The sequence below is a fragment of the Cydia fagiglandana genome, chromosome 13 (assembly GCF_963556715.1).
Source record: "Cydia fagiglandana chromosome 13, ilCydFagi1.1, whole genome shotgun sequence".
In the NCBI taxonomy this organism is placed as follows: domain Eukaryota; kingdom Metazoa; phylum Arthropoda; class Insecta; order Lepidoptera; family Tortricidae; genus Cydia; species Cydia fagiglandana.
Window position 1 is genome coordinate 13,050,356 of NC_085944.1, and position 72,089 is coordinate 13,122,444.

Below are 72,089 nucleotides of genomic sequence, written 5' to 3' on the forward strand. Positions count from 1 at the left end.
GGAATAGTCGACGGCGATCGATCGATGGTAGACTGGAATAGTCGACGGCGATCGATCGATGGTAGAAACCAAGACCAATCGGTCGATCGGCGTCGACTGTTCCATTCTACCATCGATGGATTATCGATCCGTTGGTGTGGTAACATCCAAACAAAGGTTGTGCGCTGCAATTCTCACAAATCTGTCGCAAGGGCGAATAAACAAACAAGATTGCGTTTCTCTTCCATGGATGGACGTCGTATTCGAACATTGACAAATGTTTTATTTCAGAGTGACGCGGCAGAATGGCGGAAGGTGTTCTACCTGTCCTCATTTATATACATCTTCGGAAATACCATCTACCTCATTTTCGGAACCAGTATTCGGCAGTCGTGGAACGAACCGAAGACAGAGAAAAATATCGAAAATGGTAAGCTCAATTTATATTTACTTTACTGAAGTAAATAAAATAGGGGACAGATTGAGAAGGTGTTGTTAAACTTATTAAATTATGTTTAACTTACAGACGCAGAGAAAACTGAAAAAGTTATATAAAATCCACTAAAAGACTTAAGTAGTACACTGTATATTCTTGTATGTAAATAAATGATTTTATCCAAAAATACTTAATAAAATAGATTTAAATATGTACGACTTTATTTCTTAATTTAATTACTAATCTTATTGTCAATTGTTTGTTAAGCATGTAATAAAAATGTAAAAAGTTTGTTTCTTTGAAGTTTTTTTGCCTGTTGTCACCTTTAGTTAGGTCGGGAAAAAGTTCTTTGACCTTACGTATTTTATAGGTTGTAGGTAATTCGCCAGTAACTGGTCACCTGTTAGTAACTGGCCACCCTAAACTAAAAATGAGTTATATTCACCTATAAACAGAATTAATTTTAGTATAAGGTGGCTAGTTATTGAAACCTTATACATACTAAAATGAATTCTGTTTATAGGTGAATATAATTCATTTTTAGTTTAGGGTGGCCAGTTATTGGCCGATGGCCAGTTACTGGCGAATTACCCTACTGGTTGTATGTGGCTGTGTGTGTATGTAGAGATGGGTAGTGAGTAAATACTCACGGATAAATACCGAGTAAATACTCAGTATTTACTCAATTTACCCGTATTTACTCGTTTATACCCAAATTGGTGGGTATAAACTATTTAGAGTGCTGAAAGGGGCATATAAATTTGAAATATAGGTATATTTTGTAAGCCGCTACTGGATTACGTACTCAAAATTGTAAGAAATGTATTTTTAAGAGGGGCACTCCATACATGTAACTAATTGTCACAAAAAAAAATCTCAGAAACCACCAACATTTTGCACATCATTAAATGGGTCTTTAAAAATAACTGGAATGTTTCTAAGAACATTTTTGGATAAATTGAATATTTTTGGAAAAAAACCCTTTCGAAAGGCCAAAATAATGTTTCCCTCTCTATAACTTTAGAACCAAAGTTCAGAAAAAATATGAAAACATATCGGGAGATTAGCCGCATAATAGAGTACAAAAAGCAATATTTTGAACATCATCGGTTGAGCCATTTTTGAGTTTTCTTTAAAAAACCCTTAATAAAAGGTCGTAAGTGCCGCGTAAACACGCACTTTTGCGCGACATGCACTTATCTAGAACATCGGTAGAATTTAAGTACTCATATTTTTAAAGTAAATACCTTCTTATTTAAAACATAATTGTTAACAAAATTTTCCTCTCACTAATAATTACCTTTTTTTCCTAAATTAAGCGTCCTCTATGCTTTTTATTTTATAGATATTGTTAATACACGTTAGCACTCTTCAACAAAAGACAATTTTGTTCTTTAATCTCACTTTTTGAATATTTTATAAGCAATCGTTTTTACCCACCTAAATGAGTAAATACGGGTATTTATCGGGTGCTTTGAGTAAATACCGAGTAAATACTCAGTATTTACTCACCCCTACCCATCTCTATGTGTATGTGTATGTGTATGTATTAAAAAAATAACAGTCAAAAAATATATTCCGCCCATTTCTATTTTTTTTTGTCCGCCAAATAAATGGATCTAAGGGAGAAATCTAATACATTTTGAAATTTTATTACGGAAGATTGAGTTTGTTGGTAGACAATGTGTGACCAGCCCAAGATGTTTTGAATTTCCCACCAAAAATTTGTGTAAAATTTCAGTAGCCAGACTCTATCATAAATGGTAAATTACATATTTATTATCTTAAGCTAATTATTAGAGCAATTTATTGATGTTAATACTATTCCATAGTAAAATTGGATTACTATACAGATCAAATTTAATACTAAGAATTTCACAAAAAGATCGACAAACATAAAAAATTGTATGAAAAATACTAGTCTAGAATGTTTCTAGAATAAAATCTAAATGTCAATAAAACATAACGTGTAGAGAGTAAGATAAACATTATGTGTAGAGTTAAAGGTGACTCAGCTCAGGTAAGAAAGCACATCAAATTGTATGAAAGCATCTCATAACAATCAGTTAGATTCATATAATATGTATTCTCATTTCTTTTATTGATTTTATTTTCTTTTCCTTTTGTAAGATTTGATTTGTTTTCTGAAAGAGCTACGTATTTGTGATTTCATGTGCATATATTTTTATTTTTTTATATCAAATTCTATAAAGTTATGTACTCACTGAGTATAATTGCATGAATTCTATAGTAATTTAAATTGTATTAATTACTCGTAATGCATGTTAATTATAAGATGTAATAATGTTTTGAAAAGATGTGTCCCGCCGAGTTTGTTGCCGGTCCCATATTGGGATACCCTCCTCCAATTGAGGGGGGATTTAAATCTTCTCGGGGCAGAGGTGTACGGTTGGAGCCGGTAAATTTATTTGACGTTCATAAGCGCATTGTAATATGCCTACTTGAATAAACTATTTTTTATCTTTATCTTTTATCTAACAAGAAAGTATTTATGTACCTATATTGAAATATCCATTTTATTATAATTCATCAAATATAACTAATAAATAATTAATCACAATTTTTTACATACTAATTTCGAATCACAATTAATCCCACGTTGTTTCGATACAATGGTATTGGCATACATGACTATACATACTAAAAGTTGGTAGGAGCTAGAGGTTACCGGCTCTGAACAACATACCCACAAGGGAGAGAGTCCTACTAGTACCTAACATTGTACAATGTTAACTTTTATTGAGGCAGGATACTCATGTGTTCGTCAGTAGCGCCCACATTGTGGTTAATGAGATAAAATGCATTATCACTCATAATCTCGCAATAAAACTAATATATACCCATCATCATCATCATCATCTCAGCCATAAGACGTCCACTGCTGAACATAGGCCTCCCCCTTGGATCTCCATACGTGCCGGTTGGAAGCGACCCGCATCCAGCGTCTTCCGGCGACCTTAACAAGGTCGTCTGTCCATATTGTGGGTGGACGTCCTACGCTGCGCTTGCTAGTCCGTGGTCTCCACTCGAGCACTTTTCGACCCCATCGGCCATCTTCTCTGCGTGCATATAAAAATATATACCCACTTGTACACTATCGGTGTAACAAGTGGGTATTACTATTACTTAGTGTAGGTGTCTCGTAATACATAACTTTATAGGTATTGATAAACCAAAGGCATCGATGTAAAATTATTGATGAAATACGTCGTATTTTGGTCCAATTTTATTTTTCTATTGTAAAATTTTTGATAGTAGATGAAAATATCCGGTGTTGTCAACAGCATCATGTGGTATTAGGGTAGTTTGTCAATTACTGGCCACTGTTTAATAACTGGCCACCTCATACTAAAAATAATTATATTCACCTTTTATACAGAATTCATTTTAGTATTAAGACGGCAAGTTACTGAAGGGCGGTCAGTTATTGAAACCACTGAAATGAATCTTGTTCATACATGGTGATTTTTAGTACCTATAAGGTGGCCAGTTATTGACTATTAACCCTACCTACTAGGTTTTTAAATAGGTATAAGTGCATCAAACCACGATTTCTTTTAATAATTCGTGTTGTGATCTTCATCAATATACCTACTTCGAAAAAGAATTAGCAAGTTACATAAGTTTAAAAGTATGTGAACGCGTCTTGTAGAGGCAATCAAATCAAATACGACAAAGTGTCAACTATTAGATTTTGATACGAAAATGTCAAGACTGACTAGACAGCTATCAATGATTTGCTGATTAAATCTTTACAGATTGAATTGGCTACCTTGCGACATATCGTAGTTAAGGAAAACTATACTCAGTCTATGCGCAGCGCTATGCGCAGAATCGCGCTCAGATAATTCGAAAAAACCTAACGACTATAATTTGAAAATCGAAAATTAAAATATTTTACAATTCTAGTCATAAGCATAATTCTTTTAATTAAAGTGGCAATGTCAGAAGTAAAGAAACCAAGTAAGTTTAGATTTAATGATTGTATTCTTTTATATTTTCATCAACAGTTTGATTCACTTGAAAGAACATGCTTCGTAACAATTAAACGCTAACCTCTTAACTGGAGGTCATTTAGTAGGAAACTGCAGTTGTGTGGAATCCATATTGTATGGGAATCACGAATAGGCAGAATTGCGTTTGTGTTATCGATCGCATAATCCACTTGTATGGATATAGTTTTGTACCTGTGATAAAGACCTTTTAAGATTGTAACAATCAGGTCGAATATAAAATGTTTTTAATTTCAAATAAGTAATTATTTAGGTACCTGCTGATTTTATAGCCTTTCAAGTTATAATTGCCATGACCGATAAAGTAAACATAATACAAGCAAACATAATACGTATAGCTAAGAAAGCAAAAATCTTAGTATTATATTAATACATGTGAGCGCAGGGCAGCTTGTGATGGATATCGTGGAGAATACTTAGGGAGTTTTCGCACACGACAGGACGTGGTTAGGTGGTACAGGGCCGTCTGCTTGCCTTAGCCGAGTGTCCAGTGAGCTCTCGTATCGTTCTAAGCGCGTAGTACGCCGCAAGAATTACGAAAAATACGAGTGCTTAATAGGTAGGATAACTAAATAAACCTTTTTAATCTTTTTATTCATTTAACTACCAACTTTTAGGAGCCACAAGAACCCGCACCAAAAAGCCGCTCCCATACAATTGAAATTACGCTCAAATTATAAAACGTTATTCATGACTATTTTGCCCCGATGAAAAAAAAACCCACATCATTCATATTAGTAATTTATTATAATTGCTAATAGCAGTGTTAGTTACAAAGAGTTGTAAATTACTTTTATATGCGAAACTAAGTAATTTACGGAAAACTAATTGCATATTGACTGAATGGCGCGATATCGACTGATAAACCTTGGAACGTTGACGTATTGTTCAGTTGTCCGTAGGTACTACAAGGATAAATTATGATTTAGTTTAATTTTTGCTTTTAACTGTTATAGTTGACTGCTTTGAATTTATAATAAGTTAACTAACAGTTCAATAACATTGTTTAAATTTTAACTACAAAATTTAAACATCAAACTTGTTTTTGTTACGGCTACTTTTAAATGTAATGGTTTTTCAATTACCTAGAATTCAAGTGAAAATCGTGCGATGTGTAAAAAAATTCACAAAAGTGTTTTTAGCGTTTGGGAAATACAATCCACTTCCACAAGGTAAAACAATAGTTATTTACGATACAAGTGCCGAAAGTAGGAAATTCAGAACCAGTGGCGATAAATTAAAACACGACCGAAGGGAGTGCTTTATATCGACACGAGTTGCGAATTACCTATTCGCACGTGTACTGGTATCGTACGAATGTGTAGTACCTATTCGTATAACGTTTTACAGTACATGGCCCTTTAAATTTTCGATTTTATGGTCGTATAGTGCTAGTTACCGCACTAGGGCGTAAAATAGCACCATATGTACAGTCAGTAGCATAAGTTGCTAAGCGGGCGAGGTGTCCAAATTTGCCTTGACACGCTCTTATTCTCTTAACAATATAGTCGCGTCAAGATCATTTTGAACACCTGACCCGCTTAGCACTTCTGCTGCTGACTGTACTGTAAAAAAATATGATATGCCACGCATACCATGCCAAAAGGTTGGGAGGGATTATTATAGGCTATCGAGTATTCGTATTATACGAAAATACTTTAAATATACGTAGTATTGGGGAATTTTTATCTATGATTTGCTTGGCTAAAGATAAATCTCAGCAAACTTAGTTCTGCGAGCAAACAGTTTTAATTTTAAATAATCGAATATCGAATAGTAATTCAATCACGCTCTCGTACGAAGCGCCGAATAAACGTTATTCGAGCGAATTGCACAAACATATTGTATATGTCAATTAATAGATCTAAAAACGTATGGATTAGATGTGTCAGTGCCAAAAGTGACGTATTTGTTTAAAGAAACGTCACATTTGATACTGACATATCTAATCCATATCGTTTCTAGATCTATTATTTGACGTATCTTAAAGTTAGAATCGGGCCCTTAGTTTATATTTAAGTTAGATGCAATGTGTACGAATTAAGTACAATAAATACAATACAATTCAATTTACCTAGTTAGTTTTCGTAACATAAATTAATCAATTAAGTTAAGATTAACCGCAGCTACTTAACTGCCCTTAATCGCGTACAGTTTTTTTGCAATTCACCCTTTCGTGCTTCTTCTTCTTAACCTTCTTAACATTGAATTACCTACTTAATTTCAGAAGCGGCGTTAGGCATCCGACACGTACAATGTGTGATGCTGTTCTTCGCGATGCTGTTAGCCTTCGGCATGAGGGTGAACATGAGCATGGCCATCGTCGCCATGACAGACTCTACTGCGGAAAATGTGAGTATTGGATCATAAGAACTATAACAGAACTGTAGGTATGCTTTTTAGTGTTCCGTACAAAACTGTGTTCACGAAACACTTATTTTAATTAAATATTTAGATAAGGTTGACGAAATATAAAGTGAGCCGATATTTCGAAAAAAATTGAACAATTTCGTCTCACTATATACTCGCATTTCGTCAACTGCTATGGCTGTTGTTATATAGGCCATAATTGGCGTAAGAAGGTCGTCAGTGACAAATAAAATGCAATGAAATTGTAAGTCAAAAATATGACCACTATTGGGAGATTTAATTAATATATTGTGGTGGAAATGAAGGTTCATGGAGATGAAACTAAGAGATAAAATATTTGAGGCTACTTTAGACCAAGACAAGTGATATTTTAAACGTCAAACGTCTATTAGAATAAATTATATACCTTATAATTAACACTTGCACTGCGTACGCTATCAAAATCGTTGCAAACTTATATTGGTCTAACTCTAGTAGGTTAAGTTTCTATGAGGCTGACTTTATGTTGTTTACTTAATGTCATAATTACATAAACCATAACAAGGTAAGTAATTAAGTGTATGACATTTGTGACAGACATTGAAACTACGGCAGTTAATTAGTGTTTGTTTTATTAATGTGATATGGAGAATTTAATCACGTAAATTAGTGCATTATTTGTCTAAATTTAACAACATGGCCTCAAACGGCTTTTTATATTAACTTAAAAAACTCGGCGAGCGCGCACTCATCCAAGAAATACCGTGACGTTTATTTATAGATGAGAATCGGCAACCCATAAACGAAATTCTTAAGTAAAAAAACCGGCCAAGTGCGAGTCGGACTCGCGGACGAAGGTTTCCGTACCATTGCGCAAAAAATGACAAAAAGATCACGTTTCTTTGTATGAGAGTGAGAGCCCAATTTAAATATAAATTTTATTCAGTTTTTAATATTTGTTGTTACAGAAATACATTATGTGTGAAAATTTCAACTGTTAGCTAGCTATCACGGTTCATTAGATAGTGGAGTTTTTATAGGTAAATAGGGTCCCGATTTTACCCTTTGGTTACGGAACCCTTTTTTAAATTTCTTTATTTTATTTGAACTTTAAAAGTGAACAAATGCTTATAATTTAATTACCTTGATATTTTTTAGTTAGTTAAGTACCTATTTATTTTTCGCTGTTTGTTTTACTGCTGCATACTGATATTTCCGATCAAATTGTAGGTCCCTACGTATATTTAGAATACAATATTTTTATATACACATGTAAGTAATATGTATTATGATTCTAGATGAACAAACGTACTGAACTTTTTAACTGAACTACATAGTTCTTTCTGAACAGGGATTGTCGAATTTTTTTTTGACAGTACGGATATGATGGTTATTCTTGTCTACGTGACAGCGCGATAAAACGGTGTCCGTCACTTTCTATCCCGCAGTGTTAAAAAGTAACAGTTATTTTATCACGAGGATAAAACCACCCATAGTACGCCGACAGGTTAGGTTAGGTTAGTATACAAGTTATGATTGTGATTATTACTCAACGTACTGAGATTCGAAATATGATTAGATTATGCTATCAGGAAGGCTTATAACCTTGGCCAAACTTTCAAATTGTTAATGTATGTACATATATGATATTCGATTTCAATAGTGTTTAGAATTTCAAATAACTTTTCGATTTTCAACGAACCCTAATGTCACCTGGGCCATAGTATTATATTGATATAGTACCTTTGTAAATATTGTATACCTATATTAAATAAAGTTCAAATCAATAATGTACACACTTCCTGATTTCGACATAGAAAAAAGCATTTTTTACACGGTAAATAAATGTACCTAGGTGGTTTACGATATTTTAATTCAAGTCGATGAGGACAACAAATACGAGTATAAGTACTACAAAGTAGCATAATTATGATTAGGTACTACATTCCGTAAATTATGTGCGTACGTTCGATAGCTCATGTTTATTACCTACTTATTATCGAATACACACGTTTTCCTCAAAAGGCAGCAAAAATGTGTCAAAATCACGTTATTGTCAAATGGTCGTAACAAAATAGGTACAAAAATACTTAATCTTTTTTTTCAATTGATTTAAAACATATAAATGAATTTATCATAATATTATGTATAATGTAGTAAATCTGTTTTATTTTCAGACATTCGACTGGAATATGCAGGTTCAGAGCGTGATATTGTCTTCTTTCTTCTGGGGTTATGTGATTCTCCAGGTTCCTGGCGGCCTCCTTGCTGAGAAGGTTGGCGGCAGTCTCCTTATTGGCATTAGTATCGGAGCCAACTCCATCATCTCTCTGATTCTACCAACTGCTGCAATTTACGTAAGTTTTGTCATCATTAACATTAACATCATTAACTTTAAGTTATTCCCTTATCGGCGGAGTATCTTCCAGCTTTTCCTATCTTGCGCTAGCTCTTAGAATATGTTTTGATATGTTCATAAGTTTCGTATTGACTTCAAAATACTTAGACTTAATTTAAGAAATGTCGTGAGTCTCCTGATTAGCAGCAGGCATCATTACATAATGGTGTTAGGTGTGCCATTTTCTATTTTAGTGAAGACTATCATCATTTAGCATTTATGTTTATTGAAGATCCTCTTAATTCCGATTCCTATAATTTTAAAGATTTTAATTCTTATTTAGTAATTTTACTGATAGTATTTTTTTCTAGTTATGTTTAGTTTTAGTAGTTTTACTTTATATCAATAATATCAATCTTCATCGTTATTGTAACTTCTGTATTTACCATCTTTTCAATATTCGCTCACAATGTGTCATATCTTAGATGAACTATATGATCTTACTTAAGTGCTCTTACGCCAATGTCCTTTAAAATGTCATCCGTTATCTTCTAATCATCATCGATCAATACGTCAGTAGCTCGTGTGAGAAGTCAAATTTCAAGATTTTGTTGATTTGTATTTTGTATGAACATGAGATATTGTTATCTTTTGGTAATGTTTGTTGTCAAGTTTAGTACGTATTAGGGATCAAACGAAGTCCAATGATGTAGCCACCTTAGAGGCTACCGAATTGACCTAATTTATCATAACAGTTTTCGGTAAAATTTGGTCAATTTGTAGGTATCTATTTAGTAATCTGGTCTTCTGACCATTATGTTTTACGGGTAGGCATATTCGACTTAAGTTCTTACTTTTTTAAATTATCAACTTACTAAAAGTTACAAGGACTTATCAGCAAAAACACAATATCAATGTTGAAAAATTTGAACAATTTGGTCAAATACATACTTCCTAAATTCCTCTGTTATTAGCACATGCATTTATAATTGATTGAGTTCACCGGAACTAAACGACATTAGGCAAGTGAATTTTATGGCATAGGTATGTGTAAAAGTGGATGAATTAAGGGCAAAATCAAAATAATCTCTTAATTTCAGGGTGGTTGGTACGCAGTATGCGCCTGTCGGGTGCTGCAAGGTTTAGCCCAAGGATTCATTTATCCAAGCATGCACAATCTCATCGGAAAATGGGTGCCATTAGAAGAAAAAAGTCGGTTAGGGACGTTTATTTATGCAGGTAAATGAATTTAAGTAAGTAATCAGTTTTCTAGTCAAATTATCTCTTATAAGTATCAAAAAGTGAACCCATAGGAAATACGATGTGATGATTATAAAATCAATGTTAAATACATTTATACAAAATTTTTGTAACTCATAAATCGTACATACATACATCTACATCTACATCAAGATAAGTGATTAGAATGGCATTGTAGCTCATAAAATGTTTATGGTTTACGGTAAAACCAAACTCGTAATGTCAAATTACAAAGCATGGTGACAAGATGAAAATTATCTGATGAAATATTTTTATTATATTCTCAGCTTTTATTGCTGCTTTCTGTTCACTGGTTTGTGGACATGTATAATATTGTGTTATCTCATGATGTAAAGTTATAATATATCTATGTTACATCTTGCTTAAATACATACACCAAATATTGTGTCTCATTTACAATTTTTCAAATCTTTCCCAGGAGCTCAATTGGGTACAGCAGTTATGCTGATGTCAGCTGGCTTCTTGGCAGACTATTGGGGCTGGGCTGCCATATTTTACTTTGTTGGTGCATGTGGAGTCACCTGGACCCTAGTCTATATATTTATCGGAGCAGGAGAACCTCAAAACTCGAAATTGATAAGCGAAGAAGAGAAGCTGTATATTCAGACTTCTCTTGGTCAAGTTGGAGGTAAAAAGGTCAGTTTAAAAAATTCAGTCATCATCATCATCATATATTTAAGAGTATGACTCTTGTCGGTGGAGCAATTTCCATGTTTGGCGGTCCTCCGCCTTCTCTTTGACAGCCCGATACGACACGACGTTGATCTTTTCCTTTATTTGATCCATGTACGCTCTCCTTGGCCTTCCCCTCTTCCTGTTTGCTTCAACTTTTCCTTCTATGATATTTTTGATGAATTCGTCGTGTCGTATCAGGTGCCCAAGCATCCTTCCTCTTCTATTGTCTATAGTTCTTAACAAACTCCTCCTCTCTCCTACTATGCGTAAAACCTCTTCGTTAGTTTTCTTTTCAGTCCAACTGATCTTTGCCATTCGACGCCAGCACCACATCTCGAAAGCCTCCAGCCTCTTCCTATCACGTTGCGTCATTGTCCACGTTTCGCTTCCGTACAGTGCTATGCTCCAGATGTACACTTTTATGAGCCTTTTGCGTATATTGCCTGATATCCTGGCTTTAAATAGGCATTTCTTTGTGTTCAAAAAAATTCAGTATTTCATACAAATATATTTTATTACGTTACAACTGTTTTTATTTATTTACTTATGATTTGCAGACACTTCCAATGCCATGGGTATCATTGTTGACGTCCATGCCCTTCATCAGTCTGATCATCGTGCACTGTTGCCAAAACTGGGGATTCTGGACCCTAATGACTGAGATACCATCTTACATGAGCCAAGTTCTCGGAGTCAACATCAAAGCGGTATGTAAATTAAGTAACACCTACTTTCGGGATATACCTGCGTAAATTTTTGTACTTCTTTCACTAAGGTATTTCGTTTGTATGTTATCGAGGTTCCACCTGTAGTACATTATGTAATTATATGACATGACAACCACATATTTATGGAATTATGTGGTGGTTCGTTTGACATTAATGTTACCTACGTTATTCTAATAGTCACCTTCGTACCCAAAATATTAACTTGATTAAGTTTGTGATGGTTACATTCTTATTCAATAAAACCTTAGTCTTTTTTACCATCGCTGGTGTTTTGTGGAGGAATTTAATAAAATACATTTATGTTTTCAGAATGGTGTATTGTCGGCCACCCCTTACATCGTGATGTACATCCTCAGCTTTCCCGTTGGCTTCTTATCTGATTATGCCCTCGGTAAGGGCTGGGTCAGTACTACTGCTGCCAGAAAGATTAGTAATAGCATCGGTAATATATATTTTTTGTAATAAAAAGTAAATAATATCGCATATCGTCGGGTGACAAGCAAAAGTCACTAAGAACTATCAAAAAATTTGAGTAACAATGCACTTTATTACACTTGTAACACGGTTTATTGTCCAACAATTTCAATGGTGTTAGTTAGTGACTTTTGCTTGTCACCCGACGATATAATTTTTCATATGCCAAAATGTGGAAATGGAACTACATGAACTGTGTGTATTAAGTCTGTAGCCAGTAGCTTATTGAATATAAAACGATCAAAACTAAATCTTACTTGAAAATAACTAGAGTTAGATCGTAAAAAGTCTGCGTGGGCTATCAAATCCGCTGCAGACTTTTATTGGTGCGACTATAGTTATATAGTCGCACCAATAAAAGTTTAGTACTATAGTTATATAGTCGCACCAATATATTCCAGGTCATCAACAAGCATTCTAGAATTATAAAGACAAATTAGTTTAATATTATTACCTATGTTTTGCAGGTTTCATAGGCCCAGCATTGGCCTTGATTGGATTAGCATATGTGCCAGCTGGTAACATAACCCTGGCAGTGAGTATACTGTCTGCCGTGGTGGGACTCAACGCGGGACACTTTACCGGCTTCATGGTAAGGCAAATTATCCTTGCCAAATCAACTTTTAAGCAAAAACAGCAACGTTTGCTTGCCCACTCTGAGTAAATTATAGATTGCCTCATATTTTGCCGTAATAATATTATAAAACCGCAGTTAAAGCAAGCTGATAAACTTTAAACTACTGTCTAATTTGAACTTTATCAATAAAAAGTAAATACAAAGTAAACACTGGGGAAATTGAGGTGAGGTCTTTACCAGGCACTCGGACACGACAGACACCAAATATAAATAACAAACTAAAGTAGATGTGCATCATACCGTACCTTCACCCAATAGCTACCAGAGCAAGATTGGTAATTAGTAAAACAATTTATCAGTTTTGAAAAATATAATTTACAGTACATATGGTCCTATTTACCCGCACTACTGCGTAAAATAGCACTTTTCGTCCGTATGTTAAAAGTTTAAGGGACCATATGTACTGTAAAACGTTGTACGATACACGTGAGAATAGGTAATTCTCATTTCCTCTTTTCCGTACTTGTATCGTAAATAACTATTTCTTACTTGTTTTTATTATTTCAGCTAGTTCATCTGGACATGGCGCCCAATTTTGCGGGAACTATGCTTGGCATCACGAATGCCCTTGCGAACATTATCTCCATTATTGCACCGTTAGCCGCTGGAGCTATTATTAAAGACGAGGTAACTCTTACAATTGATCATGAAATTCTAAATAAATAATAATGTGTATAACAGTCAGTCTTCACAAAAATAAGAATTGAGATCAAGCAACTGTTCTGGATGGTGTCGGTATCGGAGGGATGTAAGAGGAAAGGAAAAACGAGGCAAATGTGGATGTATTAGAGATGATAGGTGAACGATGAGATGATGAACGACGGATGAATGATGATGATGATGATGGTAGTTTATAATAACTATTTTTTTAAATACTGTTTAAAGAAAAATATAGAAATATTATTTGATGTTAAATTCTACAAGTACAGTTCTAACAAATAAAGCCTATTATGGATAGCTTTATCCACATTTAATTTTATCAACGTGATAAAACAACTGTCACTTTTTAACTCTGCGGGATAGAAAGAGACGGACACCGTTTTATCACGCTGTCACGTAGACAAATACGACCATCATACCCGTACTGGCCTGAAAAGGGAAAATGCCTGTGCACTGCAAACTGTACTTAACCTGAACCTATTTTTGTACAATAAAGTTTGTTCTTTTACTACTACCATTACTACTACTACTGAGCATCTCTTGTGCAGTGGGAAAGATGCAAACAAGATTACGCTTCGCTTCTACGTTTGTGCATGTTATATTGTTGTTATATTTCAGAGTGACGCGGCAGAATGGCGGAAGGTGTTCTACCTGTCCTCATTTATATACATCTTGGGAAATACCATATACCTCATTTTCGGAACCAGTATTCGGCAGTCGTGGAACGAACCGAAGACAGAGAAAAACATCGAAAATGCTACTGGTAAGGACATTTTATTTCTACTTTACTGAAGTAAAATAAGGGATAGAATGAGAATGTGTTGTTAAACTTATTAAATTATGTTTTTTACAGACGCAGAGAAAACTGAAAAAGTTATATAAAATACACTAAAAGACTTAATAATATAGATATAATATAAATATGTATGACTAATTTATTTTTTAATTTAATTACTAGTCTTATTATAATTGTCAATTGTTTGTTAAGTATGTAATAAAAATGTAACAAGTTAGTTTCTTTGAAGTTTTTTGTCTGCTGTCACCTTAAATTAGTTCGGAGAAAAGTTCTTTCGTAATTTAAAGGTTGAACATACATAGCCACAATAGCCTGCTATGATCACCGCCTTTCCTAAAATTGGTAAAAATCAGGTTATACTTAGTTACGGAAAGTTCTTTCGTATTTTATAGGTTGAACATACATAGCCACAATAGCCTGCTATGATCACCGCCTTTCCCAAAATTGGTAAAAATCAGGTTATACTTAGTTACGGACGCAATCTCCTTTATTTTAATCGTATAGCTACTACGTGTTATATTTTAATATTTTCAATACGCGGAAATCCACCAAAGAACGGCAGAACAAATATTCATTATTTCAATATAGTACTACCAAACATTCAATATTCGTCCGAGCATTATTGGAAAACTGGATATCAATGCAAGCAATGCAACGCAGAGCGACATTGCTATGTATAAAATTCTATTGGAATGGCATTAGCACATTCCTTTGCGGGTTACTATTATAACGTTTATATCTAAGTTATGTTATAACCTTGCCTTGTCAAAACTAGAATTAACTGAAATTTATTTACGAATAATTAGTCAAATCTAGTTTTCATCAAGACACCTTGTAAAGCAGTTAATATTAAAACCAAGGCGCTTTGCGAAATCTAGATTTATTGATAAACAATACCTATATGTACTATCTGTTAGAAGCGAGGTAGACTATGACCATACAGACCATTACTCAATAGTTTATTATGTTATGACCCTTAAACAGCCATGTGGGCCAGCGCAGGTCAGTTATAAGGTACTTGTAATAAAAGAATAGGCGTTGTGATTGCTATGGCTGATTATGGTTTTGAGTTAGTGCTCACCATTCACGCGTAGTATGGCGTATGGTGCAACTTCTAGAAACTGGAAAGTAAAACACTTTTTTCCTGTCATTTATTTGTTTTTATAATAATCATGGCTATCGGGTTATTAACAGCACTGGACAAGGATACAGCAAAGGTCGACATTGCATTGGATTTCTTTTGATAGATAAAACAATAAGTACCTACTATACAAGTATACTAGTGCTGTTTTATAGATTAATGCTAAGTGCTCAACAGACAAGAAAGCCAACATAATTAAAACTTAATTACTGCTGTAGCGCAACGACCCGAAATGCTACTCTGTCCAAAGCCGTGTCTGTCGTGTCGATGGCACCGAGTTAGCTAAGGTCTTTTAGCATTTCGTCTCTCCAGCGGTACCTAGGGCATACAGACGGTCCCCGGGCAATTGGTAGGTAGGTACTCTAGAGCATGCCCTCCAGACTGCGCCATCTCCCCCCTTTCAAATATGTGGATGGATACATATATGGAAGTTCGCCTAGCAGCACTAGACCTTTTTGTTGCTGTAAATGTAAAGGATAAGTTACAAGAATAAACATTTCGCTAATGGAATCTACCTACTTGGAAACGCACTTATGACGCGCCTTTAGTAAATGTACCTAGAGCTTCCGAGATAATATTAACGTCACTTGGAATCATATTCATATTCCTTAATTTTCATGTTCTTGTTTAATTGAACGTGTTTTTAAAATATGTATTAAATATTATACTCAAAGGAAATTACAATGGGTTATTTGATTAAGAATTTTTACACAAGCATTTTTATTGTCTTTACGGTACACTGAGTTAGGTTGTTTAGCACGTTCATAATTCCATACATATAGAAGATTCGCGTTTAAAATAACACTTGCACTGTATATGTTATCAAAATAACTTATCTTGCATTATTGATCTGTGGCATAGAGAAAAAAATACATAGATTGCTCACTCCATATAGTACTATTAAAATTAAAAATCTAAACGACTATTATTTTCGTAGTCGACGTCTAGCATCGAGTAGCGGAATTATCAGTAAGTACTGCTACTTGACAATAGATGTTCCGACGACCAATAAGTCTAATGCACAACGATTTTCATTTAAGTATAACCAGATTAACCGGAACTATATTTTCAACTCCTTCTGCTTATAATATTAGTTGTAAATTGTTGTTCAATACAATCATAAGTCGCGACACTAGAGAATTCTGGTATAAAGTGGCGGTACTGATATTTCCGCTACTCGATGATTGAAGTCGACTGCGAAAATAATGTAAAATAATGGCCTGTACACACCGGCTGCGTGTGCGTGACGTGCACGTGCGTGTGCGGCGTTGTAGTATACAGATCCTTATGAGAGATGGCACACCACTTGCGTGACGTGTGCGTGTGCGGCTCCAACGTTTTAGCGCACGCACACGCGCACGTCACGCACACGCAAGCCGGTGTGGCTCGGCCTTAATAGTCGTTTTGGTATCAAAACTCTGATGTACATACCTATGGAGTGAGCACTCTATTCTTACTATATTTCTATATGTCTGTGGTTAAGACCAACAGCGAATAACTACAATGATTATTATGACATTGTTATCTTATCAATGTCTTATTTTATGAAATATCAAAGCCTACTGGCTTTACTAGATCTCTATCGATAACTTAAATCCAATACATTTACATGTACAGTAGCGGCAAATAATGCATCATTATTATTTTCAAATATATTGCATATTTTTTGTGATTTCTCAAAAACGGTTTTAGCGATTTCGATGAAATTTATAACATAGGGCGTATGAAAACGAGAATTTGAACAAACTAGGGTACATTTTTTAAATAATAAGTTTTTACCTGGGTTTTCGCGGTGGTAGGCCGGTGGGCATTCGATTGTAAAGTATTGAATCGATTTACTTTTCAAACCTTATAAAAAAGTAATAAGGAGACATCAATTTACATCCTACTAAAATTTTGTGAGATTTGCCGTAACCAGTTTTTCCATTGCTGCGGGTTCATTTAAAAATGGAACGACTTTTCGAACACGCCGTATCAAACATATAAGAGGGTCTTTAGGTAAGTTTTTACTTATTCAAGATAGATTGGTAGCTTTTTATGGCCATAATTGCATAAGTCACGGTTTAAATTTTATTTGTTAAAAAACAGCATTTTCTTGCTTTGGTGTCGGTGTATCTAAGACTTTTTTATTTACGCTGTCATGTTTGTCATCTTAATTAATTAAAATTTAAGACGAATGTGTACTTTCGCTTCAATATTTACAGTCCTTATTCTATGAAGAGTGTGTCACATATTTTTGCGGTCTTCTAAGAGTAACATGTAATTGCAGGTAACTGTACTATTGACTGAAATTGAGATGAAAGGGGTGCTCAATATTTAGGCCGTTTATCAGTGAACTACCTTACGAATGAGAAGAAGATATAGATAGACAGTATTGACGGTTCGTATCGCATCTCGCAGATGCGAATCGCATCAGTTAGTGACGCACCTATAGATGGTACATCTCATTTACACTTAAAGTTATTAACACATTCACTGCCCCCGACGCACTTGTGCGTCCTCCGTCATACAAGTTTGTTACTAGGCCACACCCCCTGGCAGTGAATGCGTTAAACATGGGCGTTAATGAAGAATATGTGAGGCCAAGTAAGTAATTCCATACTTTTATGTTTATGCAACATGGTGAACATTATCGATAAGGGCTTGTGCACAAATCACGCGAGGTTCGATAGGGAGAGGGGGGTCACGAAAAAATCACGATAGATCACGTTATGGGATATAAGGATGTGACGTTTAGCGTCACATGTAGATAGAGATAGATAGGTTAGAAATGAAAGTTTAATTTAGAAAAAAAATATTTAATATTAATTAAAATTAATGACACAGCCGTCATCACAACTTTGTTGTAACGTTCAACAGTATTTACTTGCGGCGTATATTTAGGCGTGAATCTGACATTAGGAACATCATAATCCCTAAACAGCTTCTTTAAAATATTACTAGTGAACTGCTTTCCATTGTCCATAAGAACCGTACTGGGTATACCATGAACAAGAAAAACCTTCTTAGGACAGTCATTATAGATTTTGACCCGTGAATAATTAGTTCTTGGATTTTTTTTTCGTAGGTCCCTCGGGGGGTTCACTGGGAGTGTAAATTCAAAAAGTAGGCTGAATCAGGCTCCTGCGTATATTCGAAAAATGGTTTTTTTTCCAAAAAAACGGTTTTTCTTCAATAACTCGGCCATTTTTGATTTTACAGTAAAACCGTAAGGACAAAAATTGTCAGAAATTTGATTCTCTACAAGTTAGTCCAGTCATTATATCCAAAAAACCGACCCTTCCCGTGAATAATCAGTTCTTGGATTTTTTTTTCGTACGTCCCTCGGGGGAATCACTGGGAGTATAAATTCAAAAAGTAGACTGAATCAGGGTCCTGTGTATATTCGAAACGGTTTTTCTTGAATAACTCGGTCATTTTTGATTTTACAGTAAAACCGTGAGGACAAAAATTGTTCAGAATTTGATTCTCTACAACTTTGTTTCCCCTTCATTTATGCCGTAAAGCGTGGAACATAGGAGATAATGATAATATTTTGAATTTGTCGCGTTTTTTAGGGTTAATTTCTAAAATATCGATTTTGGGGGAAAAAAGGTGGGAACCAAAATTGTTCAGAATTTGATTCTCTACAACTTTAGTCCTCTTCATTTATGTCGTAAAGTTGAAAATAAACGAGATGTTGAAAATATTTTCAATTTGTCAGTTATTTTAAATTTTATTTCCAAACTATCGATCCTAGAAGAAAAATTGTGAGGACTAAACTTGTAGAGAATCAAATTTTCTAAAATTTTTGTCCTCACGGTTTTACTGTAAAATCAAAAATGACCGAGTTATTCAAGAAAAACTGTTTTTCGAATATACACAGGACCCTGATTCAGTCTACTTTTTGAATTTATACTCCCAGTGATTCCCCCGAGGGACGTACGAAAAAAAAATTCAAGAACTGATTATTCACGGGAAGGGTCGGTTTTTTGGATATAATGACTGGACTAACTTGTAGTGAATCAAATTTCCTACAATTTTTGTCTTTACGGTTTTACTGTAAAATCAAAAATGGCCGAGTTAATGAAGAAAAACTGTTTTTTTGGAAAAAAATCATTTTTCGAATATACGCAGGAGCCTGATTCAGCCTACTTTTTGAATTTACACTCCCAGTGAACCCCCCGAGGGACCTACGAAAAAAAAATCCAAGAACTAATTATTCACGGGTAGGGTCGGTTTTTTGGATATAATGACCGTACTATCTCCTCGAGTAACTTAGCTATTATCTCGGAGGTAGCACGACGAATAGGGAATAATAGACAATATTTCGAGAAACAGCAGGTAACTACAAATATAAAAGTGTTCTGATTTCTCGAAGGCGGTAGAGGACCAATTAGATCCATACTCAACATTTGAAATGGACGTGAGCAATCTTTAGGACGGCCCATAAATCCAAGAGTAGCATGTGTAGCATGTTTTTGAGAACAACACGTATCGCAATTTGAAACAAATTCAGACACATCACGATGCATGTCTGGCCAAAAGTAATTTAAAGAAAGACGTTTGTGAGTTTTATAAATGCCAAAATGACCGGCAGTAGGTTCAGAGTGATTTTTTTATCAATAATCTCAGATCTGAACTCAAGAGGAATGACTTCTTTCCACTCAAACTCTCTAGTTAAAGTTTCGATAGTGCTCAGCTCAGTTAAACCTAGTATGGGCGCCAATGTGACGTTTATAGTTCCAGTTTATCATTGTAAACTTTAGACTATTGCACGTTGGGCGCTAATGTGACGTTTATAGTTCCAGTTTATCATTGTAAACTTTAGACTATTGCACGTTGGGCGCCAATGTGACGTTTAGCGTCACATGTAGATAGAGATAGATAGGTTAGAAATGAAAGTTTAATTTAGAAAAAAAATATTTAATATTAATTAAAATTAATAACAAGTTAGTTAGGGTCGTGAGTCCGTAAAACTGAGCTGACACAGAAAGAAATATAGAAACAAGTCCTTAAAAGGAGGCACTTTCCTGAGGCTCTACATCGTAGGCGGGCCGTTGTAGATGGCTCCGCGGTACAGCGCAGGAGTCCCAGTTGATCCAGAGTAGACTAGGATGGCTTCCCGCTGTGGTTCAGGATCCTCAGCTCGGAACGGAAACCTTCCGGGATACAGAGCTTACGCATAGCGCAACCGGGGTAGTGCAGGATAGAGGGTTTTCAGGTAGGGTGTAGGCAATTTCAACCCCAAACTTGATCCCTAGTAATATTGGGCATATTAGAACATGCACTCAATAGTGACTGCGACATCCGGCTTACAAGGAAAGAAATATCAGGAAAGTTAACCTTTCAGCATTATTTTAGTGTTCACGGATGAAGCAGTCAGAAAATAACAGATTAGTTAACAGTATAAAAGAATACAACGTAAAATTATTCCTAGTAGTAACTTAAATGAAATATTCACAACACTTACCCGATCCGGGGAAATGTACACAGCATAATACCAATAAGGCACGATCTAGATAGATTAAGTTAGGTAAATTATATTATTTTAGAGATATTTAGTATCTTATTTGCAAAAAATTGTCGTAAATGTTCATCAATTTTCTTCAAGTGACAGATTCCAGAAAACTATTTAAAAATGTTTTTATTTATTTTTTACAACCGGCCAGCACAAAACGCTTAGCGCAAACGAGGTTTTATAGCAAACCGTTACAAGGAAACCTCACGTGTATTTTTCTACAGTGAACGAAACGAAGAAAAAAAACCGGGCAAGTGCGAGTCGGACTCGCGCACGAAGGGTTCCGTACCATAATGCAAAAAAAAAAAACACCCAACCAATTACTGACCACTCCCGACGTTGCTTAACTTTGGTCAAAAATCACGTAAAACACCTCGCGTATGTTTTTAAATTAAACTGTTTAATTTTATGTTTTATTGTGTTATATTTTAATGCTGAAATTTTATCGTTGTTAATTGATGAATTACGGGAAACAACATAATTTTGTTATTTGGCATTTTTTTTTTCTGCGTGAGATTTAGTACATAGTATATAAATATTTTTTTTATTTTCATCCCTATACTTACAAAAATATCCAGCTACGTTACGGTAAAATTTCGACCACAATTTAATAATTTTTATAATCTTTTATTCCGCATTTACGTGACAAAATCACGCTTATTTTCCTCTTTTTTACCCAAAGTTTAACAGGAAGAGATTCCACAATGAGATAAGTCCGCCTTTGTACTTAACTTTTTCTTATTACTTTTATTGTATGTTTTCGTACAATAAAGAATTTTCTATTAAAGCCTTTCTTATACGAACTATTGACATTTCTTTTAACAATTATGATGTGTAAGTGTACATTTCTATATGCATGTTCGTAAGGTCTTTTTGACCTAGGCCTCTTCTGAATTGCCTTTTTCTATTATATTTAAGTAATTGTCCAACATTTACTTCCATTCTTGTCTGTCTATTGGCATTTCTTACCAGTGCCTATTCTCCTATTGTTTCTATTAGGTCTTATTCCGTCTTAATTTTGGTTTGCCCTTTTTTCTTTAACCAATTTTGGATGTTGCTATTTTTGTCCATCTGTTGTTTTTCATCCTGGCTATATGCCCTGCTCAATTGTATTTTTGTTTCAATATATATATTGCCGCATCTATAAATTTTGTTCTTCTTCTTATTGCTGTGTTTTTAACTCTGTTTGATAACTTTATGTTCAGGACACTTCTCTCTATTGACTGTTGACATACTGGAATTCGTTTGATGATATCTCTTTTGACTACCATATGTAAGACAGGGTGGAATACATGAGTCAAAGGCTAGTTTTTTTTAGTTTCGTTGGTATTTTCTTCTTAAATATGTCCTTCATGGACCAGTACTTTTTCTTTGTCTGTCCAATTGTTCTTGTTATATCTTTGTTTGTGTAGTCTGTGTAGGTATCTTTATACCTGTTTTCCAAGGTATATATATTTTATTTTCTATAGTTATTTTTAGAGTAGTTTTTGCGCTTAGGCATTATATCAAAGAATTTTTCCTCAAGTTATAATAATGGGAAGAAACCCCGATTATTTTTGAATATTTTCTATCTTAGGATCTTTTTTATTTACTTTACATTATATTAAAGTACTTATTTGCGGGTCTTAAAATAAAATAAATTAAAATAACCAAACATTGAACCAGTTATTACGACCTTATCAACTTGTCAGCATCATCAGCATCATCAATGATGATAATGATGATGATGATGATGAATGTGACTCCCATGCGATTTCTCGCACCGTCTAAATGAGCCCTAATAACGGCCGATACACAAATATTATTTCAATAAAAAACGTACATAATTCATCTGTTTTTAAATATGTTTAAAATTGTATTATTTAATGTAATAAATGTTATCCATTGAAACATAATACATCTTCAATTTAAGTCAAGCACGGCCAATTTACGAAACCTATTTTTGATTTGAATTTCTAGAGCTAATAGGCTTATTTATCAGTAGAATCATAATTATCAGAGGGACTTGGCGTCCGACATGCACAGACGCGTCTGGACGGCTTTGCTGTTCCCGGCGATGCTGCTGGTTTACGCCATGCGTGTCAACATGAGCATAACAATTGTCAGCATGACTGACAAAACTAGTGCGACCGTAAGCTACACCATATACAATTAAATTAAATTTTCAGAGGGCCTGGGCGTTCGACACGCGCAAACTGCGCTTCTGTTCCTGGCGATGCTACTGACTTTCACTATGCGCGTCAATATGAGCATGGCAATTGTCAGCATGACTGACCAGACCAGCAAAGAAGTAAGCTGCATGGAAATAATTTCGAACAATTTTAATTTAAGCTAAGCAAGGCCTGTATTAATCAATAAATAATAAAAAAAAAATTATAATAAGAAAACTTCCGTGAGACACAGACATTAAATATATTATGAACGGGTCACTCGTGTATTTTAAGTCGAAAAACGCTCGACATGTTTCACTCCGTACCGAGGAGTGTCATCAGGAGCCTCGAGTCCTCGGTACGGCGTGAAATATGTCGAGAGTTTTTTGACTTAAAATACGTGAGTGACCCTGTAATAATATATTAAATAAATTATATTGTATTGCTATCAAAATCGTTGCAGACTTATCTCTGAAAGTATACTTCTGAGAGAGTTGCTCAATAATCAGGAGACTTTAATCTACATCCTACTAAAATTTCGTGAGATTTGACTGAAACCACTTTTTTCCTATATTTGCTGCACTTTCAATATGGAAAGTCTATTCGAACGTGCCGTACAAAACATACAACATGTCATGCGTCTTTAGGTGATTTCAATATAGATAACTTTTTATGGCCATACTTGTAGATATCCAAAATCACGTTTCATAAATTCTATTCGTTAAAGAATAGAATTTCTTGCTTTGGTGTCGATGATGTATCTGATGCTTTTGTATAGGCAGGTACAGAGTCATGTTTGTTTATTGGCCTCATCATTTACCTCTATTGTAAACATTTCTAAATCTTAATTAATTAAAATTTAAGCAGAATATGTACTTTCGCTTCAATAGCTACAGTCTATATTTTATGAAGAGTGTCACATATTGTTGCGGCCTTCGAAGAGTTATATGTAATTGCAGGTGACTGCACTATTGACAGAAATTGAGATGAAAGGGGTGCTCAATATTTAGGCTGTTTATCAGTGACTGACTGTACGAATGAGAAGAAGATACTGATAGACAGTATTGACGGTTCGTATCGCATCTCGCAGATGCGGTATCGCATCAGTCAGTGACGCACGTGTAGATGGTACATCCCATTTACACGTTAAGTTATTAAACATGGGCGTGAATGAAGAAAATGTGAGACCTAGTAAGTACATAATTACATCTACCATAATTATGTTGGTGCAACATGGTGAACATTATGCCTTACCCTAACTGAAATAGAATTTGTTCATAACAATAAATATTAAGTATAATGTTTTTAAAGTAAGCCAGCAGTTTAATCTTATGTTTTATTGTGTTACATTTTAATACTGCAGTGTGATCGTTGTTTATTAAAAGCGTGAAAAACAATCTTAATTTTATTATTTGGTGTTCGTTTAACATTTTTTTGTCTGGAAGAGATTTAGTAGTATATAACTATTTCATTTTCATCCCTTTATAAAACTTACAAAAGCCGGCTAATACTTGACGGTAAAATTACGATATATTTCGACCACAATTTATGAATTTTTATCATCCTTTGTGCTGGATTTTTTGTCACGCTTACCATTCCTCTTTTCTACTCAAAGGTTAACAGGAAGATATTCTCTCAATGGGATAAGTCCGCCTTTGTACTTACCATGTTCTTATTACTTTTATTGCATGTTTTTGTGTATTAATAAATTTACTATACTTAATTACTTTTGCGCTTAGGCATGAACCAAAGAATTTTTCCTCAAGTGGTCAATAATAATGGGAAAAAACCCCGATCATTTTTGAATTATATCTTAGGATCTTTTTTTATTTATTTTGCAATATATTAAATAAGTTGTTTGTGGCTCTTATTCTTAAAATAACCAAACACTGAACCCATTAATACGACCTTGTCAGCTAAGTGGAGCGTCGCGAATAAAAACAAATATCAGTATCAATAAAAATGATAAAAACAATACTGCAGTAGGTATAACAGTTTTTGCAAACGGCCCGTAGCTTGCGTTAGAGATTACAGATAGTAGTTGGCACAATTGATGTAATTATTTATGTTATTGCTAAAAATTAAAGTACCTTAAATATTGCTGCAGGTAGTGCAGTTATTGTAATTGATAGTGCGTATTGGCAAACACTAGTTTCTGAAATAATGGTGCTAGTTTTCTATTAGACAAAACACATATTATACAAAGTTCAATATCATTCACCTGTCTGGGTACCCACAACACAAGCCTTCTTGAGCTTACCGTGGGGCTTAGTCGATTTGTGTAAAAATGTCCTCTAATATTTATTTATTATTTATTTATTTATTTTATGCGCTGGTGGCCTAGCGGTAAGAGCGTGCAACTTTAAATCCGGAGGTCGCGGGTTCAAACCTCGGCTCGTACCAATAAGTTTTTCGGAACTTATGTACGAAATTTCATTTCATATTTGCCAGTCGCTTTTCGGTGAAGGAAAACATCGTGAGGAAACCGGACTAATCCAATAAGGCCTAGTTTCCCCTCTGGGTTGGAAGGTCAGATGGCAGTCGCTTTCGTAAAAACGAGTGCCTACGTCAAATCATGGGATTAGTTGTCAAGCGGACCCCAGGCTCCCATGAGCCGTGGCAAAATGCCGGGATAACGCCAGGAAGAAGATTTATTTATTTATTTTATTCACCTACTTAGACAAATAATTTGGGATTGGGGTCAGAGGAATAAACGCACGTAAAAACTTAAACTTTCATTTCATTACTGCGTTCAGTTTCATTTGTGTACCTACTTATACTTTACTGTGCTTATAATACCTATGATCTACATGTAAATTGTAATAAATAAATAAAATACATTAAGTAGTAGTAGTAAACTCTTTATTCTACAAAAAGACATATTAAAAATAACATACAATTAGTAAGAAGTACAAAGGCGCAAAGGTACATTAAATATGTTACATCCATTTTATAACACACATAAAAAAAACACAATGAGATTTACTTTCTCATTTTGGATAAGTTATCATGGCTCATACACCTGCTTATCTTTTATTTATCTGTTGAGTTGTTAAACCAATAAGTCTCTATGACATCTATAATAACAACAGCGTTAGAAGATACCTTATGGAGATAAAAATACATAGATCACAAGTATCACAACTTGTGTAGGCAGCTAAACGACGTCCTTTAATTGACCGTTAGCGAAGATCTCGGGTTTGATTCGCGCATTTTTGTATGTTCGAATGCTCTCCTCTTCAGGTCGTAATTCATAACCGATTCTTGTGAAATAATGTGACGAGATTCTATGATTTATTTTTCTGTCGTTATGGTTTTTGGCTGTATTTATGAACTAGCTGTGCCCGCGGCTCCGCCCTCGTGGAATTCGGTTTGTGTCAGTAAGCTGCTAAATATATTAAAAATAGTAAATTACATTACGGTGTATTTTTTTATTCAAAAAATTATAACATTTATAATTTCCTGCATGATAATTTCTCTTATTGTTTCATACTTTTTAGAGCGCGATTTGTAGTAGTCCGACTACGCCCGACTCTTTTAGTATGAGAAAGTCGAAATCGCCTGGTTTTGGACCGCGTGCAGTGCGCCACGTTGTCGGGCTACGCCAGATTTTTTTAGTATGAGGGCGCCGAAGGCACCCGGCTTTGTAACGCGTAAAGCGCGACACGTACGTCGGGTTAAGTCCGAAGCAGTGCCGGTTTAAGATATTTTGATGCCCTAAGCACTTCTAGACCATGGTGCCGCCTCTCCCTAGGGTCATTAAGATTACATTATTTTTAGGGTTCCGTACCCAAAGGGTAATACGGGACCCTATTATTAAGACTTCGCTGTCCGTCCGTCCGTCCGTCCGTCTGTCACCAGGCTGTATCTCACGAACCGTGATAGTTAGACAGTTGAAATTTTCACAGATGATGTATTTCTGTTGCCGCTATAACAACAAATACTAAAAACAGAATAAAATAAAGATTTGAATGGGGCTCCCATACAACAAACGTGATTTTTGACCAAGTCAAGCAACGTCGGGAGTGGTCAGTACTTGGATGGATGACCGTTATTTTTTTGGTTTTTTTTGTTTTTTTTTTGCATTATGGTCCGGAACCCTTCGTGCGCGAGTCCGACTCGCACTTGCCCGGTTTTTTTTTGGTAAATTGAGTGAAGTTCATTGCCGCATTACAGCTGAGAATGGAAATCAGTCACATCATTTTATCTCGAAAATTGACAGTGCCGCAGCAGTAATGTTGCAACAGAGTACCTAATTTTTTTTTTTATCAATGTAAATAATTTATTTGTGTGTCGTTGGCGTAATACGTGTCGCCATTCAATTTTAGATTAAGTCAGGTCCCCACAGAAAACCAGCGCCACGGTCTGCCGCGGCATCATGCTGAGTGGGGATCCTATTTTAGCGTCCTAATCTGTTTTATGTCTGCATACTTTTCTTTTTTTTAGGGTTCCGTACCTCAAAAGGAAAAAACGGAACCCTTATAGGATCACTCGTGCGTCTGTCTGTCCGTCCGTCTGTCACAGCCAATTTGCTCCGAAACTACTGGACCAATTAAGTTGAAATTTGGTACGTATATGTAAGTCTGTGACCCAAAGACGAATATGTAACGTCAACAAATGAATTTTAAAGATAAGGGCTACTTTTGGGGGGTAAAAGATAAAATTTAAAAACAAAATTTTGCAAACCATATCGTGTTACATATCAAACGAAAGAGCTTATTGTGAGAATCTCAAGTATATATTTTTTTTAAATTTACGATAAAAAGTTTAGAAGTTATTCAAGAAAATAGACAAAAAATGACCCCCCCTCTATCTCCGAAACTTCAGGGTCTAAAATTCTGAAAAAAATACACAAAATAGTCCTTTATCTAAAGATGACAGGAAAACCTATTAGGAATCTACAGTCAAGTGTGAGTCGGATTTAAGAAAAAAAATGCGGTTTAGGTTTTTTAGGGACACAGCCGCAATGGTTTAAGTGAAACGTGATGTAGACAGCTATTGCGAAAGCCCTAGGCTGATATCCGCATAAGGCCGAAGGCCCGAAGTGTCCTGAAGAGGCGTGCAATGGCGACTCACGTTGAAGCTAACTTCAAGCGTGAGTCGGAATGACGACAAAAAATGCGACTATAGTTAGACCGTAAAAAGTCTGCAGCGATTTTGATAGCCCACGCAGTGCAAGTGTCATATTAAACGTCAAATTTCTATGAAATTATGACGTATTAATAACACTTACACTGCGTGGGCTACCAAATTCGCTGCAGACTTTTATCGGTGTGACTATAGGCTGTATCTGGCACACAGCCGCATTGGTACAAGTTTAGTACTGATTGATTAGGTTACTATTGTTATGTGTTTTAAAAAGCACTATACTGGGTGGCCAAAAAATTAACTAAGTGTATTCCCGTTGCCAACGTGCAATCCCGAAATTGCGAGGAAAAATTTGGCCGTTTCATACATTTTGGCTGGTCCGTTTTCTATGGGAGGATACATTTTTTAGGGTTCCGTACCCAAAGGGTAAAACGGGACCCTATTACTAAGACTTCGCTGTCCGTCCGTCCGTCCGTCCGTCCGTCTGTCACCAGGCTGTATCTCACGAACCGTGATAGCTAGACAGTTGAAATTTTCACAGATGATGTATATCTGTTGCCGCTATAACAACAAATACTAAAAACAGAATAAAATAAAGATTTAAATGGGGCTCCCATACAACAAACGTGATTTTTGACCAAAGTTAAGCAACGTCGGGAGTGGTCAGTACTTGGATGGGTGACCGTTTTTTTTTTGCATTTTTTTCTTTTTTTTTTGCATTATGGTGCGGAACCCTTCGTGCGCGAGTCCGACTCGCACTTGCCCGTTTTTTTTTACATGTACTATGTTGTGACGTTAAAATAAATGTATTTCTTTCTTCTTCTTTCTTCTTTCTAATGCTACTGAAGTCGCCACCCGAATGTCACCTTTATCATATCTTAGGTGTAGAATGTAATTAAAAACGCGAGCGAAGCGAGCGCGAAATTTTTTCGATATAAAAACGCAATATGATAGACAGTTGTACATTTTTACTTTTAGTATGGAAATCAGTCACATCATTTTATGACGAAAATTGACAGTAACGTTGCAACAAAGTAATGCTGCTGCAGTGGCCACCCGAATAACGCGAAAATTTTTCGATATAAAAAACGCAATTTTACTCTTAGTTCCAACCAGGCGCGAATCCAGGATTTCTTTTATACAAAGAAGGGATAGGACAGTTTTCTATCAACCTAGCTTCGCATAGGGCTCGATATTTAAGGGTTTCAACGAGGTTGTTTTCATGTATAGAAGATGCAAGAAAATTATTCAATTAAATTTGTTGATGTCCGTACCCCCTCATCTAAACTTAGAGTTAATTTGGCAAAAACCTTCCTCGGTGGCCATTCATGTCACTACGTATTAAATTCAGCGTCATCTGTTAGTTTACCAGGGTACTCAATAGTGGTAGCACATATTTGAAAAAAGTTTGCCCCTCCTTCCTAAGTAGCGCCATAAGATTCAGAGGCAAACTTAAATCAAGCGAGTGTTATGGCTACCCCCCTTTTAAGGGTTGAATTTTTATAGCCTATAACCTGGCCGGAGATTTTGTCGACAGATTAGTAAAGTTTGCATCAAAATCCGTTCAGCCGTTTTCACGTGATGCGCGTTCAAATAAACAGACAAACAGATAAACAGATAAACAGACAATCAGACAAAAATTCTAAAAACTGTTGGAACGTGTTCTGTTATCGATTCTAAGTATCCCCAGCCAACTTTTTTTCAAATATCTTCCATGTACAGACTTTCGACCCTCTACAGCTTTATTATATGTATAGATGAATATAATTCTCACCGGATATGACAAGACAAAAGTCTGTAATGTCAATGCTGTCATTTAAGTCATTTAACGCAAAAATATTACTTTTTGGAATGTATTCAAAATACGGAATTTGGCATAAAGGACTTAAGCGACTATAACGTCAATGACGCTTAAGATCATTGTGAGTTCACTGTGATAACGTATCAACGAACTAAGTACTTATTTTTCACTTTTCCATTTTCAAATTAGTATTTAATTTTACGGAAAACAGCCTGTTAGCAAGATTTTATACAGGTATAACATCTTTGCTAATAGGTCTATTTTAGTGACGATGATTACTCTTAGCTTATTAAATTACCAAATATTCCTATTAAATAGAGTTTTTAGGACTGTTCGTATTAATTGCATAATCTCTTTCCGCAATTTTGGGCACACAGAAATTATTAAAGATTATCAACGCCATTTCTATCCTAGGCACTAAGATTGAATTAAAAAAAGTCTTAGTGAGACTACAATATACCTAACACAAACATAATTATTTCTTTCCTAACTATATGTAACTTGAACGCTGTAGGATTTGCGTTGTTTGTCAGTATTTTATTACTTATGTAATTAAACTGTTTTACATTATTATAACAAAAAAAGAAGAACCGAATCCTTGTTGAAAGCCGATCAAAAAATTGTCTGAGGCTTAGCTCGGTTATGTGCCCATATAAGTCATCACACACTGCTTGGCAGGTACAATCCATATCATTCACACTGTATTAGATATACAAATATTTTTTTATACGCTGTCCAATTTCCTGCACTCTTTTATTTTATTAACCAAACCAAGATGTAACAAGGAAATTCTGCTACGATTTAAAGTGGCTACAAAATGACGACTGAACACAGATAAGACACCACCGGGTCGAAAGTCAATCTTTTAATGTCAATAACATAAATAACACAACATACTCACGTGCACGTATAACAGTTTGTTTGTAAAGTAAAATAACAGTTTGTTCAAGAAACAGCAAACATGACCTACGAGAATTTGTATGTTTAAGAATTAATATTGACATTTTTTATTTGTATAAATAAGAGCGAGTTATTTAGGCACGAGTATGCAAACATTTTAGCGCATTGAATCGATCTTGAATGGTTAATTGTTTGCAATAATAAATAAAAGTGGCGGCCTAGCCAAGGTGACAATCGCTTGTGCTTCGCCATCTACTTTGTGTCTCTCTATCGCTCTTCCATATTAGTGTGACAGTGACAGTTACGTTTCGTTCGCTACGGAGCGATAGCGATTGGCATGTTGTCTACGGGGCCTGCTAATTTACTATGTTTGGTTGGGATTCAGATGCTAGCGATGATCGATATACAAATATTAATTCAGTAAAAAATGCACTAGTAAAATTTAAAGTCAAGCACGGCTAATTTACGAAACCTATTTTTTGTTTGAACTTCTAGCGGTACAACATTGGTATATTTTTCAATAGAATCATAATTTTCAGAGGGACTTGGCGTCCGTCATGCGCAGACGGCTTTGCTGTTCCTGGCGATGCTGCTGGCTTACACCATGCGTGTCAACATGAGCATGGCAATTGTCAGCATGACTGACAAAACTAATGAGACCGTAAGCTACACCATAATGTTAAATTTTCAGAGGGCCTGGGCGTTCGACACGCGCAAACTGCGCTTCTATTCCTCGCGATGCTACTGGCTTTCACTATGCGCGTGAATATCAGTATGGCAATTGTCGGTATGACTGACAAGACTAGCAAAGAAGTAAGCAGTATACCCATAAAATTTAGTACAACTTGCTTAGCTTTAAAGCATGACGGAAGGGCATTTAGAAAGGGATTTAAAAGCTTTTAAAGAGGGTACTTTAAGGTAACCATATCATATAAAGTACTATACGTACTTATCTATGTATTACAACGCTTATATGATAGATATACGTATATAAAACATCCGCAATTACGTACGTTCACAGTTCCACCGATAATGCATGCAAAATCACTTCCACATACTCATAGGCCAATTCGAATGTACGCTGACATCAGAATGATATTGACACCATTTATTTATTGATCGTGTCATTCAGTAATCGTGTATTTCGCTCGTACATTTATTGGTGCGCGTGAGACGCACGATACCTAAATAATATAACTAACTAACTTTTTTGGCTCACCGATCCAAAGAGAATCTTTGGCCTCCGAAGCGAGAGCGTGCCACCTGTCCCTGTTTGGATAATAAGTATGATTCAAATATAATTCTGATGTCTATGTACGTTCGGATTGGCCTGTAATACTAAAGTAAATGTTAAATAACTATGTAAAATAACTACTTTCAATCGGGTGCGGCCAGGGACCTTATACAAATATACACGTTATGGTAAACTGGTTACTCGGTCGAACCACGGCAAACGTCCATAGACTGCTTTATTGAACTAAATCAATTCTAAAATCAAAGTTTTTCACATCACAGTCAAGAATTGAATCAGACACTGAGAAGTAATAATAATTACTGATTCAAAATAAATAAAAAAGCACATCACTGTGAGTACTACAGTTATATTAATACCAGTTTGAGGGAAACTCACTAGAAAAACACAATTACATTGTCCGTCACACGCGACGTCACACAAGCGCCCTTCGCCGACTAAACGAAACAGCAGGCTCAGGCATACATTTTCGCCGCGTGGTAGAAAGAGAGGGTTACGCCTTACGCCTTACGTCTTACGCTGTCTCGAGTTTAACATTTTTTTTTCCACCTCAAAAAGTCCACAGCGCCGCTAAAGAAGTTTTCACTTCAAAAATATTAAAATTTTCTGACAACATTAGAATCGAATATATATAGTGTGGTGAGTCATAACTAAATTAAGCTAATAATACTGTTTACCTCACTATCTTTGGTCATAACATATTTCGGATAGCCTGGGTCTCCATTTTCACACTAACAGAGCATAAGTAGCGTTTACGATGGCCGCGCGCCGCGTACTGCTGTACGCCGCGCCGCGCGCTGGTATCTATGTCGCTTAGTAAAATAGGTTAGTTTAAACAATATAAAGCTTAACATTAGAATTAAATTTAAATATCTAAAGCCTATCTAAGAAAAAGCGATAATTTATCTTTTAATCTTGCTTTGGTTATTAACTTATCTCTGTAGTTTATTTATTTATTATATACGAGTATTCGTTTGTGCTACTCGTAGATGCTAGAATATATCTAATATTTTCAGTACATTTTAATTTTCCAATTTGTTAACATCTTTTCGGCTATAAAAAATTATTTCCATTCAAATTCAAAATTAGTTTCTTTATATGTGCCTACATTCTTTCTTTTGGTTTGGAGTATAAGTTATGTTACACATTATGATCATAATATTTACTTATGTTCCTATACTCATATGAGTGAATAAAATCATATGGTTATTTGTAGATAATTAAACTTACATTTATTTACTGCACAACAATGTTTGATGTCATAACCTGTGGCGTCGCTCTTATTATAAAGGCATTAGAGTCAAAAGTTAAAATACCTAATCATGCAAATCAGTGGATAAGGGTCTCCCCTGATATATCGACGCGCATTCGGCAAAAGCCGATAGGAAAAAGCTTTATGTCCACGCAATAAGAGCGAAAAAGCCGTCGACGCGTCGGCAGGCGCCGGCCGATGCGAGCCGAGCCGAACGACGACTTTTTCGCTCTTATTGCGTGGACATAAAGCTTTTTCCTATCGCCTTTTGTTGAATGCGCGTCGATATATCAGGGGAGACCCTAAGAAATAATGATAAGCTCTGCTATTCTAGGCATCGCAATATGACCGCTTTATTTATGTAATAGTCCATCAATATTTAATCGCACATGTTATGTAGGAAACTGCGTACCTAACTTATTCCTTTTCATAGGAAAAAATACTTATATCTGTTAAATTAAAGACTTGTCTGCTCAATAATATATCCGTTAAAAAAGTCACATTTATCAATGTACAATAGGAAACTAAATACAAATTTATTCTCCAATAATCATTATATTATATTGCGTCGTACTCATGTATTACATTGATGCTTACTTATGACATTTTTGTTATCACTCTTTCAATTGCAAACAATGAGTTATAGATAATTACGCTATCGGTCCGATTCGAACTTAAGGATACGTCAAATATTACGTCTAGATACGATATGGATAAATGCCCAGGATTTTTTCTCATATTTTTTTTTATTATAATTGATTTATTAATTTCCCTTATCAATACCTAATAGATTAAAATTAGATATGTCAGTATCGTTAGCGTTGCGGTTCAGCGCGGTAACGCCGCCAGCCTTATGGGCACCCTTCCGGAGGGCGCAGACCTGGGGCCAATTTTTTATTTGTAGGGATTTTACTTTTTAAATACCTAGTTTTAGTTTTGTATTTTAAGTTTATTTTCGTTTGTCTTTATTATTTAGTTTGTATTTATATTTAAGTTTAGTTTTTAATTAGTATTATGTCTGTTTACTTTTTTATGATAAGGCGGTTGACACACTGCCGCCGCGTCTCATTGCGAGACGCGGAGCAGCGGACTCGCATGCGGAGACAACGCACCAACGTTCGAGTTTTCTCCGCATCTCCGTCCGGAGCTGCGATGCGCGACGTCCCGCGCTCCCGCGTTACTTCCGTCTCGCGTTCATTTCACATTCGAACGTTGAGGTGAAAACAGTTCCTATTTGTCGATAAAATGGAAACGGAACTTATTCAGAACGCTGCGGTGATACTTTCAGTTTGTTTTTTGTACAATCGAGTCATAAAACGCAGAAGACACTGCATGGGTACATCCCTATTTACAAACCAGACCTATAAATGGGTCTTTTACTAGAGATTACCAAGATTTAAGGCAACATGAAGAAATTTTTTTTAATTGCACCCGTATCTAAGCAACCTACCTAAGCAAAATATTCGTCGCATTTAATATTCCAAATTTCTGGACGGCTTTCAATTTCAAAAATAAACTTATCGACGTCGATATCCATTGCGCCTACGTCCTTCTTGCACTAAAATCCGTACGGCACTGCGGAGCTCGGTGTGACATACCCTGCGGCACGCACCGCGTCTCCGTCCGAGCGCGCGAGTCGTCGTGCGTCACGCTCCTCCGCGCGTCGACGCGGAGCCAGTGTGTCGTACAATGCGTTTTTTCCATACAAAATCAGGATTCTACATACAAAGTTAAAAAACGCATCAACGGACGCCGCTGCGAGATGCGGAGCAGTGTGACGACCGCCTAAAACTTCTTTCGTTGTTGTTCCATATCGTATCTAGACGTAATATTTGACGTATCTTAAAGTTCGAATCGGGCCGTAGAAGTTATCAGTCAGTTATCTGAGGGGCTCGTCTGCTTCAGGTCAAAATGTACTTAAATATATTTATAGTACCAATTACATTGAGAGGAAAGTTTAGCACGATGTAAGGGTCGTATCTATAAATCAGGGTGTCAATTCGTATTATATTTAATTCACAATACAATACAAATACTCTTTATTCATAAACAATAATACAATTAAAAATGCACTACATAATCTAAACATAAAACTAATTAAAAACTAAACTTAAATATAAATATAAGCAAAATTATTATCTTTATTACACACTTCATTACAGAAAGCAATGCAATGATTACAGAAAAGAAGAGGTTAAACAACAGGTGGTTTTATCGCTAAAAAGATATCTCTTCCAGGCAACCTGTAGGTTTATTTGATTACTTAACTAATCAAAGAGTTTTCAAAAAATCGGTTTCATTTAATCATTATAACTAAAATTGCAAAGGTGTTTTACGATACCAACATATTGTTTAAGAATTGAAATTTATTAAAAAAAAAAACATACGGTTGAAGTAGTGCATAATTATTTTCCTTCGTATTTCATGTATTATATACACGTATACAGCCCTTTGCATAATGGGCATACTAGTAGAACTTAGCATATTAGTAGAACATAGTACCTACCCACATATAACATTTCTTCTAACAAACTATTCTACTATTATCGCCTGGCTGACGGGACATAATAACAAAACAAGTGCGAGTCGGACTCGCGCACGAAGGGTTCCGTACCATAATGCAAAAAAAAAACAAAAAAAGCAAAAAAAAAAAACGGTCACCCACGGTCAAAAACGGTGACCACTCCCGATGTTGCTTAACTTTGGTCAAAAATCACGTTTGTTGTATGGGAGCCCCATTTAAATCTTTATTTTATTCTGTTTTTAGTATTTGTTAATATAGCGGCAACAGAAATACATCATCTGTGAAAATTTCAACTGTCTAGCTATAAAGGTTCGTGAGATACAGCCTGGTGACAGACGGACGGACGGACGGACGGACAGCGAAGTCTTAGTAATAGGGTCCCGTTTTACCCTTTGGGTACGGAACCCTAAAAATATATTGGCAAAGAGCAATATCCAAAACATTTACTCTAAAACACTGCATGAACTCCCCTGAGGTGTCCTAAGTACTAGACGATAACCAAAGTACAGTCATCTACCCAAGTGTTTTCACGGCAAAAGTTTCCTATACGACTGCTGTAGATTTTAGATATGGACTCAGAACAGCCAAGTTTTAAAGTCTTGGTTCTTTTACATTTTCGCTTTAAAGGGTTTGGGATATACTACCTAAGCAGTACTTACTTACTACTTACTTAAGGTTAGCTGGAAGAGATCCCTTTTAGGGATAAGTTCGCCTTTGTACATAACATTTTTATTTTTGTTTTGTTTTTGTCCATTTTATGTAAACCTGTTTATGTGCAATAAAATGACATACATACATACATACTTACCTACTGTTATTTTAAATGGATAGTTAAGAATTGATATCTCAACATTCTGAACAACCTGTTAATTGGAGTTAGTGTGATCGCTTTTCAAAGTACAATCGCCTATAGTTTATCACGGCACGATGGAAATGTAATAAGAATTTGAAGTTGATTTTTTCGCGTTTGTAGTGTGGATCTTTGAAAAACGATGTCAAAGAACTCACTGAGCTCTCATAGGTTAATTAATTAAAGATTATATAAGTTATATTTTGATGTCAAATGGAATATTCCATAATGATCAATAAATGTGTGGCCGGTGTTTATACGAACAGCTGCGGCTAGTTAATTAATCAGCCATTTGTCTCGGTGCTAATTAACAGATACCTATATTTAAAAAGAATATAGTTTTAACTTGGCTGGCGACGAGTTAAGAATCTATTAAGTTATGTTTATTATATTAAGTTAAGTATATTAAGTATCCTTTGTTTTTTTTTGTGGACCTACCTTGAAAACTGTATAAAATATAGACTACTACTCTTTGTAAATTGTAACCCTTGGTTGTAATTTCCATTAGATGAAATAGGCTAATTTAAGGCCCTTATTTAATTTCTTCATCCTTTGATATATTCAATTGTTTCGTTGTGTTACCTAAATATAATTATAATACTCGTGCTACATCAAGTTGCAGCGTTTAGTTATTATTTATGGAAAAAAACCCATACGGTGTATATGTATAATTTTAGGAGCCGTTACTCGGAAGTATAAGTAACAAAATGTAACAATGCTCTCATATTTTATTCAATAAAGATGTGTTAATATTTTGATATAATTATAAAAATTGATATTTTACTCCATTAAGTTTTGCCACCGTAGAATTCAATGGCTGATGATGATAAACCTATAACGTCGTAAATACCTACACAATAATTTACACCAACAGTGTATACATGTACCTAAGGACTGGACGACATATAAACAACTTCAATAATCACACGATCTTAGATAATTCAAGAGGAGATAAGTAGTGGTATTAGTCTTTAAGTATTACGTGACAAGTAGCCATATCAAATACTGTAACAGAGCTGTCACAATGACATTCATTTTGACATGAAATTACGAGTATCTACCTAACAATTGAAGCGTTCGTTCAATCAACTTTCTTAAAGATTATTCTGTAATCCACTAAAGAGGGGGGATAGTTAATTTTCCCAGGATCGTAATGGTTACACGTTCCGCCTTATAAAATATCCTATCTTAGGAGTCCGGGTATAATCTTTTCAATCATTAAATTGATTAAAAAGTAGCCCTCAAAATTTTTTTCATCACTCCAAAAATCTATGTACAAAAATAAAACAAAAATAAAATTTCAACACAGCAAAATTAGATGGATAAGTAATCGTTTTCACGAAAGATTGACATTGAATAAATGAAATAAGAATCTATCATTTTGATAAATTGTCTGACTTTTAAATAAATTTGAAACTAAAATTGAACGGCTTATTAACTTCAAACTCGGGTTAATCCACGTGTCAGATTATGCGACTTTGGTATTAAGAAAAGGTAATAAGGTAGATATATTATTTGCTGAGAGGGTCGAATGGATTTACCCGTTTTTTAGAGTTCCGTACCCAAAGGGTAAAACGGGACCCTATTACTAAGACTCTGCTGTCCGTCCGTCTGTCCGTCCGTCCGTCTTTCACCAGGCTGTATCTCACGAACCGTGATAGCTAGACAGTTGAAATTTTCACAGATGATGTATTTCTGTTGCCGCTATAACAACAAATACTAAAAACAGAATAAAATTAAGATTTAAGTGGGGCTGCCATACAGCAAACGTGATTTTTGACCAAAGTTAAGCATCGTCGGGCGTGGTCAGTACTTGGATGGGTGACCGTTTTCTTTTTGCATTTTTTAGAGTTCCGTACCCAGTAAAACGGGACCCTATTACTAAGACTCTGATGTCCGTCCGTCTTTCACCAGGCTGTATCTCACGAACCGTGATAGCTAGACAGTTGAAATTTTCACAGATGATGTATTTCTGTTGCCGCTATAACAACAAATACTAAAATAAAATAAAGATTTAAGTGGGGCTCCCATACAACAAACGTGATTTCTGACCGAAGTTAAGCAACGCCGGGCGGGGTCAGTACTTGGATGGGTGACCGTTTTTTTTTGCATTACGGTACGGAACCCTTCGTGCGCAAGTCCGACTCGCACTTGCCTGGTTTTTTTTGTTTGGTTTGCCTTATTTTGTGTCAATACACAGGAGATATTATTATGAGGAGATTTATATACACAGTTCCTGTTCTCCTCCTCCCAGTACCATAGGAAGCCACTAACCAGATTAACTACCGAAATTCAATTTCCACTGCAAGTTTACCTTTGTTGCTTTGTTTGCTATCAGACTTATCTTATTATTAAGTCGAAAATTTATTTAGAACTCAAAGGTGCAAACTGGATTACAGACATACCCCTGATAGCTAAAGTTTTAAGGACTTGTTTAATAAAATAAACCAGTCCTGGACGACGTTTCGAATATTTTAACATCACTCGACCGCACATATTACACTGGTGCGAGCGAGGTGTTCTGGGTGTTATAACATCCATTAATAATAAATAAATAACAGGTTAACAGGGTTCTAATTAGGGAATGCAATCTCGATCTCGCAATTCAAGATCTCGCGAGATCTCGCACGAATTTTTGAGATTCAATCTCGTTGACAGGAAATCTCGATTTTAGCAATCTCGGTCGAGATCTTGATTAATATTTTCGAGATCTCGAACGAGATTGAAATATTGATCCGTGTGAATTACTATGTTTTGAGTAATCTTTTTGACATTAGGTTCATGTTGTTCAGGCAGTGCTATTGTATGTGGCCGGCTTTAGCTGACGATAAAAGCACTGTGGCGCGCTCTGTGCGGAAAAATCGGACAAACTTAACTTGCTCGCTTACCTTACATTTTTTTGTAAGTTGCTGAGTGCTTGTCAAAAATGTCAACTGAGAACTGACATGGACTGCCTCTGCTTACAATTTAGTAAAATTAAAAATAATTAATACCACTTTTTCATAATCACATGCAAATTAGAGCTGCATACATCTATTTTTTTTTTTTTTTTAAATAAATGTTGATTAATTTGTTTATCTTCAAAATAAAACATGACGTACTCTAAATAAGTAGTACATATATACGGAATTCTTAGATTTTTGGTCAAAATAACACATTTTAAATTACTTTGTCAAATCTCGATCTCGAAAGTGTGACGGTCGAGATCTCGAAACTTCCTATCTCGATTCAGATTTTTCGTGCGAGATCTCGAATCGCCAATCTTGGTGCGAGATTGCATTCCCTAGTTCTAATGTTATATTTAAATATGCCTCTCCAGTACAAATTGGGATAAGAATGCTTTAAATTTTATACCGCGACAATCATCTTTTCAACAAAGTCAAATTGAAAGTTAAACAGCCAAATTTTTATTCGTGATTTCGGCATTGATTCTATAATAAAAGTTGTTTAGTATACACACACACTACGTAGACACTACGTACGTACGTTATAAACACTACGTAGAGTATAAACGTTAGTTAAAATTTCATCCTGTACAGTTAATTTGCAAAATTTCAGTTCATCGACATCTGATTTCGATTTGAGTAATAGAAAACTTGTTTCTTTTCTTACTCACGAGGGTAACTCCTGGTGTGTTTGTGCAAGTATGTATAAGTACATATAATAAAACAAACTAGAGATTTATGTATTAGTTAGTAAGTCTTTTGTGGCAATAAAATATTTGAAGTTTGAACTCTTAATGTAATAAAATTAAAACCTAAATTCAAAAGATAAGAAATTGCCTCGGGTCTTACGTGCTACAAGTTCAACCTCACAACAACAACAAGTTTAACAAGTTTGATCACGTTACAAATTAGTAGTTTGACCCTTAATCAAATATCGGGAAATTATTTCCCACTTCATTCTAATTTACGAAATATTTTTTATCTTTTTAAAGGCAGCACTCAGCGATACCAACCATACAGATTTAAAATCTTAGTAACATTTTGAATTTTAAAAATGGCAACACTTTTTTAATGGCCGCCATTTGTGACCATACGTCAAAGTTAATGTCAGTTGTTATGATTTTTTTTGCAATAACGAAAATTTTTCTAGTATTTTGAGGTTAAGTGCAAAAAAAAATCTTGTACGTGCATACACTGAATACTATCATAAACATGACTTATTTTCCCTGTGTTTTGCTTGAAAAGAATTGTGATAACGATATGATTTAGCCAAGATTTTAAGGTTTTAGTAAGTGGGTAATTATTTCCCATTGTTTGTTCCGGAACGTATGATTTACAAAAAAATTGGTAGGTTTTATCAAGTGGGAAATTATTTCCCATTGTTTGTTCTCCACCTAAAATTTAATTGGTTTCCATTAATAAAAATACATGCCCGTTTGCTTGTTACACAAAAAAATCTGTGCCTGTTTTTGTTTTCTTTTTTCTTTTATTTATTTCTTTGATTTTTGAAGATAACGTCAAAGGATCATACTTGAATTCCAAGCAAAGCCGGGGGGAGCTACTAACTAGTAAAAAGTTCGTAACCGTATCGGACAATGGGAAACTATTTCCCACTTCATTAAAATTTTGCTATTCCGTTACGGATAACGGGAAATTATTTCCCACCGCAAAACCCCCCTTTCCCCCCCACTACAATTCTTTTTACATATTGTTTCGTAATCTACGCACCCAAATTAACTAAAAACCATTCTTAGTTTTCAAAAATCTCATAAAAAGTGTCCGTTTGATTAAGGGTTGATGCACTAACGTTATCCCTTGAGAATGTGGGCCCGATTCGGATTTTGAAATAGATATCTATTAGATATCTTTGAGACATCACCAAGGTACGATAAAGATATGTTTAAGATCTAACCTGTCAAATTTGACATTTGCGCGATTCTGGAGATACTCTTGAACGATTTCCACAGGATATGACTTAGAGATCGAATTCACATCTAATATATATCTTACTCTATCTAACGTAAAAGTAAACATTTGTTGCCCGAATTGCGCTGCAAAAGAGAACTAGTTGATATCTAAACTATAACGTATCTAGAATGGATCTATTAGTTAGGTGTCGTCTCTTGTGAATATCTTGAAGTTCGAATATGGCAGATTGTTTCTAAGCTGTTAAGAATTCAGTGTACCTATCTAAGCAGTACCTAGCTGAAGAAAATTATAGCAGTGCAATAACGTATATTATATGATAGTATAGTGCCTTCTAATAGGGAGAAATTGCATAGCTAAGAGTCAGTACTTAAAGCAACAGCTCATCTTACTAGCAAAATTAGTCGAGAAACCTTAAATTAAACAAGTTTGTTACTAGATTCGAACCAACCTGCATAGAGTAAGACCAAGAAAAATCTGCAGCGATTTCGATAGCCCAGTGCAAGAGTTATTTTAAACGTCAAACTTCTATTAAATTATGACGTATAAATAACACGACCCGTGTTATCTAAGGGTCATCATTTCTCACACGTCTCTCGTAACACGGGTCATCTTAGTCTGACTCTAATTCTCTATGGCACTTCCAATGACAAAGTGAGGCATGTCATCATTAATGCTTGCTTCTCTTTGCTCTGTTCAAGTTGGTGCAAAGTTAGATTAGACTGACTCTAAGGGCCAGCACAGACGCACTCAACTACATTCCGACTGCAACTGTTTGCAACTGCAACTGCAACTCCACACGCCGACGTTGCAGTTGACGTGCAGTTCCCATACAAATAGCAGTCAAGTTGCAATCCGTCTGTATCAGCCCTAACTTTGAAAATCATTCTGAGCAAATACGTGGCACCAATTTAAAGGTTCCCTGGATATTTACTTAGTTCGAAACTTTGTGATTGATCACTTTCGCCGTGTTGTAACTTGAAGTAGAATTCGATAACGGTAAATTATTCATTGAATTACTTTGATTGTATAAGAAAATGCTTTATACAAATGAAACTAATTTGAACTGAATGATGGATCATACCACTGCTGGTTTAAAATTGTTGAGACGCTACTATGTTCATACACAAAAATGATAGAGTTAGACCAAGAAAATAAGTTAGTAAAAATTATAGACGATTGGCGTTTAAAATAACACCTGCTTATAGACAATGTTAAAAAAAACATAAAAAATAAGTACATTTCTTTCAAAATCCGGTAGACAAAAATGGAGATAAAAGATTCAAAAACCTATAGCCATTTGTCTTATACGAGTAATTGGGCTGATTTAGACGGAGCGGCGCGCGAACTCGCATGCGATTTTAGTTACATTGCGGGATGTTGGTTACGTCCAATTTAATCGACCGAACAAAAACCGCATTGTAATGAAACTCGCATGCGAGTTCTTGCATCGTCTAAAAGAGCTTGCTGTAGTGCAAAAGTAGGACTACGACTCGAAACTTGTCAAAAATCGATGAAAACCTTGGTAAGCCCCTTATAATGTTTGCACTTTCCTGTAGTTTAAAAAAGTTTATTTTATTGCAGTATTTCGATTGGAGCCATGTACAGCAGTCTGTGATCCTGTCATCTTTCTTCTGGGGATATGTGGTGCTGCAGATCCCAGCCGGGGAACTGGCCAGTCGCTTCGGAGGGAAGATGCTTTTGGGGATATCAATAAGTGTCAATTCGGCGCTGTCACTTCTGTTACCAATTGGAGCTACTTACGTAAGTTTTTAAACCTAGTTCAAAGAATGAGGAGAGTCTCACTATTTTTTCTACACCTTTTATATGGTGACAGACTTATACAACCTATGTTAAACAAAAAGTGAACTACTCAAAAGAATGAGATGGGAGTACTAGGTATAAAGTAAAGTCAAACGTAACCTTATGGACCGTAAGTCAAAGAGTAATCATGAAACAGATAAGATTTGCTAAAATAGCCTGACTATCTTTATTGTTATTTTAATACTACTGTTATCCGTTAGAGTAGCAATTATAGCGCGTTGTGTGGCCTTTTTTGTGAATAACAAGGGTGATGGTCTGATAGTCTTACATGTGAAAATTAGTTTGACTTTTCAATATCCCTAATTAATAGTACTAAGAAAAACCAATATATTAAAAATAACTAAACTTTTAAGTAGGCAGCAGAGCCCTAAAACCACGAACTAGCCTAACTACTAGCCGTTAACCGCCTAAAACGAAAATCGACGTTTCTTTATCTGCGTCTATTCTCTATCGCTCTAATATTCTCGTGGAGAGGCTCGGAGCTAATAACAATTAATCAATTCGTGGTATAACAGGTTTTTGCATACTTATGGCGTCCAACTTGTATATAACCTTCAGTGTTCTTCTAGGGCGGCTGGCAAATGGTTTGCGGGTTCCGTGTCCTCCAGGGTCTGACGCAGGCCTTCGTATTCCCGTCCATGCACCATCTGGTGGCACAGTGGGTCCCACTTGAGGAGAAGGGATTACTGACCACTATTATTTATGCCGGTATGTTCACGTGTAACTGAGGTCTGAAGGACAGGTCCTTCCCACACTAAACTTATATAACAAATTTCAATAAAAGGGAACTCGACGAAAAAAGGATTGAATTAGATTTCTACCTTCATTGGTTGACCTCTTTTACTAACTGGAAGAAATTAATTAAGTGGGAGATCTCCGCCTGTCTGGGGTTTCAACTCATGCCAAAAGACATTCAAAAAAGTTGGTATTGGTTACCGAATCAACCACAAGATGTGTATAGACACGACCGCTTAAATGAGTCCTCGCCTGCGGGATACGGGGGCGATGGGATAGGACGACTAAGGATGACGGGAAAGGTGCGGGCGGTAGGCGAGGACTCATTTAAGCGGTCCGTCTATAGTGGTCCAATAAAGTAAATAATACGAGATTAGCTGCGCCTGCAATTCATCATTATGGATAACATTATTATATTCTTCCAGGCGCTCAACTGGGTATTGCTCTTCAGCTGATAGCAGCCGGTTTCTTGGCGACGTATCTTGGTTGGGCCTCCATTTTCTACGTAAATGGGACTCTAGGGGCAATATGGACAGCGTTGTATATGTTCTTCGGTTCTAATTCTCCGGAACATTCGAAGATTATGTCGAAAGAGGAGCTCCAATATATCCAAAAGTCGCTGGGAAGAGTTGGAGCTCATGAGGTAAGGCTATCACCATTTTGTATTTATGTTACCTAAACCAATGTCAAGAGAGGTCGCCCATTTTGCGAAAAGAATAGGTTTTGGGAGTCTTGTTGTTCGTCAAATATATAAAAAGGTGCAAAAGTGGGACAAAGGAAAGGGGTAAGAATCGTTTAACCACTTGTTACCATGTGTATTACTTATCTAGTTTGAACCTTTAAAAGTTACAAGCGTAAATGTATCCTACAAACATGATTGCCACAAATGCGGTCGCAAATGCCGGTCCCGCATTGGCTTATACAGCCACGAGAGACGTTGTTCCTCGCTTACAGACGCTGTATAAATCATCTGTCAAGATGTTAAAGGCCTGAGTGATGTTGGATGGGATAAAATTAAGTATTTGTGTTCTTTTTCAGAAACATCCCACCCCGTGGTTAAAGATAATGACATCGCTTCCCTTTTGGGCGGTGATAGTGGCTCACTGCGGGCAAAACTGGGGATTCTTCACACTGATGACTGAAATACCCACGTACATGGCCAAAGTACTTGGCGTTGACTTGAAAAGCGTAAGTACTTTATTAAAAAATATGATAATCTATTACTCTACGAATTTTTTAATCTTTTCCCTTTTGTAGACAAAAATGTCACATTTGTCACTCGGATTATAAAACTTTTTATATAGGTACATAATTTTAATTTCGTCGCTCCAGACGAAAAAGTATCTAAACTATTTTCGGGTTACATATTTCTACTCAAAATCACGAGGATATTGATAAAAAATAATTTAATAACTTTCCCAGTTTTTCATACAAATATCAAGAGTCCATTTGTATGTACCTATGTAAAATGCGTCACCAAACTGACAAAAATTTTCAGTCACTTTTTCCTCATTTTTAATCATTAGTCATATCATAAGCTCATAACTCGTTATTTTGTACCTCTATTTCCAAAAACACACTTTCAATTAATAAAGCCAATGAATGGGCTTTGGCAACTTCTAACAAAACCGTACTCTAGCGGTCATTCATGACTGTTTTCGGAGACCAATGGACATGAATGGTGCCCAAATAGGAGATTGGTTGGCCAGTTTTACTGAACGTAAATGAGAGTGGGGCGGGTCGGTTTACTTGTAAGCTTTACAGAAAAGTTCTTTACAGAAAGAGAAAAATATCCTTTAATGCGGTCTGAATGTACGAGTAATATTTGTATAAAATTGAGTCATTTAGACTATCCAATGTACTTAAAAAAAATTATTCTTCTAGGTATATTTTTAGTGTTCCGTACAAAATTGTGTTCACGGAACACTTATTTTAAACAATAATGTATATTTAATTACGACGTGAACTCTAATTTCCCTATATTTGGATCTCAAAGAACCTTATAGTGTGTTTTTAATGATCTTGCATTCGGGCCTTTGTTCTACCTCTTGATATCGGTTTAGATCTGTCTTTATCCTCATTGATAGGGAAGCTTATCTCCTTAAATACAACCTAAAGGAGGCTTTAACTGGACTGGCTGATCGGCAACTAAATTAGCATAACTATATTGACTTATCCTTAAGGCGGACGGTGAACCGGGCAATTTCGGGATTACATATTTAAAGTTCGCTCTATGCAAATAAAAACCAAATGTTTCGCAAATAGGCTGTAATTCCAAACACACTAATGGCGCGATTCGGGAAATGAATTAGAGATTCACTAGATATGAAATAGTAAAGATATGTGACGTTCCAAGGCAAAAAGTACCATTGCCCCGGCTGAATATTGTAGAGGCGTTAATAATAGCGTAAGTGGCTGCCGCCATAAGGTACCTTTCGCCGTGGAACGTCACATATCTTTACTATCTCATATCTAGTGAATTTCTAAATCATTTCCCAATCGCGCCGTTATGTTCTTTTTTGATTAACTCAAATATACAATCCATATGAAAACTTTTTTGACTAACTCAAATATATTTTTTTTTTTATAGAATGGCATGTTATCTGCTCTTCCATACCTGGCGATGTATTTACTAAGCTTCCCAATGGGTGCCATGACAGACCTCATCATCAGGCGTAAATGGCTGAGTGTCTCCAATACTAGAAAACTTTCCAATTCCATAGGTATGACCATACTTTGTAAATTCTAACACATTTTCCCAGTGCGAAATGGCAGTTTAACATTGATGTATTTAGCTTTGTTTCAAGTTTCTTCTGCTAACGAGAGTTTGGCTTAACCTCTAGCCGCCCATATGTCAAACCTTGCCAAGCAAAATGAATTTTATTTTGTCAACACAAAGTTCAAATTAGAATGGATCAGGAGACCTTTTTATAGATCTTTAGGCGGCTAAATAAGGTAAAGTATCAAATTCCATTTACGTTTTTCATTTAAAGCCCACAAGAAAACTCAGGAAACTTGCTTAGCATCAAAATTCGACGGTTAGAAATCGCTTACACAAAACGGAACTGCACCGTATGCACTATAAGCGACGCAAATTGAGTGTGACTTGTTTCTTTGGTGTGGTGGTCCTTTAAAATGAAATCTCTTTCCTGGAAAATAAGGTTGACTTTGAAAAGATTTGAGAGTCGAAAAACGCTGTTTTTAAACTCACTGTTTTCAATTTGTATTCTAGTTCAAACTGTAGCCTGTTTTATATCGAAAATAGGTTATTTGTTCGTAGCGTTTTGTTTTCAAAGATTAAACTTTACATAATCTTAGTTGTACTTTTATAAAATTATTAAAATGTTAACTAGGTATATGAAAGCTATTATACCTACGTACACTTACTACACGTAAGGAGTGTAAGGATGTCTGGGACCCACCTAAGCTATTTAACTATTAAATAAATATAATATTAATTTAAATAAATCGTACTTATACCTTCGTATTACATTACACAACCCATGGCTCTTTTAAGAAGTTTAAACATGCCTAGGCAGGCGTGTCTCACTCCGTGATTTCGTCGCTTTGCTACAGGTAGCTAAAAGTACATCCGTTCGACCCCAATTTTGGGGTTTGCCATAAGCCGCGCGTGGCGCTGTCGCCACCTAGCGGCCATATCTGTGCTGATCGTGACAGACCCGTTTTGTTAGAGAGCGAGTCGTACCTAGTACCATTATTTATTCTGTGGCCTAGGTCATAGGTATCGTATGGAAATTTATTAAATCTTTATAGCACAAAAGAAAAACTTATAAAAATGACGAACTTAATTCCAAAAGCATTCAGTGGAGGACATTGATAAAACGTCACTGCCAATAGGTATTAGATAACCTTCCGTTAACTTTTTGTGTAATCGAAGTTGATAACATATTACATTTATTTCAGGTTTATGGGGCCCAGCTATAGCCCTAATCGGGTTGTCGTATTCGCCAGCTGGCAATATGGTCATGGCTGTAATCATGCTTACAGTAGCTGTTGGCATAAATGCCGGCCAGTACACGGGGTATATGGTTAGTAATCCTCACATAATTCCACAGATAGTACAACTAAAAACAAAACTGTTACAAGCCGATTTCACAGGCATACATACTCCATACTTCTCAGATTGGAGCTGTTTACGTTTTCAATCGTAGCAAAAACAACCATCTGCTTTTGATTGCTGAAACTCAACACAGTCGCTAATTTGTCGATGAAATTATTAATTTGGTTTGTTGTTCAAAAAATGCGCTAGTGGACGGACCAAATGAATAATTTCATCGATAAATCAGCGACTGTGTTGAGTTTCAGCAATCAAAAGCAGATGGTTGTTTTTTCCTGTATGTTGGACTATTACCGGGTTGATGATGAAAACTATTACTTGTACCAATATTTTAACTTTATTCATTTGTTACAAACATAATAACAATCAATTTACAATAAATTATTCAAGACGTCTTCACTCTAACTTGTCCGTACTCGAACTGGCCACTTGTCACTGAGGTACCCGCCTTTTATAATAATTCAACATGGCGGGAACCAATGACAAGTATGAGTCAATTGATACTCTTTTATAAATTAATCATAACCAAAAGTAAGAATGATCAAAATATAAGCTATTAATAAATAATGATCCTTACAGCTCGGCCATCCTGTTCGAGGCGAGTCCCTTCGCCAAACCTTAATATAAAATAGTTAAAATGATAAAAACAAAAGACCAATTTATGAAAATAATGAATTAAATTAAAATGTATACATTAAAACAAACCAAGATTCACTGATCCAATATTACTATGTGAATGATATTTATGCACATAATATGCATATTAAATAATAATAAGTAACAAGAGAAAATAAAATATCAAACATGTAAGTGCACTCATGATTGCACGATATCTACTATTAATAGGATTATAATTATAATGTGTCTTATCGTTAATTATTAGGCATTAATAAAATGATAATTAATGATAATTAGGAAACAGGTGGCTTATTAATCGTTCAAATTATGGTTTTCGAAGAATTTTCACAAGTCTGTTATCAAGGTTGAAGAAACTATATGTCATCATAGAAACGAATAAATTTAATTAGTTCGACCTGCAGAAACATAATAAAATATTAAACAACAGAAAATTCATTATGTAATAGTATGATTACGCAATCTAGCATTATTAAATTTTCTTTAACACTTGTTAAATTTCAATAACTATGCTCAAGAAATATAATATACGTACACAACACTATTCACTTTTACACGTAAATATTCAAACCGCTATACACGGATCACTTCACCAACAGAAGATAGTTGCGTCACCGCGGGTTGCGCCGTCTGCCTAACCGACGCCACGTTCTCATTAACTGCAATGGTGCCACCGACCACGCTGATGCTGCGTAACACGTGGCACCGGATCTCGCGCCGCTACTAGCCGCAGCTTCGCTTGCCATGATGCCAGTATTCTAAGACTCTGCGGTGTAGTCAACGATCGTATTTCTGCGTAAAAGCACCTTAGTTCTGCTAAGGAACAGGAATGTCATCACCCTGGCCATCTCACCTAGGCACTCCTGGGTCGGAAGTAATTCCACACCCCGACCCTCTTACCTGGGCACTCCTGGGTGGTAATGGAATACCAAACCCTGGCCCTTTCACCTGGACGCTCCTGGGTCGTTCTGAAACTTTTAAGACTTTCTTTAGATATATGAAATTAACACTTCCTTTTTTTTTTTTTATTATTGAATGCATAAGACTCGTGGTTTTATTTCATTGATTTATTTTATTATTATTCATCTTTATATTTTAATCGTTATATCGATTTAAGCATGTTACGAATTTATTTTTCACGTTTCAAATATTTTAGTACATAAACGACATGACTACCAAATATTGTACCTGATTTGTATTAATTATTATAATATTTGCAATTAAAATAGTCCATAGTTCACTATATCATGTATTGCGCAGTAAAGTTTAATAATGAAAATAGGACATAAGTGTCACATCTCTATAAAGAATGCATGGTTCTGATTTTATATCTTCGGGCCCAGCCCGTAGTTGACATGAATGCAATCATAATTATGCCGAGATATAAAAGCATCTTGATAATAATAATATAAGTGACAGATTATGTTTTTTTTTTTATATCAATAGTCAAAGTTTTATATTTTATATGAATGCGACCGACTAATCCTCATTTGAACTATTTACACGCCTTAGGTCATAAATATAGCCATTAAAGATCCATCAAGTAGGTTATAAGAACATAAACTAAGTAGCCGTTAGGTTTTGTAAATTTAAATGAACGAATGAATAATTTTATCACAGAAGTTCATAACTTCATTACGAGAACAAATTCCTCATCACATAAAATGGATTTAAACATCAGACATAAACTAGTCAATTGATTATTCCATATGAATGATGAATATCTACATTGTGATTTATTTTAAAAAGTATTTGGTTATTATAACAGTCTTAGCGAATCTAGATCGAATAATATTCATGTTACCAAGTGACTAAGAAATATTATGTTTGTTTTTTTTCAACAGGTTTTTTCTGAACCAACAAGTTTATTATTGTAGTTGATACGAAATATTTAATTTCCAGCTATAGTCGTGTTTTTTTTTCAGAAACAAGTCTAATAGGTATTACGGTGCATTTGTTATCCTAATTCGTTATTGCTTCGGACATATCTAAATAATTAATGATAATACTAATTAAATCATATTCGACAATTAATGCATGTAATTATGTATGTATGCTTGGAGTATGTTTATTATTAAAATTATCCTGGCTTTACGAAAATAAGACTTATTAATAAATTAATTCGTTAGTCACAAGGAAAATATTATTATTGTTATAATTCACGTATAAAACCTTGGACACAATAAAGTGTGGGTATATAGAATACAGTTTATCTTGCATATTATTTATAATACCATTTTACTTTACTAGATCGAGATATTCGTAAATAATTAATGTGAGACAAATTAAGAACCGTTTTCTGAAGCCTCATTAAATAAAAATTATATATTTAATTTTTGTAACTTTATAACTTATATTGAAATTGACATTCAAATAAATGGGACTTTCTTATGAATTATTCATTATCGAAATATGTAAATTCACATATGCATAATAATCATGTTTAATAATAATCATGTTTAATTGTCAAGTAATATTGAACAGTTTAACAGTATATTAAAAGCGAAGCACCTTATCAATTATTATTTGATATATAAAAGTTCATAATAATGTTGGACTATGGTGATCGAAATAATGGAAAAATGACTTCCCGTGTAAAATTAAAAGCTTTACTTATGAATTAAACATAAGAACCTTTTATTTCTTTTGCAGAGAATTTACCGTATTTTCCTCATTAATAACCATTGGTTTTATATATATTTTACATTATGAATGTCTAATCTCTATGGCTCACGCGCCCAGCTAAGTTCAAGTTAAACATTAAGACAACAGGCCGCGTAGCCAAGATGCCGATCGCTTACGCTCCGTAGCGATCGAAACGCAACTGTCACTGTCGCACTAATATGGAAGTGTGATAGAGAGACATAATGGTTTTCGTTGTCGAAGCGATAGCGATTGTGACCTTGGCTAGGCCGCCTGGTATCATTAATCTATGCGTGTATCGATTTCCATTACATGTAATTTCATAGTTACGAACGAGCGATAATCGTTATTCCCTTTTATTAATCAAGTGTCGGTATCTAATTCCTGCGTCTCTTTTTTTTGTGAATATAAAAGTATTATTACTATCTTAGGATTTTACCAACTCGTGTATAACACACATAATATGATATTTCATACCGCTTTAATCTAAACTGCACTCAGATGACCACTCAACATATTAGTAATAGAGGTGTGAAATTTCTTTGCTTATTATTATTACTGTTTATTATGTTTTTATGATTAAATTATACTGATATATGGTTGACTAATTATTTTAAATTGTTGTAAATATATTTATGAAAGTTGGAACAAAAGTCTAGCGCATTCATCCACGCGCGTCAAAGTCTCACACGTTCATCCACGTGCGTTAAAGTCTCGCACGTTCATCCACGTGCCTTAAAGTCTCACACGTCCATCCACGTGCGTTACATATTGTGTATACCTACACAAACACATCGATTATCATGGCGCTTCCTATCTACTGATACTAGCGTCTGCACATACGTCATCGATTCTTTATATGAAAACCACTCAACGTATAGCTATGTATAGCTATGACTCTACATATGACTCTACATATGACTCTACATATGACTCTACATATGACTCTACATATGACTCTACATATGACTCTACATATGACTCTACATATGACTCTACATATGACTCTACATATGACTCTACATATGACTCTACATATGACTCTACATATGACTCTACATATGACTCTACATATGACTCTACATATGACTCTACATATGACTCTACATATGACTCTACATATGACTCTACATATGACTCTACATATGACTCTACATATGACTCTACATATGACTCTACATATGACTCTACATATGACTCTACATATGACTACATATGACTCTACATATGGCTCTACATATTACGCGTAAGCGTAAATGTTACAACTTTACACTTTTACAATACTACACGCAACTTCAGAGATATCCACAGAATACACTATTATTCCAATTAAGGTCCTTTGTTTTTTTCATTTAGGTAAGTATGATTTACTACTATTACAGAAACAAACGAAAATAATAAAATGTAGCAACCGTTACTGTCAGATAAAACACTGCAATTATGAATATGATTTTACTTTAACGTCATTCAAAATATTCACATCCTATAAATAAAGGGGTAAATGAGTTTCTAAATGTTTAAAGTATGCGTAACTCGCAATCAAATATTATATCAAATAGTTAAGCATATCGATTTCCCATCGACCTCTTATGATCATCATGGTAACACATAGATTTATATACATTGATTAAGTACTCGTGCCAAAATTACTGGCCCTTACAAGGTTGTTATGATGAAACTGATTACATTCGTTAGTCATAGAATTTAGGCGTGATGACATACAGTTATACAGTCTAAACAAAAGGTGACCGGTTATCAAATTGAATCCATTGAGATTCAAGTCCACGATATCTAGTATGTGTAAATTGACACAAAAAATACTTTAATGCTCAGCGCACAAAGTTACGAGTTACGTATCTTGAGGAGTGTGCAATAGAAACACAATAAGATCATATTACATAAGTACATTCGTTAACGAGTTACTACTCGTATATTCAACAAACGACATACGCTCCATAACATGGAGATTTAATATAGATGTAGGTATGTCCATACCAGAGTTGGGCAAAATTAGTTAAATTAAAAAAAATGAGAATCGTAACGTTAGTTTTAACAACGGCAGCTTATTTTGTAAATTTATTATGAGTTTATCAATTAGATTGAATTCGATATGACACACTTATGATTTTATCATCGATCACGGGTTTGAAATTATTTTAATTATTCGAGAAAAATGGTTATCATGGTTATTGAAACTAATGTTTTAGTTGATACAGTTAAAATAAGGTTCGTTTTACGACCGCTACTTTACTCCTTATGAAATCATTTGACTAAGCTTTATTTTAGTTTAATCACAGATTGCAATTATAAGTGCCCAACTCTGATTCATACTATTATTACGTTTAACATCCAACATGTCATAGAGGTGTTGTATTTCCATACAAGAGGGAGATAATTATAAACACGTGTTCTAGTCATTTAGCTTCATCGAGGCTTTTATAAGTAATGCTGCGTTGGGCAGCGTCGCTGAATGAAAACCGACATCAGCATAAAACCACTAGGTTAAAAAAAACATTAATAGCTAATAGCACTAGGTACACAAGTTACATAACGTAACCCTGCATTATGGTTTCCAATTTGAACTTAGATCGACACGTCATTTTCTTTTAAATAATGTATCAATCTTGTCGTTATTGTGCGCATGGAATCGCAATATTATGAATAAACTTACATAGTGATCAGAATAATTTTAAAGTGGAGTTCCGAAAGGTCATATATTATAATGCCCAACATTTTAATAAAAGCAATCTCTTAGATGCATTCGTAACAATACTAAGTTATACACTGACGCAAATCGCGTTTAAAAACTTCGTACTAGAGGCATTGCTAATACAAACGTATCAGGGGTTTTCTTCAGAGGTATTCAATTGGCAAGATTTTATTTTTAGTTTACTCATCGGTTTCACGGTTACAAAGCCAGTGTATTCATACAATTTTTAGAAACGCAAACTGACCTCAAAAGGTGCAGCAGATCGTAAATCTTAATGTACATAAAACAATATCCTACTGTAGTCCGTTACTACAGTTGTACTATGCTATCTTGCTTCGCAATAAAACTAAATAATGAGTCCTTAGTTTGATATAATCGATGTGGTACACCATCATACAATTGAGTTTGATACGATAGAAGCATTATAATGACATTTGATCTGATTTTCACTAACTCATATGTAATATTCAGAAACGCTTAAATGACAACTGTAGATTTTATATTCCATATTTTTATTATAAGCGAGATTACCCGTCATCCGTTCGTACGTTCTTTCTACACATACACATACCAAAATTGAGCAAATCATCATGATTATCTTTAATGATATATACAGTATATTTAATACAGACATGACGTTGACGGTAGGTTATCAAACCAATTTTATTTAAAGTAAAAGGGATTAAAAAAAAGAAATATAAAGAACTGACTTACCATAATTAAATATACTTTCCGGTAAACATAGTTTACTTACTGATACAAACGAAAAAGAAAAGAAAACCTTACGTTCGTGCGGCGTGGACAAAAATCCTATCGATTTTTGTTGGATCCCACTTCTGAGTTGTTGGACTATTACCGGGTTGATGATGAAAACTATTACTTGTACCAATATTTTAACTTTATTCATTTGTTACAAACATAATAACAATCAATTTACAATAAATTATTCAAGACGTCTTCACTCTAACTTGTCCGTACTCGAACTGGCCACTTGTCACTGAGGTACCCGCCTTTTATAATAATTCAACATGGCGGGAACCAGTGACAAGTATGAGTCAATTGATACTCTTTTATAAATTAATCATAACCAAAAGTAAGAATGATCAAAATATAAGCTATTAATAAATAATGATCCTTACATGTAAGTGTTATATTTATACGTCATAATTTCACAGAAGTTTCTTCAAATGACACTTGCACTGCGTGGGCTATCAAAATCGCTGCAGACTGCATGGTCTGACTCTAGACTACTATTAGGTCATAGTATAAAATTTAGTGCTTTTTTATTTCAGTTGGTCCATATCGACTTGGCGCCCAACTTCAGCGCCAATTTGATGGGCATCACTAATTTTGCGGCCAATATCATCTCCATCATTGCACCTCTCGTTTGCGGAGTTATTGTTAATGACGAGGTAAGTTTTATTTATTTTATTTTACGTATCACCCGTCGTTTCTATTGCTATGAAGATTTATTTGTACAACATATTTGTTTATATATATTTAAGTAACAAAAACCCAAGCAACTTACAGTCAGAGCAAGCTAAATCTTGCAGTCTTTGCAGTGACAAAGTATGGAAGAGCCACCGCAAACGTCAAATTCCTATGAAACATGATATGCGACATAATATTATATTATAGTGACCTTTTTTTACACTTTGTTGCTGCAAAGTTAGCTTAGACGAACTAGCAGTTTATAAAAAAAAGTTACTTACAAAAAGGTATGGAAAATTATTTGTTAATAAACAGTTTTTAATAAAAGATGAGCGTCTATTAATCATCATTAAAAAATAATTTATTTTAAATAATTATTTTATATTTATTACCTGTATACTTATTCCTTTGAAAACGATCAACATAAAAGTGTATACTTTAATTTTATATCAATGTTCGAATACAGACGGATCCGGCCGAATGGCGCAAAGTATTCTTCGTGGCATCAGCGGTATATTTTGCTACAAATCTGTTCTTCATACTCTTCAGTACGTCGGAGAGACAGCCGTGGAACGAGCCCGAGGACAAAGATATCGGTAAGTTCTTGCTAACCCTTTTAAAGTTTAATTATGTACTTTGCATCTCAGATTTATTATCATAAAATTACACCTAAAACAAATTATGACTAACAAAAATAAATTTTGCATCTGCTTTTGCACTATTTCTATCAAAGAGCGATATTTTGCTTTTATAACTTGTTAGTTTGATATTGTTATGATACGATCCATAATCGATCGATTTTTTTTATAGTATAATAATATACTCCGCCTGGTACTCTCTTCCCGTCTTTTCGTGGTCACGTGACTGACACAAGCCTACGTCATCATGCGACAGCGCTATATGATAATATGCGATAGCGCTGTATATAGGGCGATGTTATTGTGACGTAGGCTTGTGTCACTCTGGGAAGAGAAGACCATGTTTTATTAATTATTAGACTACGATACGATCTGTACCCCTATTTAGTGTAAATTTCATTCGATAGCGTAACGTGACGTACGCGTTTGCGTTTAGTATCATCTTGTATGGGATTTTGAGTTTTCACAACGCTCCGCTTGGCGCGCTGTTCAAAATCCTGTACAAAAATAGACATAACACAAACGCGAGCGCTCGTCACGCTAGCGAATGAAATCTACACTAGGGGTTCCAGACACGGCTCGAAGTGGATATAACACGCACCAATAAGTGCTTATCGCCATTTCCTGCAGGTTTGCCTGCTGAATTAATTCCATGGTTCACTTTGCCAACCACTACTACACGACCTATTTACAAGAGCTACGGTGCTATTGACAGATTATAGTCAGGTGGGACAAAACTAAATGTGGCGGCAAGAATTATTAATAATTTTAACACAATTCAACACAGTGTATAAAACCTAAGCACAAATCTGGTCTGGTTAGGTTGAAACAAAAATACTAATTTGAAAAACAACTAGAATACATGTAAATGTACGTAGGTACTTACATAAAGTAAATAGAAGCTAATTGCGTTATGATTGTGGTTTACGAGTACAAAGCACTTATAATTATAATAATTAAGTAATATATTTATAAAATCTGAAAATCAATCTGAAAATCTGAATCCAAAAAAAAAAAAAAAAAAAAAAAAAAAAAAAAAAAAAAAAAAAAAAAAAAAAAAAAAAAAAAAAAAAAAAAAAAAAAAAAAAAAAAAAAAAAAAAAAAAAAAAAAAAAAAAAAAAAAAAAAAAAAAAAATCTGATATTAAAATTTGAATTTTCTAGAAAGTAAATAGAAAATTAATAATTAACTTCTTAACGATTTATTTTGCTAGATCCCTTTACGACAAGGAATAGTACTAACAGACAATAATAGATAACTGTATTTTGAAACTTTTTGATAACGGCATATTAACACAAAATATTATTTGCAAAATAAATACTTCCACCACATAACCTGCATATAGTGAATAAACATAACTACCTAAGTAATTCAAGAAATAAAGATTTCGGTTTCAAGTTGCATTTCAAAATCATGATTTATAAACATTAGCTAAATCATTCAAGAACCTTATTTTTAGTGTACTGAACTTAACCTTATTCTTTTGTGTGGTTTTGGTATTTGTCGACAGATCTTACATTTATTGAGTTTTATTTGTTCAATAATAGTGTTAATTATTACATTTACAAAACATATTAAATACATTTTCTTTTTTGTTCACAGAAATGAGGATCACAGAAAAAGCAAACAATGTAACGAATAAATTTTGAAGAAAGAACAGAATTTTCAATCGTTGTACCTGAACAAATTAATATTAAAACCTTTACAAATTATAAGTGTTAGTTTCATATATTGTACCTATTATTTTTTTACAATTTATATGTTCTTTCGAGTTGTGGACATTTGTTGCCGTCACCTATGTCCAATGGCTCCTCTACACGATGGGCCAACGCCGGCCACTCCAAAGGACCCATTTATGTGTTAGAGGGAGCAAATGATATTGCTATCTCATTCTATCACATGGCTGCGTCCCTTGGAGTGGCCGGCGTTGGCCCATCGTGTAGAGGAGCCACAAGAGTGGACGTTATTCAACTGAAACCATTACCACTAATGGATCTGTGAGCTGTAGACATTTTTTTTTAATAAATCGTTCAAAAAGTCTAGGTATATAATTAAAGAATCTGCTCATCACTGCTTAAAAGAGTCGGTTAAGATCGTAGAGGATAACATCCGGACATAGTTACGAAAGCAATTTAAGCCAAGCAGGAAGCCTTTGATTTCGCTCGGAGAATGATGAAGAGTTCGGAAAATGTTCTCGGAATCACCATTAGCTACATTACTGTAGCGTAAAAAGTGGAACCTGTGTTGTTCAAAAAATAACACGTAAGGACCATGTTGGAATCTAAAATGAACTAGGCTAAAATTGGGTAAAAGCGATGAGATAAAAAACCGAACGGCAGGCGTTCGGTTTTTTTTATCTCAGAGCTTTTACCCGACGTTAATTTGATTAACTGTAAATTATTGAAGAATTAATGGACTCCGAAGTCTCCGAACTACAACACTTTCTGTCAATATCGTTTATGTAGTCCATGGAGTATTATATAGAGTGGAAGGAGTGAAATCTCTTATGGTAGAACAGTTGTAAAAGCGTCCAGCAGTCAGCTGTAAATAATAGTTCCAAATTTCTCCAGAGTAGCGCTAGAGTAGCTAAAAACGTATGCGTTATACGTTATACGGAGTGAAGTGCACTGTCAAATTGACAACGATTTGAATTTATTTATCGAATATTCTAGGTATTGTAGCGCCACCTATTTAAAGTTTTTTGACCCTACACCTATTTAAAGTGTTATGATTGTTTTCCTCTACCTCTTACCTCTACCTTCCATAATGTAGTCAATAAAAGTTGAAACAGGAAACACAATGAAAAAACCGGGCAAGTGCGAGTTGGACTCGCGCACGAAGGGTTGCGTACCATAAAGAAAAAAATAAAAAAGGAAAAAAATGCAAAAAGAAAACGGTCACCCATCCAAGTACTGACCACGCCCGACGTTACTTAACTTTGGTCAAAAATCCCGTTTGCTGTATGGGAGCCCCACTTAAATCTTTATTTTATTCTGTTTTTAGTATTTGTTGTTATAGCGGCAACAGAAATACATCATCTGTTTTCATCACAAATTTCAACTGTCTAGCTATCACGGTTCGTGAGATACAGCCTGGTAACAGACAGACGGACAGACGGACGGACGGACGGACGGACGGACAGACGGACGGACGGACGGACGGACAGCGAAGTCTTAGTAATAGGGTCCCGTTTTACCCTTTGGGTACGGAACCCTAAAAACGAAAATTTGAGACTTTCATTAGTCCTTTAGTTGACATGACACTTTTGGACAGGGAAGTAATCCTAAACTGAACTTTTTCTACTAAAAATTGCTTTCTAATCTATATCCATCGACACGTGTAACAATAAGCGATAATATCTACATGGTCCCTTATCCAAATAACAAAAACCATTTGATATCAAAATAATCCAGTGTTCGCGCCTCTGACATCCGACAGCCGACACGTTTTTCGTTTCCAAACAAACGCGCCCTTTGTAATAATAATAGGCACCCTTATTTATGTGGTAGGGTAAGGTGTCGCTTTAAATATTAACACGTAGTGATGCCAGCTTTCTAGCTTAACTTTTAACTGGTTATATTATTGCCAGTCTGATAAAAAAAGATAAAAAGGATGACAAGAGTTAGACCAAGAAAAGTCTGCAGGGATTTTGATAGCTCACGCAGTGCAAGTCTTATTTTAAGCATCAAACTTCTATTAAATTATGACGTATAAGTAACACTTACCCTGCGTTCGTTATCAAAATCGCTGCAGACTTTTCTAAGTCATTATTTAATGGTAATTTCATGGTAATTTCATGGTAAGTACCTACTAGTGCTCGACGCTGCAATAGTATTCGATATGGGCACTTTATGCCAAAGTAATATAGGTTAAATTTGAACGGCGAAGATTTTTCTGTATTCAAATTTAATCCTTGTCACTTTGACAAAAAGTGCCCATGTCGAATACTAGTGCAGCGTCGAGTACTTGTACCTTACTCCTTTTCGTATAGTAGGAGAGAGGAATAATATAAGAGAAAAGTAAGAGAGTAGGTAATATGAGAACAGTAAGAGAGAAGGAGTTAGTTAAGAACTATAGATAATAGAAGAGGAAAGATGCTTAGACACCGTTACCGGGCACAAGTTTATCAAAAACATCATGGAAGATAAAGTTGAAGGAAAGAAGAAGAAGGGAAGACCAAGTAGAGCGTAGGTATATGAATCAAATAAATGAAAAATTCAACGACGTGTCATATCAGGCTGTCAAAGAGAAGGCAGAGGACTGCTAAACATGAAAATTGCTCCACCGACAAGAGTATTTATTACTCTTAAATAATTATATGATGATGATGACTCCTTTGCAGATATGATGAGACAGAATTAAAAATTGTTCATTTAAATGCAAAGATTAGAATATAGTTCAATAAGTAAAATTTTCCCCTCTCCAACCAGTTCTAAATAAAATAACTAAGAAGGAAATTTTTGAAAAGAAGTATAAAAATAGACATGGAAGTTAGATTAGAAGGATTTCTTTTGTAGAATTCTTAACATTATTTCTAAGGTTATAAACGACTCCTTTGCAGATATGATGAGACAGAATTAAAAATTGTTCATTTAAGTGCAAAGTTCAGAATATAGTTCAATAAATAAAATATTCCCCTCTCCAACCAGTTCTAAATAAATTATCTAAGAAGGAAATATTTGAAAAGAAGTATAAACATAGACATGGAAGTTAGATTAGAAAGATTTCTTTTGTAGAATTCTTTCACAGGTTATAAAAATACATTAGTCAAAATGTCAGAATGATACAAATGATTATTTTATTAACTAATTCAGGCCAGTAGCCTATTATGAATAATGTCATTAGAAATATATGATTGTAGTACATCCTGGCGACAAAGGCGTGATGGTGCCGCTGTGTCTTAAATTATGTCTTTACAAATTAAAGCGAAGTTGCCAATTCAATTAAAAAGCAATTCTTGTTATTAATTAAAATTATTAATTGTAAATAAAGCTTCTTTCTCTTTTGCTTACAAACAATTACTATTTATTTCTTTATCACTTGGAGAGAATGGAGCGCCTTTACACCTTCAAATCTTATTAGTATTCGCACTCTGATATTCGTCGTCGTAAATTTAAGAGTTATACTCTTGTCGGAGAAGCTTTCTCCATTTGACTCTATCCAGGGCCGCTCTCATATTGCTCTCTTATATAGGGTACTCTGATATTGGAGACCTTTTATATCTCCAATATACAGGGTGTTTGGTACATCGTTTGTCAAATTAAAACAGCAGATAGGTTGAGTCATTTGCTGTCTTCTCAGGCCTACAAATTTTTTATTTGGTGCAATTTTTTATTTCGCCACTATGACAGTTTTTCGTAAATTTCAAATTTTTACTTGCGTATTAGTAAAAAAAACCATGGCCAATTTTGTTTTTCTAGGCATGAGAAGATAGCAAATGACTCAAGCTATCTGCCGTTGCCGTCTGCCGTTAGGCCACCGGTGGACGGGCAGCAGCGTCCCTCAAATTCGGTGTACTCGACTGCGATCGCCAACCCGCCTGCCAAGCGTGGCGATTATGGCATTCACCCCCCATAAGGGGGAGGCCTATGTTCAGCAGTGGACGTCTTATGGCTGAGATGATGATGATGATGATGATGATCTGCCGTTTTAATTTGGCAAACGATGTACCAAATACCCTTTATACACGAATCATACATCACATCATCACTCTGGCCAGTGTCGCTGAATCGCTGAATAAACCCACACGGCCTTAAATGTTTCAAAAGGATTTAAATTTCACATTGAAACAGAATAATAAAAGACTGTCACCTTCACTTCAAAGATGGGACCCTGGAAAAACACTGTATAAGGCTCGGGACACGTGTGCTCATGAAAATTTAAAATGCATTAAGTTAGTGGACACGGGCGACAAAATGTAAGACACCCTGTTTAAATATTTTAAATCTTAACTACCTAATTCTTGTTTAGAAAACTGCTCACATACCTAGGTGTTGGAATGGTGTTTGAATTAACATTTACATTACTAAGTTATTCAAGTAATAAGTACGAAGAAAGTAAGACGTACGTACCTTTGCCGCCCTCAGTGATAAACATCCGGTTCCCCTAGCTCCCACCCTACTACCAGATCCCCCTGCTCAGGACAATATAGGACTAACCGTTACAGAGGACGCAGTACAACAATCAATCCTTTTGTTCCCCAATGGATCTGCAGGCGGTCTGGATGGTATTTCCCCCCAACACCTAAAAGACCTCATTGGTGTCCCTTCTGGAGACTCGGGATCAGCCTTACTTAAAGAGCTGACCGGCCTAATGAACTTAATGTTAGCAGGCCGAGTAAATGCTGATATCGTCCCTCTCCTTTACGGCGCCAACCTCGTTGCCCTGGCGAAGAAAGACGGTGGCATTCGCCCGATTGCTGTCGGATGTACTTTTAGGCGCTTGGCTTCAAAACTCTGTTGCCGGAAATATAATGATAAGTTGACCAACATTTTTAAGCCCCGGCAGCTAGGCTTTGGAGTCAAGAACGGATGTGAAGCTGCCGTACACGCCGCTCGGTCGTTCTTGAGTCGTCCGGACTGTGAAGTGTTCTTGAAAATAGATGTTAAAAACGCGTTTAATTGTGTGCTGCTCTGCAGCGGCGCCACCATAATGAATACCAATGAATTATATGGTGAAATGATGTACCTAAAAGGTACATCATGTACATATAATGTTTATAACTGTACCTGTTATAAGAAACGAAATAATCGGCATTGAAAGTGGCGCCGCTGGGGAGCATACTCCCCAGCGGCGCCACACAGTACTCATAGATAGAAATGATATTAGCTATTTTTTTCTTATGTAAATTGATGTACTAATGCTGTTTATTACGTACCTATTGAAAAAAAGAATTATTTTGCATTGAATAGTGATTTTATTTACATTTTAATTCCGCGTTCCGCCTAAACGGTACGAGTTGTAAGAGAGGCGCGCGGGTGAGCGAGATGGAGATAGAAATTCTTCCCGCGGGACCGCGCTCCCGCGGCCCGCTCCGATTTTCAATAATGAATATTTTTGTTTATGCTTTCGTTATGTTTCTGTGTCTGTACTTCTGTATCAAAAGGAAAATTATATTAAGTACGTTGTATTTTTTTATATTTAAAAGTATATAATTAAATAACATTTTCTGTATGATAGAGTCAGACCACAGAAAGTATGCAGCGCTAAATAAAAAGTAGCTTTTAGAAATCAGTATGTGCCAACACCATAGAAAATGGATTAAATAGTCTTGATACTTGTGAAATTTCGACCATATTTCGTCATACGTTGTATTTTTTTATAGTTAAAAGTATATCTAGACACGCGGTAGCGTGTCCAGCCAAGTTCAAAGAAAAAGGAACTGGCGACGCAGCAACCGTGTGTAATATTACACGAACTATTTCGAGCTACTTTTGACCCCTTCACAACTTGAAACCTACTTTACCTACACAAATGAAATTTGGCACATGTATTCAAACCCCTTAGCTTGTCCAAAATACAAAATTTTATAAACATAGCTCATATAGTTATTGATAAATCAACGTGTAAAAACCGGCATTTTTGTGACTGACTGACATATAGACCAAAAACCTAACCCACTTCTATATGACTTAGAAACTTGATATTTGGCATGAAGGTAGACTATTAGGTGTATATAAAGGGAAAAATCTGAAAACTGGAAATTATTGATATTTCGATGGAAAAAAAAATACTTATAGACCAAAAACCTAACCCACTTCTAGATGACTTAGAAACTTGATATTTGGCATCAAGGTAGATTATTAGGCGTATACAAAAGAAAAAATCTGAAAACTGAAACTTTTTGACAATTGACCGCGCGTTAGCGAGGGTCTTCTTTTCAGCTGAAGCAAACTGCTTTCATGATGAATAGTAGAGTGTTTCATTTTTCCGAATTTTCGATTTTCATCTGACTTTGCTCGAATTTTAACTGATAAAAAAATATTATACGTTAAAAAAATTAAAATCGGTCAACATTTAGAGGTTGCACAATATCAACAAAGATTTTTCAAATAACGACTCTACATCGGAGGGTAGAAAATGGTTTAAGAGGCTACCATCAAAGCAGAGAGTAGTGTGATACTGAACCTTCTACAATAAATGTTCTAATTAAGATTTTTCAGTTTTTCCACCTGTTTCCAAAGGAAAAGTGCTTTTATCGTATTTTAGACGCCAAATTCAGTTTTCTCATTCGATTTTAGTATCAGTTCATTATATTTTGTCGTTTTAAAACATAGTTCATTTTCACGCAATGTATGGGGTTCTCACTCTACCTTTTCAACTTGTGCAACCTCTAAACGTTATTCGATTCTTTTGAAAATTGAAATAGATAGTTTTTTTTTGTGTGGGGAGACTCCATTGGTGAGCAAAGTCATGAAAAATATTACAACTTATTTTTCTCCATACAAAAGTGAATCACCCTAATGAATAGAATACTTACTATAGTAATTTCTGTACAAAAAGCAATGATATCCCAACAAAAACATAAATGTGAAATGAGAGCCAAGTTCAATATTAAGAATATGTGTCGTTGTTGACTCGCCGACAAAAGAATTGAGATCTATATGCGTGCCAAGTTCTGTGCTGTGTAAAAAATCCTGAAATTATAAAGGATTTGTCTTGGCTAGTTTATTTTATACCTAATACGTAACGTATAAGTTAACAACTCAAAATTTGCATTAAGTAATTTAATTTTCTCTACACCAACCGGTAAAGCTCCCTTGATTGTTCAAAAACTGATAGCAAGGTTGCATTTTATTCACATGTGAGGCAAAGTAATCAAATGCAAAATTTGAGTTGTTTTCTTATGTTTGCTAGCAGAATTGACTTTTAAACTATCGCTCATGCTTTGAAACCATGCTTTAGCTTGAAAACGAGCGGTTAAACAACTTTGCCCCTTGTAAAACAACTATTTTTCTTTTTACAGAAATATAAACATAATGAAAGACAGAACAAAAATATGATTGATAATAATAAGTTCAAAAACCAAAACCCGACTACCGAAAATCGCAATGAAACAAGATAAAATTCTTATCTCAAACTCATCATTCAGGCCTTTAGCATCATGGCAGATGATTTATGCAGCGTCTGTTAGCGAGGAACAACGTCTCTCGTGACTGTATAAGCCAATGCGGGACCGGCATTTGCGACCGCATTTATGGCAGCTGAAGCAGGGAGTCATGTCGGCATCATTAGATGGATTGTGCCTTTTTGCGCGTTTTCGGGCAAGGTCTTGCAACCATGCGTTGTCGTGGATTTCGATCTGGATCGACCTGGATCTCAAACTATCATACAGAAAATGTTTTTAATTAAAAGTATATACTTTAATTTATAAAAAAATACAACGTATGACGAAATATGGTCCAAATTTCACAAGTATCAAGACTATTTAATCCTTTTTCTATGGTGTTGGCACATACTGATTTCTAAAAGCTACTTTTTATTTAGCGCTGCATACTTTCTGTGGTCTGACTCTATCATACAGAAAATGTTATTTAATTATATACTTTTAAATATAAAAAAATACAACGTACCTACTTAATATAATTTTCCTTTTGATACAGAAGTACAGACACAGAAACATAACGAAAGCATAAACAAAAATATTCATTATTGAAAATCGGAGCGGGCCGCGGGAGCGCGGTCCCGCGGGAAGAATTTCTATCTCCATCTCGCTCACCCGCGCGCCTCTCTTACAACTCGTACCGTTTAGGCGGAACGCGGAATTAAAATGTAAATAAAATCACTATTCAATGCAAAATAATTCTTTTTTTCAATAGGTACGTAATAAACAGCATTAGTACATCAATTTACATAAGAAAAAAATAGCTAATATCATTTCTATCTATGAGTACTGTGTGGCGCCGCTGGGGAGTATGCTCCCCAGCGGCGCCACTTTCAATGCCGATTATTTCGTTTCTTATCACAGGTACAGTTATAAACATTATATGTACATGATGTACCTTTTAGGTACATCATTTCACCATATAATTCATTGGTATTCATTATGGTGGCGCCGCTGCAGAGCAGCACACGTTTAATTCGATTAACCGTGGTGCCCTCCTAACAGAAATAAAAGAAAATCTTCCAGATTTATACGCGTATTTATGGCAATGTTACGGGGCACCTACGAAACTACTCTTTGGTGATAGAACCATTTTGTCAAGCACAGGTTGTCAACAAGGTGACCCTGTTGGACCGGCGATTTTCAGTCTAGCAATTCAGCCGATAATTTCAAATTTAAATTCTAAATTTACTCTTTGGTATTTAGACGACGGCTCCCTCGGCGGAGACGCCGCTACAGTCCTACAGGATTTAAAATTTATAATTGACAAGTTTTCAGACATAGACCTCTCCTTAAATTTTTCAAAATGTGAAATTTTCATACCTAGTCACCTTCCAACAGAAAGAAAATCCGAAATACTTACAAACTTTAACGCCATCCTGCCCAACCTCTCTGTTCATTCCAATTCATCTCTTACACTTCTAGGTTCGCCAATTTTCGACGAAGCCATCAACCCTGTTATTAATTGCAAATTAAATCTGTTTAACTGCACATCCAATCTGTTATTCGAAATTAATCCCCACATGGCCCTTTACATCATCCGTTTTTGCCTTTTCACTCCAAAATTTATGTATTTACTTCGATCCTGTCCGATATGGAAATACCCCGCCATACTTTCATCAATTGACAACAGTCTCCAAACCACTCTATCTAAGATTTTAAATGTTAATTTTGACCTCAGATCATGGACCCAGGCGGTTCTCCCTGTTCGATTTGGTGGCCTGGGTGTTCGCTCCCCGACCAGCGTCGCCTTGCCTGCCTTCTTGTCTTCCGCTTACTGTTCGCTGTCTCTCGTCGGTAAAATCTTAAATCTCCCTCAGATTTCCGGCGCTGAGATAGCGAGCTTGGCGGAGGCTGAGACCGCCTGGTGTGACAAGTGCCCAGGGGTGACCGTCCCGGCCACAAAACATGTCCAGAGAGCCTGGGATATCCCCGGCCTTAAAGCCACTCACGCGTCTCTCATACAAAATAGTCTGGACGACTCAGATCGCGCCCGCCTATTAGCTGTCTCTAGTTACGAATCGGGTCACTGGCTGAACGCCTTACCGTCACGCAATATTGGAACTGTTTTAGAAAAAAACACGCTGAGAATATCAGTTTGCCTGTGAATTGGGGCCAAAATATGCTCCGCCCATACCTGTGCTTGCGGCAAGGACATGGACCAGCTGGGTCGACATAGCCTCTCTTGCATTAAAAGCGCCGGCCGCTTATATCGCCACGGCATCATTAATGATTTGGTTCGGCGGTCGCTTGCTACCGTCTCTGTGCCTGCTACTTTAGAACCCTCAGGTATGGCGAGAGACGATGGTAAGCGACCGGACGGAGCCACACTGGTGCCGTGGAGACTGGGTAGGCCTTTGGTGTGGGACGCGACATGCGTAGACACCTTTGCGCAGTCCCACATCCGGGCTACCCGGGCACAAGCTGGCGCTGCTGCCGACCAGGCCCAACTACTCAAGCGCCGCAAATACTCATCCTTACTGCAGGATTATGAGTTTGCGGCGCTTGCAGTGGAAACAATGGGTCCTTGGTCGGCGGACATGAAAACTTTCATGGGGGACCTGTCGACACGGCTGGTCGACGCCTCGGGGGACCGTAGGGCTGGTGCTTACCTCTCCCAGCGCATATCGCTGGCAATACAGAGAGGTAACGCAGCCAGCGTTATGGGCTCAATGCCGCAGGCAGAGATTTTAGAAGGTGTATTCTCTTTATAACTTCTTTTTATTTTCATATATTTTATTAGTATATTTTAGTTTTTATATAATATTATAAGTATTAGTTTAATTTTTAAGTAGTTATATTTTAATTTTAGTTTAGTTTTTAAATCTTTAATTTATAGTTAGTTTTAATGATGTTGTAAACTATTAGTTTATGTACTTAATTATTTTATTTTATTAAATTATATAAAGTACGAAGATAAAACAAATAATAGGATAATGTTATTGAAAGATGAATACGTAAACTATGGACAAAGTTAAACGTCCAGATCTAAAGGTTTTTAATTTTAAGCTAATAATTTATGTACTCCATAACTATTTACTACATCAATTACTTAGCTTAAAAGTAAAAATCTCACAACAATACAATAGGAACAACAACACAATACAACAACAACACAACAATATAATAGGAACAAGAAGTGAATACTTAATTTTCAACGCGGAGGAGTGTTAATTGAACATATCTACATGAATATCCGTTCACCAAACAGCGCCTATCAATAAAGCTTCGAGCGCTTCAGGCGTTGGCAACAAATATTCATTCAGCATTTCCAGCTCGTACTAACAGGGGCGTGAATTGGAGGTTATGAACGTCACTGGGGTACTTTTTACCTTTGGGGGTAGGTTATGACTATTGGCATGCAATAAAAGGTTGTTTAGGATTGTAGAAACCTATTAATGGTAACATTCCATTTCTAACCGCAGCTGCACTACCGGTACTGAACGCGTCGCTGTCATTGTCAATTTCCATAGTAAAATGAACAGTAATGCAGCTGTCGTTGGAAATGGACTGGACTCACCGGATGATAGTCACGCTAGACCGGGCTGGGCCTAGGCGTCTGACATATCATTTTCTATTACGGCTGATCGGTGATCAGCAGAGCTCGGCAGGGGTGAGCCATTTTGACGTCACTTATGTCAAGTGTAGATATTAATATAGATACACCTTAGAAAGAAATATTAAAATAAAACTTTATTAATTATAATTAAACTAAAATGACCATTCCTTATGTACAAATAAACTTTAATAGTAGCATATGGATGGATATACATATTATTTGAAGAGGTTTACTAAAAAAGCTTGCAATAAAATTCATTTGTTTTAATGGCGACGTAAATATCGTAGCGGAAAGGCAGCCTAAATAAAACAATTTATTTAGTTATTAAATTACACCACATATACCATCGAATGACAAGGCATGTCCATGTTGTGCAAACTCTGAAAACAGCTCACCCCCGCCGAGCTCTGGTGATCAGGATCACGTGGTGCTTTTCATAGATACGAAGCGCCGGAAGCTCCGACCCGGCCCGTGCCCGGTCTAGCGTGAGTCATCCTTTAATTGTGTTTGTGGATCCACCGTACCGTGAATACTAAATACTGAGGTCCTAACGCGAACCACGTTCGCCGTGTTGCCTCTCTGTCACACTTTGGTACGAATTTACAAGTGCGACAGAGAGGCAACACGTCGAACCTGGTACGCGGTAGGCTCTCTGAGCCGAATGGAATGAATGAAGTGTCAATCGATTTGTTTATGTGAACTTTTAACGTCCAAACTAAAAGGAAGTCTATTTGTAATGTTTGCGTCACAGTAGTGAGTTATAAAAATATAAAAAGTTATGTCGCAAAGGGTAGTTGCGTAGGGAGTGGAGTAATACACGAGAATGGGTATGCGTAAAGAATGAACCACTTTATTTGTTTATTCGCCTATTTTATACATGTTTAGTTATCACTGACTCAAGCAATATGCGTTTCGTTCGTTATGTCGCAGTAAACCAAAGCGTTATTGCTAACTAAACACTAAAAGTGGACATTTACCACATTACAAAGTATCCTCTGTATGTGACCTTATATAATAATGATAGTAACAATATTGACAGTGTGTTCGAAAAATGGTACTAATCATTCGTGACGCTGTAGCTTCACAAGATAAAGATTCTTGGTCCCACGACACAATTTAAAAGAGTAAGAATCCACAAAAAAAAATTAAGATGCATTATTTTGTTAAAAGCGATTCAAGGTATTAGGTACATGCCATATTATCCAGAAAATAGTTAAACGGCCTCCCACATAATACATTGTCTTAACAATCAATTTCAAGTCCACGTACCAGATTTCCTTAATTACATACATGTCATGTCATTCTGGCCATAAGAGCTAGTAGAGTAGGTACCTATCTCGTACCTGATCTCATATTTTTCTAAATAGAACCCATAAAGGTAAAGCCAGCGTGGTACACTCAACCAATACATTAACAAATCATAAAGGATGGAAGCAACTCACGCGATTTCCAAGTTCCAGTGACAGTCTGGCAACCAGTAAATATGCGGCTCCTCTCAGCTTCTGTAAACAAACTAAGGCACGCACGCTTATGCAATGCAACCGCAGCTCCTCCAGTCTCCCACCAACTGTCTTCATTCTCCAACCAAGGACTGTAAACGTGTTAAAAACTTAGATTTACAACATTAACAACAACATTTCCACGAAAATTTCACACAACATAACATAAAACGTAATTATGCAAAAACTTGATCACAATTTACAAAATATCAAATATGTCAACTGTCATTTCACTTCAAATATTTTCCATCACGATACTTCTTTATTTTCCACCAGCGCCAGCATGAGATTTCTTCATTTTCTAAGGCCTTTATAACTCTTGAATTAAGGAATGCCAGGTATTTTCAACTTCAGGGCAGATTTTCGGGACCTTCAGTCCACCTTCATTTGGCAAATTTGAGCTTCAAAGAGGAATTCCGTAGCAAATTCCGTGTGTTCGGCCGCACTTCTGAAGTCGGGAATTGTGGGCGTATCATACTATCTGCAGCACATCAGAACCTTCAATCGTGGATGACGAGGGCCTTCAATGAAATACTATGTTCAACTCACAATCTTTACTGCACAAGACTCATTACAAATCACAGCACGCGATACGTTTCTTATCTTAAGCAAACCAGTGGATTTGACCCAGGAGCCGCCACAGACGTCATCTTCTCCCGTTCGTTCTCATCGTGCTTCATCTGAAGATTGATTGACAGCATAACTTCAATTGTTCTCGACTTCAATTGTTTTAATAGCGCACTCTATGACGTCTTAGCGGAACTGCGTCGAACGCCACTCAAGTGTACGTAACACCCTAGTTTGCTCTATTTGTTAAGGTTTGCATGATAAAACGCCTCTTGAAGGCGATAGATGGCACATTTCAGCCGTTCTCCGACATGCACTTATGTATTTTTGGTTGTTGTGTTTATGGCCATTTTTAGTTTTTTTTACAGAACTGTCAGAGCGTTTGAGAGCAAATACTGATGTTTTTTTTGTGAAAAATGCTAACATTGTATCTTACATTAATAAGCCAGAGTTAAATTAATCAAGAATAATCGTTTTATTCTTTAGAGCCAAAACAGCAATACATTTTCAAGACAATCTCGGGAATATCTTTTATTATATTTATTTATATGAGCCTAGAGTGTCCCACTGCTGGGCAAAGGCCTCCCTCCTCCCTTTCCACGTATCCCGGTTTTGACCCGTCTCCCACCAGTTCCTATCAAAGGCGTCCAGTACGGTTACCATCAGTTTGTCACTGACATAAACGCCGTCGAGAACGTAATTTACTTTCTATACATCCCGTTTGCACTAATATGCGAGTGCGAGCGAGATGGATAGAAAGTAAATTACGTTCTCGACGGCGTTTATGTCAGTGACAAACTGATGGTAACCGTACAGGTCATCTCGCCAACGCCGTCGAGGTTTGCCGCGGCCCCGGGTTTGATGTGGGACCCAATTGGTTGCTGTTTTTGCCCACAAGTCATCCCGGCATACGGCAAACGTGTCCCGCCCAGTCCTACTTCAGCTTGAATA

General features: G+C 35.6%; 2 protein-coding genes across 7 annotated transcripts in view; both read left to right on the forward strand.

Annotated features, from left to right (window-relative positions):
- Positions 1-14,604, forward strand: part of LOC134670301 (putative inorganic phosphate cotransporter) — a 22,629-nt gene extending 8,025 nt beyond the window's left edge. Inside the window, exons 1-11 of one of the 5 annotated variants that reach the window (XM_063528046.1) lie at positions 5,344-5,621; positions 6,677-6,801; positions 8,976-9,155; positions 10,237-10,375; positions 10,836-11,053; positions 11,650-11,799; positions 12,130-12,262; positions 12,762-12,886; positions 13,439-13,558; positions 14,210-14,354; positions 14,445-14,604. In XM_063528046.1, coding sequence (XP_063384116.1) covers positions 5,519-5,621; positions 6,677-6,801; positions 8,976-9,155; positions 10,237-10,375; positions 10,836-11,053; positions 11,650-11,799; positions 12,130-12,262; positions 12,762-12,886; positions 13,439-13,558; positions 14,210-14,354; positions 14,445-14,473 — 1,467 coding nt within the window. In that variant the 5' untranslated portion in view covers positions 5,344-5,518 and the 3' untranslated portion in view covers positions 14,474-14,604. Of the gene's footprint in view, positions 1-5,343; positions 5,622-6,676; positions 6,802-8,975; positions 9,156-10,236; positions 10,376-10,835; positions 11,054-11,649; positions 11,800-12,129; positions 12,263-12,761; positions 12,887-13,438; positions 13,559-14,209; positions 14,355-14,444 lie in introns of those variants that run through there. The other 4 variants (XM_063528047.1, XM_063528049.1, XM_063528048.1 and 1 more) reach the window with 4 other exon arrangements.
- A 9,633-nt stretch (positions 14,605-24,237) lies between these two features.
- LOC134670304 (putative inorganic phosphate cotransporter) lies at positions 24,238-58,135 on the forward strand. 2 transcript variants are annotated; one of them, XM_063528055.1, is made up of 11 exons: positions 24,238-24,369; positions 31,659-31,780; positions 43,301-43,480; positions 44,110-44,248; positions 44,701-44,918; positions 45,314-45,463; positions 46,866-46,998; positions 48,200-48,324; positions 55,635-55,754; positions 56,240-56,369; positions 58,013-58,135. In XM_063528055.1, the coding sequence occupies exons 1-11, from the start codon at positions 24,339-24,341 to the stop codon at positions 58,057-58,059; spliced, it is 1,395 nt and encodes a 464-aa protein (XP_063384125.1). In that variant the 5' UTR covers positions 24,238-24,338; the 3' UTR covers positions 58,060-58,135. The 2 variants fall into 2 exon arrangements, with proteins under 2 accessions (XP_063384125.1, XP_063384123.1); XM_063528053.1 differs by lacking the exon at positions 31,659-31,780 and adding an exon at positions 31,507-31,628 and having other exon boundaries at positions 24,250-24,369.
- The last annotated feature ends 13,954 nt before the right edge of the window (positions 58,136-72,089 follow it).

Bases quoted from the DNA above. Each gene is read 5' to 3' on its own strand.
- LOC134670304 (XM_063528055.1), top strand. From the start codon at position 24,339: ATGGGCGTGAATGAAGAAAATGTGAGACCTA. The intron at 46,999-48,199 runs GTATGACCATAC...CATTTATTTCAG, and splicing joins AAAACTTTCCAATTCCATAG to GTTTATGGGGCCCAGCTATA. The intron at 55,755-56,239 runs GTAAGTTTTATT...GTTCGAATACAG, and splicing joins GAGTTATTGTTAATGACGAG to ACGGATCCGGCCGAATGGCG.